Source organism: Colossoma macropomum, unplaced genomic scaffold (assembly GCF_904425465.1).
Source record: "Colossoma macropomum unplaced genomic scaffold, Colossoma_macropomum, whole genome shotgun sequence".
NCBI classification, from domain to species: domain Eukaryota; kingdom Metazoa; phylum Chordata; class Actinopteri; order Characiformes; family Serrasalmidae; genus Colossoma; species Colossoma macropomum.
The window spans coordinates 9,024,973-9,075,452 of record NW_023494806.1 but is presented as its reverse complement, the minus strand read 5'-3'; the positions used below and the strand labels follow the sequence as shown (position 1 = coordinate 9,075,452).

Below are 50,480 nucleotides of genomic sequence, written 5' to 3'. Positions count from 1 at the left end.
ATAAATGTATGGGAGAAACAAAGAAAGAGAGAGAGAGAGCAAGAAAGAAAAGAAAGAAGAAAGAAGAGAGAAAGCTGGGAGGAGAGAGAAAAGAGAGACGGACATAACTATATACTGTGAGATAAAATAGAGTGAAAGAAAGGAGACAGAGGAAAGAGTATGAGAGAGGGGATAGAGAGAAAGGAGGAAGAGAGATATATAAGTGTAAAAGAAAAAATGAAAGAAAGGAGAGAGAGACAGATGGAGAGAAAAAAAGAGAAATGTAGAAAGGAGAAAGTGAGAGAAAGGAAAGAGAGAGAGAGAGAAAGAGAGATCAGGCAGAGATAGAAAAAAGAACAAGAGCGAGAAAGAAGAAGAGAAGACAGAGAATGGAGAAGAGAAGAGAAAGAAATGAGAGAAAAGAAAGAAAGAGAAATGAGAAGAGAGTAAAAGAAGATAAATAAGTCTATACTGTAAAAGTGAAAGAGAGAAAAGAAGAGAAAGACAAAAAAGACTGAAATAGAAAGAATAGAGAGAAGAGAAGGAATGAAAGGAGAGAGAAAGAGAGTGAAAGGAGTGGGAATGGTGGGGAGAGGAACAAAGAAAGGGAGAGAAAGATAGAAAGGAGAAAGTGAGAGAGAGGAGAAAGAGAGAAATAAAGAGAGTAGGAAGCGAGAGTGTGCGGGAGAGAGGGGCAGGGTGGGGTGGGGGGTTTTCCCCAGTGGGGCAACATGTTTGTGCTGTCTCTCTCTCTCTCTCTCTCTCTCTCTCTCTCTCATTCACTCACTCGCACTCAGACCGTGTGCTGCACACACACACACACACACACACACACACGCTCTGCAGATAAACGCTCAGCACACACACACACACACACAGATATACCCTCACACACACCTTACTCACACGCTCTCTCTGAGTGAGAGCTCAGAAACGATTTCTTACAAGTGTTCAGAGAGAGAAAGAGAAAGAGAGAGAGAATAAGAAGGGGAGAAAGGAGGAAGAGTGAGAGTCAGAGTGAGAGAGAGGAGAAAGGAGGAACAGCAAGCAAGAGATGGAAAGCAGGAGGAGGAATAAGAATTGTATCCTCTAAAGAGTCAGAGAGAAGAGACGGACTTTGGGAGGAAGCTGCAGCGGAAACAAACCACAAGGAACTCAGGTACACACGCTCTCTCTCTCTCTCTCTCTCACCTCTACTCTCTCTCTCACCTCTACTCTCTCATTCTTTCTCGCTTTAATCTCTGGTCTGTAAGAACTTCTGCGTTTGCCTAAATATAAATAGTATATTACCTCTGTTGCAACAAATCCTCATACAGTAACTTTATAGGAGAAGGAAAAATGCCTTTAACTTTAACATACATTAATGTAACAATTTTCTTCCAAGTAATCTTGGACCATATAGACCAGACTCTCTTGATCTAGTCATCATGAGATGTACAGACAATGTGAAGTGCAGCCAGTGTAATCAAACTGAGTAATGTATTTCCAATATATTATGTTTATGTACTGTGAACGGTGTGATTAGACTCTATCTGTAGTATGGACTATGGCTGGGATAAAGGACTTTTTTTTTACCAGGCAGCGTGGGGGATCCAGCTGTGCTGCTGAACTGAATAAGAAAGGTGTGAATGAAAAGGTGTGTGTGTGTGTGTGTGTGTGTGTGTGTTTGTTTTCATACAATTTCAGGATAAAAATGTCCTGACTTTGTAATTTAACCAGAGAAAATAGGGCTAACCAGAGACAAACAGGGCTAACCTACTTGACAACCAAAATGCTCCTGAAACTACTTTATGTTTAAAGTTACATGTTTCAATGCTTAAGAAAATAGAAAGAATAAAACACTCTAGGTGGCTAGGCTTAGTGTCATATGGCGGTATAATGCATATAACACATACTATTATTACATATATTCATTGTTTTTCTTTTTTTGTGAATTGCAAATATCACATGCTTTTTACATTGTGTCAAACTTTCACAATGAATGTTCCAAAATTACTTCCTTTATTATCTTTCAATAAAAGTTAAGAACATTTTTGTCACAAAAAAGAAACCAATTTAAACATATCAGGTTTTGTTCTGACAGCGGCAATATATATAATACATATAGTACATATAATTATTACATAAAGATACATACACAGACATAATATATGGCATATATTATTACTGCATGTAAATACTTACATAGACATCATATAAATGTGACTTTATTATTACATATAGATACTTACATAGACATAATTAATAATGGTATATCATTCTCATTACATATAAATACTTACATAGACATAACGCATGTAAGATATATTATTACTACATACAGATACTTCCATAGATATAATAAATATGGTATATCATTCTTATTACATATAAATACATACATAGACATAATACATATGGGATATATTATTACTACATAAAGATATTTACATAGATATAATACATATGGGACACATTACATATATATAATTATATAGATATAATGCATATTGGACATATTTAAGACCCACATGTCCTGACACTGTACAAAAACAAACCTGTGTGTGTGTGTGTGTGCGTGCACGTATGTGTGTGTGTGTGCGTATGTGTGTACTGGAACGTTGTCAGTAGAGGTAGCAGTCTGAGGTCAGAGGCGGTAATCAGGTCAGACTGAAGACTGACATGTTTCTTAGTTCTGCACTTTAAGGTTTTTGACCTAAAATCTAAAACTTCCTCAGCATGTCCATCTGCAGCGTGTAGCATTTGCCATTTTGAAAGTGAAGTCAAATAATAATGTACTCAGAATGAAAGTGCGTTTGAGGACATCATTAACACTGAGACACTGCGTGTGTGAAAGTGTTTCTACCAGTAGTTTGTTACATACATATAATGTAATGATAGCTAATCTCTCTGAACTGTACGAGACAGTTTCCCGGACATGGATTAAGCCTAGTCCTAAACTAAACTGCAGCGCCAGTGGTGAATCATCATGAGAAATTCTTCACAGTCTAGGCTTAGGCTTAATCTGGCTTTGGAAAACCAGCTCTACCTGTGTTTGTTTACGCAGTGAGTGTAAAGGACAGTACTCTCTCTTTCTCTTTCTCTCTCTCACACAACACACACACACACACACACACACACACACACACACACACACACACACACACACACACAACGTTATAGACTTACATTTCTGTCAAATATGGAATGCTTTGAAGAACAGTTGGTTTGAATTAAAGGAATATGTTCAGAGAAAGAAACAGAGAGAGAGCATGACAGAAAGAAAGAAAAGAGTAGAAGACAGAAACAGAGGAGAGAGAGGGAAAAAGATAAGGGTGAAGAGAGAAAAAGGAAAACGAAATAAAAAGAGAGAGTATGAGAAAGAAAAGAAAAGAGACATTAGGGAGAAAAAAAGAAGACAGAAATAATGAGAAAGAAATAAAGAGAGAAAGAAAGGAAGAAACGGAGAGAGAGAAAGTGAAAAAAGAGGAGGAGGGGGTTTGTTACATTCTTGAGCACATTCTATCCTTTGCAACAGATCAGTGGCCAGTTTTATCTGGGTAACTGAGTGTCCGTGAGGGAACAAGAAAACAGGCCGAGAGACACTGATATTGAATGCTGTTTTTGTTTCTTCTCATTTGTAGCCCTGAATGACCTCTTTTAGTGGCCCAGCCTCAGTGCTACAGCCTCAGCGCATTATGGGTGACGCGTCGGTACACTACGGGGCATTAGAGAGCAGGGGACGTAAATAATAAATATCATAATTTATAAGTGAGGAACTGCTCCTCTACTGAAGTGCAATGAACCATATTTACTCAAGCCGAGAAGGGGAGGGGGCAGGGTTGTCTGAGTCAATTTTAAAAACGCAGGGTTCAGAGAGCAGCAGCAGGGGAGGATAACTAAAAACACTCCGAAGTGTCGGGATTAAGTGAGTCACAAGACGCTGAATGATCAGTCAGGGGATTTATTTTACCATAATAACACTCCTCTGTACAGCTTGTCTCCTCACTCCCCCCGTTTCCGACACCCATCCGCTACATTTACCGAAAGAGACGAGTTAAAATGACCTGTGGAGGTGCCGCTATAAATCTTTAATCGCCAAAGGTGAATTGTTCACTGCACTGTAAGCTTTAAATAAGTTAAAGTGCATTAAATAAGTGAATGTTTAATATTTATTAGACTTACATAATTTTGTAAAACTAAAAGCTACTTATTTGGGTACTGAAAAGAGCAGTACTAATTCAACGTGCTGTGACATCCACTGTGCTATGCTAAAATGAATAAGAAATTACTAGATACATTACATCATACTATTATATGCTATTTATAATGTGACATAGTGACTGTTTTTTATGTTATGATCACTTGTACAATACAACAATTCTTATAAGTACAATTAAATAATCTCACTTCCGTTAGTGCTAAACTTGTATGGATGCACTAATTTGAAGACTGTTATACATTTGCATTTTCTTTCTTTGTTATAATGAAGTAAATAGCGAGAATTCAAATGTATTATTAAGATAAAGCACCCCTGGACAGTGGGTTAATATGTGAGGCAATTTGATTTAGAAGCAAAATACTGTTCTATTAGTGAACGTACAGTCATAGGCTTCATTAGAATAAGACAGCGCTTCAGGAAAACGCATGCAAGGCACAAAATCGTCCAAAATTTTTTTCTTTTTCAAATCTTATTAAAACCTGGCTACCAGTCAGCTAGAATATATTCCCCAGATGGGTGGGCCAAGAGAATCTGACTGGTCTTCACTTTCACCGCTAGAGAGAGTTACAGGAATGCTCCAGCCTTTTTAATCTGAAGTCTATCCGTAATACCTGTAGCATATGGTTGATTTCCACGGACATTAAAAAAACATTTGTCTCAAAACACAGTAGACACCAATAGGCAGTTGCTTTGGTTTTATACTTTTTTTCCATGCACCGAAAATCTACATCAAAATGTGTTTTTCCGCTGCACAAAGTACCAAAAATGTTGGCACTAGAAAACTGGAACTTTGCTTTTTTCATAGGTGACTGGTCCGCTACCAAAGGTTCCAGTTTTCTGGTTTTTGGTACGTACTCAAGATTAGAACCAATTTGACCTAACGGTACTTGAAGGTGTTCTTTTGCTGCTGTTTTTGAAATGACTGTCAGAATGGCGGGGGGGCGAATGAATAATTGACCCACCACTTTTCGCAGTACTCAGACAATGCCCCAATACTTCTATGTCCAGGATGCTCACATTGAAAATAATCTCCACTCTGCCTAAACTGCATGGACCACTAACCTATACAAAACAGACAGACAGGCAAATTTACAGGCAGAAACATTCAAAATCTCTATTTCAGTTGAAAGGCAGGTCCTTTCCCAAACAGCAAAACCTGAGAGGAGCATCAGCTCAACAATCTGGTAAATATTTTTACTGTGACACACAAATTAATGCACTTTGTCACAGTTTGTTCCACACAATGTAAAATTTACTAAGTATCAGTTTCAGTATTACTGCCACCTTGCTAATCTAAAGTTTGATGTTCTTCAGAGAAAAACAAAGTTAGGTATCTGAAGCATGCAGGGTTAAAACAAACACTGACACCATGTATGAACAGGCTTATTGAGCTGTACCATATTATAACACTGACATATGCTTTACGTAGCACTTAAAGTTTCAGTTAGTCAGTGGACTATTTACCTTTTGTAAGTCACTCAGCTACAGTTTCACTAGCACGCTTTTTTTTTTAAATAAACATTAAGTTTTGCTTTCACTGTTGCCATATCGGGCAGGTTCGGCCTTTGGTTGGATTTAGAGGGAGAAAACATGCTTTGGTGGGTGAACAAAATCTGGTGTGGTTCGTCATTTTTTGGGCAGGTTTTTAAAAAATATTAAAAAATGAATGAACTGTATTACTTAATAATGCAGTTAAAATTTGAATATTGCCTAACTTCTAGCCACATTACATCAGTTATCAAAACTTCAACTGACATATATTTTAGTCAATTAAGTCAGAGAAGAGCCCACTGCCCCGCTGTTCTGTACAGCCCACAGTCAATATGAGCAGTTAACGTACCCAGTTTATTGTTAATGTAACAGAGGTGTGTTCGGGCCGAACACAAAATAGATTTTACATTGCATTACTTACTGTACATAGTTCTGCAATAGTAGGAAACAGGAATGTGTGAACAGTGACAGAACCAATAAAGGTGAGCAAGTTTTTGAAACATTGTTGCTATTCATTTGCCTTTCTGATTGCATGGGATGCACAGGATTCTATCATATGCAACGCATTACTCAAGAAATGTTAACACTCTGAAAACATATTGAGTTTGTATGAGTAATTGAAAAAAGACACACAAACAAATTAAATAAATTATTTTGTTGAAATAATTTATAGTTTCTACCATGCATTTCAAAGATGCCTGGATACTAAAAATGATCCTTTTTTTAATTTTGATTCTTTGGAGTATTGAGTGCATTTGCATGCACTTAATAATCTGATTATCTGATTTTTATCTGATTATTCAAGTGGTCATGTCAACAGCACACGCCTTTTTAGATTGGAGTAAGGCCTACAAATCCAATTAAGAAATCAAACAAAGAGAACTGGATTTTTGCTCAGTAATCAGGTTTTTCAGTGCACGTAAACCTTTACTCTGATTTCTTTTGTTTTTCTCAGTCTGCGAAAACAGACCACGGTATCGGAAAAAACACAAAACACCCGCCAAACACAAAATACTTTTAGCTAAAACCAACTACAAGCTTGATGAAACGAAGGATTCAAATATTCTTAATCTTCCAGATGATATATAATCATATTTTTCCACTAAAGTGATTTGATGTTCTGATTTGATGTTGTCTAGTCACAACTTAAATATTTTTCTGCAAGTTTGTAAGGGCAAGTCATCATCAATTAAAGCAATATTAGGTAAAACGTTTACCTTAAAATAACAGCCTCAAAATCATTTTGAAGGTGACTTATAACAGGGAGAATAGCATCTCTGTCATTGCCATCCTGGGCCCAGAACGCCTGCTATAGTGCTATGTAACTTTGGTGGAGCGTGGAGGCATGAAACCTTTCACAAGAACTGCGTAACACTTTATGGCACCACACTACATATCAACAACTTTGGCTCTTCAGCTAGCTAAAAGAAGCTAGCTCAGCATTCCCAGCATGTACATCATGACAGAGACTGCTAAAAGACTGAAGAAGTTGTCGGATCAAGCGAGGCACATGAAAAGAGAGAGTGACTTGAGCAAGAGACCAGATAAGAGTAAATCTCGGACTGGCTTTTACATGTTGGCAAGAGCTAAAAGAGATAAAAGGGATGCAAGACAGTCTAAAGGCTAACAGGAAAACAAGGAAAATCTGACAGCAGAGTTTACATCCCTGCCAGTGTTTCAGTGAAACACTGAAAAGTAGGGCGTAACCCTATTGTATGTCATCCCTGTCTCACAGAGTTTTGTAGCTTTTCTGGATTCCAAAAGTCATCTAACCTCAGCCCCACTTCAGGCTAGCATGCAGAGAAATAAATTCATCTCACGCCAAAATTATCTCGTGAGTGTATGCGAAGGGGAGTTGGATTCTGCATCCTTCAGCTCGTCAACAAATGCACATGTACAGCTGTCCATAAGGGGGGCTTACAGTGCAATTTGTATTTACAATAATGGTGTAAAAGTGAAATACCCTCTGCAAAAAATACCAGTTCTTGCATAACAGTGCTTTAACGTACCCAGAAGCTTATTACTGATCAATTCAATTATCAGTCAATTAAATGCTGTATTATTTCGTATTGTGGTTGAAATGACTTTAGGCTGTTTTTAATATGTACGTTTTGGGTGGTTTTTCATGCATCACACCACTTCTGGAGCTGATTTGCAGCTGAAGCCACCAAAAATGACTCTTCCAGGTGAAGTTAAAGTCATCAAGCAATACTGCATGGCCACTAAGTGCTCAACAATGTAAAGTAGAATGGTATGTTGATGTTGTGATGTCAGCTGCTGGTTTTTGGAATTATTACTTTACCAAGATTGCTAAAGAGACATAAGCTAGTTAGGAAGCTAACACTACTGATTTTGTTTTTGTTCATATGTTCAGAGTCAACAGAGAAAAATCAAGCTTTGTTTGATTCTACACACATTCCAGTTAGCTAAGCTAAACTAATTGGTTAGTAATGCTAGTTAAGGCATTTTTTCACACTCTAAAGAGAAGAAATGAGCCTTTGTTTGACTCCACACATGAATCTGTGTTTTTGATATTGCAGTGGATCAATGACCTAAATTCTCATCCATGTTTATTGACCATTGCTACAGATGCAGTAGATAGAGACTAGGTTGAAGAAGTTCAGGAGTCCTTTAAAGAAACACACGCACACTATGTTGATTCATTAAAAATGCACATACAGAGTGAAAGTGTTGTGGAGCTGGACAGCTCTGACACCCCATTGATTGACAGATGGGCTGACCTGGGGAGCTTTCCTCACTCAGACTGGACACTAGACATGAACTGCTGTCATGAGCGTGATCCATATTTTTCAGAAGTGTCAGTGACAGGGGATTTAAAAAGGCCTGCTTGTTTTTGCTTTTGCCTCAGTTACTAAACTAATTTTTAGAGGTAATTTCCAGTTTATTGCAATCTAATCTCTATCTGCTGTATCTGTAGCATAAGACTAATTTCCATAGACAATTCAACACATTTCCCTGTGAAAAAAAAAAAAACAGGAGCAGTGCTAAGGCGCTGGCTGAACTGAACCCATCTCTCTGACCTTGGTGAGGAGTGTGAAGGCAGCTTGTTGAGGTTTTTGTCATCCTCCTGGAGCACGCTCCCTGATTAGCTGCACGATACTGAGCCCGCAGACAGTGTGAGGGGGCCGACGTGAAGCCATTTTAGAGTCATAAGCATTCAGTCACAATCACAACCCCCGCTATGAGCTTAATGTTCCGACACTGCGCTTCTGATGGCCAACCAAGAGGCTTCGGGCTGTATCTAGACGGGGGGTTTACACCAGGCCACTGCAGCCATTACATCAGTCACACACACTATTTATGACAAAGCGTGGCCTCAGAAAACGCCCCGATTTGTTTATATTTATTTATTTAATTCTTTAAAATAAAAACAGAAAACCCAAGAACCAAAAATAAAGCTCCTTTAGGACAATCATAAGTTGATGTGTGCTTGTGCAGTGGGGTTTGTGTGTTGGGTCATTTTTTGGGTCATTAGTGCTGGAAGTCTCAGTCTGCGCTCCATTAATATGACAGGCTACAGTGCACTGACTGACCTCAGTGCCACAGCACAACACACACAACTAACAGCAAAACACAGCATGATGTCACACAACAGCATGGTGCAACAAAGCAAAACAACACAACATGGCACAACACAGCACAGCACAGCAAGACACCACACAGTTTTGCCACAGCACAATTTAACACAGCACGCATAACAACATGATACAGCACAGCATAATATAACACAACACAACATGGCACAGCGCAATATAACACAGCGTGGCACAACACAACAAAATATTGCACAGCATAGCGCAATACAAAACAGCACGGCATTACATAGCAAAACAACACAACGCGGCACGACACAGCACAGCAAGACACAAGAAAATATGACACAGCACAATATAACACAGTATACATAACAACATGATACAGTACAGCATAATATAACATCACACAACATGGCACAGCACAATATAACAGTGTGACACAACATAACACAACACGACACAACATAATAGTGCAGCACAACATGGCACAGCATTACATAACACAACATGACAACAGCACAGCAGAAAGTAACAGGGTGAAACAACACAATAACACAAAAAGCAAAACACATCATAACACAGCACAGCACAAAAACATAAAGCAACACCGCATGATTCAACACAGCACAGCACAATTAAACAGTGCCATGTAACAAAACACAACATGGCACAGCACAACACAGCACAGCAAGACACCATTTTGGCACAGCCCAATTTAACACTTAACATTCAACATCATACAGCCCAATATAACACAACATAACATGGCACAGCACAATATAACACCATGGCACAACACAACATAATATAGCTCAGCATAGTGCGATACAAAACGGCACAGCGTTACAAAGCAACATGGCACAACACAGCACAGCAAGACACAAGACAATATGGCACAGCACAGCAGAACATGGTACAGCACAATACAACACAGTATACATGGCATGATATAGCACAGCATAATATAATACAACACAACATGACACAGCATCACATAACACAACATGACAACACAGCACAGCAGAAAGTAACACAGTGAAACAACACGATAACGCAAAATGCAACATAACACAGCACAGCACATAAAGCAACACAACATGATGCAACACAGCTCAGCACAATTGAACAATGCCATGCAACGAAACACAACATGGCGCAGCACAATATAACACAAAACGCCAAGATGCAACAAAATGGCACAGCACAATATAACAGTGTTATGCAGCACAGGCTAATATAACACAGTACAACACAACACAGCACAACACGCCACTGTACAGTATAACAAAACAAACACAACACAACATTCCAGGGCAGAGCACAGCACAAAACAACAGCACAGTCACATTACAACCTGAAAGATAATCACATCAAGGAGTCTGACACAAAGCAGCACAACACAAAACATGGCACAACACAACAGAACCCACTGTAACCCAAACCTAAAACAACTCAACTGCGCAGAAAACTCTCCGTCTCAGTGACACTCAGCAAACAACCAAACACAGACACTAAACTGATCTCACTGCTGTGAAACAACAGTATGAATGACTGACAAACTAGACCTTTCTCACTTTAATTTCAGACTGAGGACACTTACAACCATGAATGAGAATCGTAGGGATTTTCTTAATGACAAAGAAGCCAGTAAGTTGTGTTTTTTTTTTTCCATGGTGTCTAATGGCAAGGGGATCTGAGGACAAAAGCGGCAAACTGGCACAGAAAACACAGAAACACGAGAGGAGCCAAGAAGTGGAACCAAAGACATTAGCTCAAAGATTACAAAGTTACTGAAAAGACTGTCTCACACACAGACACATACACATGCAAAACACACACACAATGCATGGCACCTGCTCGCAGACTGACAGCACTATTCATCTCCCTTCCAGACAACTCTTTCTGTGCGCAACACTAATTGGCACTGCGAGACGAGACTGAGAAACGCTCGTTTCGGAGCTGACGGATTCTCACCCTCCGACTGTTGTTTTCATCAAATCAATTTCACTCATACACTGAAAAAAAATCATGTTTTGATTCGAACGTGCACATCATTTCTACATGAATAAAACACATCAACACGATTATTGCCGAAAGTAAGTAAACAAAAAGATATAACTGTGTTGATGGAGTATATTTGCGCTGTCATTGGGAAAACCCTGTGATTGACATTTGCATTACATTACATGTTTTTACATTGAAAATGTTAGCTACCCTATATATTGTGTGAATTTTTCATGATGACTGGACCAATAGAAATGTAGAGTTATTAGAGTCTTGGAATTGTTACACTAATATACTGTATGTTAAAGTTGTAGGGTCCTTATTAGGAAAACTGAATTTCTCACTTTTTTAAAATAAACGTTTGATGTAGAGTGTAAGATGTAGTGATGTAGTAGTTTGAAGATGATGCTATGCTGCATTCATTTAATAACAAAAAAAAGAGAATCTTCACAGTGGTGGTGATAGGAACCAGACATCTGAAGTGTTTAAAGCCTCATAGAAGGTTATTACACGATATGTTTACGAATACACTGTCTGGGATTTGGCCTAAAATGCATATTTAATAATCCACTAATGCAGGGTCTTGTAACACAAAATAGCATCCAAAGAAAATGTTTGCTTTTTTCCAGATTTGCCACTATTTTACCACGACTGAAATTACAGAAAAGACACAGAAGACACGTGTAGGTTCACCAGTCAGTAACATAACAGAGCTGCAGTTTAAGAAAGTTACTGTCCAAAATTGGAATATTTCAAGATAATTGCACTCAGAAAGCGGGATAGGATTTTATAATGGAAAGAACGCAGAGATCCACATTCATGTTTATTTGATGTTTATGGTTTGTGATCTTTGTGTGTAGATATGGCCGTGTGGTTTATGAAGCACAGAGAACCTGTTGGTGTGATTAAGGGAACTGATTTAGTTTTGTTACATTTTATTGCTGCTACTTTGCACATCCTTGATTTTAAATTCTGACAGGAAAAAAATATTGTTGTTTTATTTATTTTTATACTAGCAGGAAAGTTAAAACAGTGAATTTTTAAATAAGTTTGTTTTATCTTTATTGTCTTCTTTGCTAGTTATCAAATGCATAAAACAACCTGAAGCTAAATTTAAAAGCTGATAGCTACATAAGAGTAATTTGGTAATTGAGTGATTCATAATCCGAATAATCGAATATTCGTTTTAATAATCGATAAATTATTTGACTGTCAAAATAGTCGTTTGTGGCAGCCCTATTGCAGGCATCATAACCCATGGTTTCCATCACCACCACTGTAAAGAAATCTGAGTTAGTAAGTTTCTCTCCAATGAATCATTTCTAAATCAAATCACTCTAAATAACTTTGTTGGCATCTCAATGGCTGAATTATGCAGAAATATTTAAAAATTGATTGAATTCCCCTTTACAAACACAGTAATACAAATACTGTTTAATTAGGAAATGGCCATGTGAATAAATGGCGACTCAAACATCAGCAGGCCTCAGGGAAAAATGAAATGTAAGAAAATGTAGGATAAAGGACATTTAAGGCCCCCCCTCGCCTTCTTTAACACTACTATTTCTTTCTGGTAGCTTTATAGGAGAGGAAAAAGCTGTTCTACACTTATTGTATGTAAATGTAGCATGAATTTCTTCCAAGTCATTTTAATGCACAATTACTGTTTATTAGCTGAATTTAAAATATTGAAAAAAAAATAACATAAACTGTGGCCTGTGCATTAGTTATGGACCATTTATTTTTCTGTTTTGTTTTTCTCCAGTATGGTAAACTCAACAAATAAATGGTAAATATGCACTTATTGGCAGAAAATATTTATATATTATGTAATACATATATACATATTTATGTTTGTTCAATGTAGAGAATGCGCTATTTTTTACTTCAATCAACAAAAACAACAAAAAAACGTGTCATTTGACTGCAGGACTCCAAACTTTTGCATTTGGCCGTACTTAACTCATGTGGAAATTGTGCGTGTACACATTTGAATCAAATCAATTCAATACATATTTTCTTTCAGGGTATCTGTTTATTTTGTGAGCTAGCAGTCAGAGCACATCAGCAGGTTTTGAGTTGCTAGCAGCAGTTTGACACAAATCACAGTCTGCTATGTTTGATGTAACGATTTTTTACGTCTACACACTGATCCAAGTAAATTCTGCATTTTCCGCCCCAGTTTTACACATTTGTGTCAGAAATGCAACCAGTCGAGGAATGGTATACGTGTCTATCTGCCACATTCAGCATGATCTTCACTGTAGCTCTCATAGCAGGCCATAATAGCACTTAATACCCAACCAACAAGAAACATGAGGTTATAAAAACACTGACCTGAAGGCTTTATTTCTCACATACTGTAAAATGTTTCGCTTCCATGTTTATGGCTGAAGCATCAGACTGTGTCATTAACGTCACTGTGGGCTTCATTCATTTGGCTGTAACAAGGCACCAACTGTGGCATCATCTGCAGATATGGTGTTCAAAAGAGATCTACACAGGTCTCTCTCTCTCCCTCTGGAAAATGGCCTCAGCTGAGCATGCTGTAATGAATGGTTGTTAGAGCAATATATGTTCTGAACACCTGATGTAATGGTAGGCTCTAATTGATGAGCAGAAACAACAGGATTAGAATGTCATTACGATGTTTTACAGTAGGTTTCGTAGATGGGGATGAAGCCTAGTCCAGGATTTTCCTTTCAGTGGAGAAGATCCACTGAGAATGCTGTGTGATGTAGGACAAGACTTAGTCCCTCTTGGGGAAGACAATCCTTAAGTGTTTAACTTTTGATTACAAAGTGCAGTTTGAACACGGTGTTGATTCCAGTGCCATCTTAGGGGTCAAGACAGCTAAATAACATTTTGTCGGACTAAAAAAAAAAACTTGTGTTATCAAACTGGTAGCTTTTCACAAGAAGGCAAAAACTTTTCATAACTTTACGGTACGTTAATGTAACAAGACTTTGACCAAAGTCGTTTTGGTCCACAGGTAATGAAATTTTATATATAGTAGATGTAGGGATAGACAGCTAGATAGATAGAACTACACTATTTAAATATAATTGTGTAATTACATCATTCTTACATTATACTTACACCTTTATTACATACTAAGGCCTATTATTCAGTAAGTACAGGGAGTTCAAGGCAAACTGGCTCAGCTATTCTTAGGTTATAGATGTGTGTCGTAAAAATTTGGGCTTGGAGGCAGGCCTTGGCCATGTAAGAGGCTAAATTCAGCATCAACAAGTTAGATTCTACATTTCTGATTCTTTACATTCATTTTGGTGTCAAAAATGACAAGATTGCCATTTTTTTTTCTTTTTTGCAAAACAAGACTGTGCACCCAACAGTAACTTTCCATCAAATTCAAATCATAATCAAGTATGTCTTCCTCTACTTAAAAACAACACTGTGGTATTGACTGATAAGCTGAAAGTGATAAAATTATGACATGCTGTTGCTTTTGCTGCTGATAACTCTAACTTCTAAGGGTTAAAACAACTGCAGCCTGGAAGTGACATTTCATTTCCAGGTTTCTGATGGCCTCAAAAAAGTTGAAATTGGCTTTAGAGAGCCACCATAGCAACACATCCTGATGTTGCAATCTTACTATGTGCCACATTTTCTGCTCCAAACAGCGCACAGATATTCCCCTAAAGGAAACCATAAAGCAGGTCACTCTTCACACCCCCTGCCCCAGCAGAAGCACTAAAGTTGCTAGGCTTGTTCACATCGACCAGACCTCTCCAACCTCCATCTGCCATTCGCGCCTATTTACCCACAAACCCCTGCTGAGAAACAGATTACCACAGACACGGACACGCTCCCCTCCAGACACTATTGACACTGCCCTCACAACACTCACTAGGGCTGCACAATATGGGCAATAGATTAATATTGTAATTATATAGTAACACATGCAACGTACTTGCGGTATGTAACTATATAATTGCACGCTCCGCCCACGTGTCCTTTTGTAGTGACCGCTGTGAGGATGGACAAGCTTTGCAAAATGTCGGCAAAAATCTGATTTAAACATTTTTAAAAATGTTTTAGCATTTTAAACTGGAAGCTCAACATTATGCAGCAAAGCTAACCTAAATCCAACCTAAATGAATTAGGCTGAATGCAATTTTTGTACAGCGTTTTGTAAAGCTTGTTTCATCTTGCAACTATGGCAAACTGTTTTGAAAGGGCTTAATTGCAATTTTATTATATATTATACATACCACACATTTTTATTACATATACCACGTCATCCAATGTAAATAAATTATGCCTAATAACACAGAGCTTGTGAACTGGCAGTCTGGTACACTACAATCAGCATTTAAACCTAAGCCTGATAAAATGGATGTGCTGGTGGTCTTGGTTAAAAAAATTCCTGGAGTCTAATTTATCGAAAATAATTGCTTTTAAATCACAAACACAATATTGGGAAGAAAAATTTGTAAATTCAGTATCTTCCCCAAATTGTTAAGCTCTGTTTCTTGATGTCAGATGTCATGTGAACAAGTAAATATGCCATTAATACTATTAAAAAATAACATCTGACAAGTATGTAAACAAATTCCAATATGTCAACATTCAACGTTTACTGATAAGAAATATATTTTCGGATCATCAGTTTTTCTGTTGTGTAACTGAGCTAACATTAGCATGGTGGCAAATTCATCACTGCTATTTCCATCCTGTCAGGTTTCTATTAGCTACAACAGCATAGTCCAATTTGGTAGCATAACATTTTAAACTGGAAACTCTACATCACGTAGCAACTCTACAATAAACAAAGGTTGCTACAGTTTCTCATAATGGGCCTTTTTCTTGTCCAACCTCACAACATTTGCACAAAACAACATATTTGTGGGAGGAGTATGAGTAGGTTGTGATATGCATTGCAGTACATTGAAAAAGGCACTGGTGAATCAGTAATGTGACATGGATAAACTGCTATATGCTCCATTAAAATGTACATTTGTTGGATCATATAAATGCCCTGATTCCTCAAAACACCCACAGAAACGCTCATCAGGAACCATGATTGGTCAAGATGTTCAGAGCAGACTCTAAGAAAACACTGATCGGTAATTGGTTAGAGAGATCATTTGCATATTGCAGGTTTCTGTACTGCAAAGGCCAATATTGCTTTGTATATATAATGTAATATATATATATATATATATATATATATATATATATAAAATACATTGTGCAGCCCTACCGTACACTCATACGTCATCCTATCAAGATTTTAAGTGTGACCATGTTTGGATCAAGTGCAGTTAGCATTTTCAGGAGTTTGCTAGTTAACTGAGTAAGTTTTTGATATGACTGTAATAATATGCGTTTATACAGGCCTGCATACACTCTCTCATGCTCCTTTTCTTTTTTTCTCTCACCATGCACACACACATACACACACACAAAACAGAAAAAGTGCAAAGCACAGGCTAAATCCCTTCACCCCCTGTAGCTGGAGCCACATTGGAATGGTTTGCTTGTCACTGTGAGTTTGTGAAAGTGACAGTTTGATGGCTCCAGGGTCTTTGGCTGTCAGTTAAACTGAAGTGGAGTGGAAATATATGGCAGTATCACTGATTCTGTCATACAGTTAGTATGCTAAATGCTAGTTCAGAGACATTTCACGTGTGTCCTTTTAGTTTTTACATTTCGGTCCCAGACAGAAGTCCTTCACGCCAGGTAGATCGAATTATGTAATCAATAAAAAAGCAAAAGAGAAATCAGTCTACAGACATGCCACGAAAGAGATTTAGACAGTAGTTTTAAACTGACTCATCCCTCTTACTCTCCTTCTCTTTCATACAGTTTATACTTATAAACACAGTATGTGTCTCTGTTTCTCACTGTGTCTTTATACTGTATTATATGTCTCCCTCTCTCACGAAAGTACTTATCTCTCTCTCACACATTTAGGCTACAGAAATTGAAACTGTAATATTTTATATGAATAGGAACAAATCTTTTTTCCATTCAACTTTAGTGGGAAAATTGCTTATTGATACCTGAAATGTTGAGGAAACCTGCATTTTAAAGGTTTTTATTTATGTATTCATTTATTTTTTTATTGGTAAACCAAAACTTCTGCAACAACATTTTTTTTAAGGACATGACATCATTACATAAAGTATTTTATGACTAAAAGTTGCTTTGATGGAAACAAGCTGCTCAGGAGCAAAAACTGAAAAGTAGTTTTGTGAAGTATTTTCATTTTATTGCTTGCATGTTTACATTATCACTGTTTGCAAACAAGACAATGAGTAATCACCTTGTTTTTGTCTGATTGATTCAGAAAACGTTGATTTGTGTGGACTATCTGCTGAGAGCTAAACAACCATCAGCAAATTACATTGCAAGTGGCAATCATCTGGGTCCAAGCATGGCATGTCTCATGAAGCCTTATGGTCCCATTATGACCTAATCTAAAACACTACAATCACCACTGTTCTTGTCTGTCTCTCTCTGTCTCTCGTATGCAGTCTCTCTCTCTCTCTTGCACATACTCTCTTGTTTCTTTCCTTCTACTGTATCAGTACACACATAGAGGACACTGAGTAACTGTTAACACACACCAGACAGACATGTTTGCATGAAGCAGAAGGCAATATGCCAAAGATGGTGCTCTTCATGCCAGCAACCTCATTAATTAGAGCATACCCCTAACACACACACACACACACACACACACACACACACACACCATCCCATGGCACCAGATACCCCTCCCCCCAATTCCGATCCAACCCAAACACCCAGACAACCCATCCCACACACATACACACACACACACACACACATGTCTCATTATCAATGCAAGGAACGTGCAGAGGGGACTTCTGAGCTCTTGATACGATTGACCCAGATCTTCAAGCGTGAGTGAGTGAGGGAAGGGGGGCAAGATAAGGGGAGAGAAAAGGAGGCAAATAAGTACACAGTGTAAGTAAGAGAGACTGAGACAGAGAGAAAGCAGAGGGACAAATAAATATATATTGTAAGTAGAGACGGAAAGAGAGAGAGAGGGAGAAAGGAGGGGAGACAAAGAAAAGAAAGTAAGAGCAAGGGAGAGCAAGAGAGACAAAAAACTTAGTAAGAGAAAGACAGAGCAGAGAGAGAAAAGAAAGTGTGAGAAAAAAGGAAAAGGGTAAAAGTCAAAGAGTGAGAAAGAAGAAAGAGAAACATAGCAAAAAGGAAGAGAAACAGAGAGAAACTAAAAGACAGAGAAAGGGAGAGGATGGGGAAAGGAGGGCAGTTTGAAGCTTCATAAAGAGGCTAATTTGAAGCACAGCTGGGTGTCCGTGTGTAAGAGGCCAGGCAGACTGAGCGCGGGTCAGTGTGTGTCTTACTGGGGCCGGACGGGTCTTTCAAAACAGAATTATCTCCCTCATGCTTCACTCTCTCCCTCTCTCTCTCTCTCGCTCTCTCTCCCTCTCTCTCTCTCTCTCTCTCTCATTATCTTTCTCTTTCTGTCTTCCTTCTCTGTGCACCCCTCTTGCTGTCCCAGTCATAAGACAGAACAATCAGATCTTCACATTTGGCTGTAATCCACATTCATTCTCTTCTCACTCTTCAGGAAGAGAGGAGGGCTCAGCCTTAAAGGAACACTATAGCGTTCTTCATCCTAATCTCTGTCTACTGCGCAGAGGAATTAACATCTGTGATAATCAATCATGTGCTACAGATGCTGCAGACAGAGATTAAGCTGAAAAATGCTGGGGCCAGTTTCGGCTTCGCAAACCTAACAAAACGCTGTTGTCAGAACAAAACCTTGTATCTCCAAAATGGCAACTTCACAGGAGAAGGAAAAAACCTACCTTACTTTTAATGTAAGTCAATGGAACCAGACATTTTTTCCAAGTAATTTTGGTCTATTTCTTTTGGTCCATTCAGCATGAAATTTACACACAATGTAAACAGCAACAGGCATTTTCAAACTATGAGAATTAGGCAGGATATTTTGATAAAATCGAAATTAAAATGCACAAAAAAGAGAGGAACCTCTCGGCTTCTGAGATCCGTAATAAGCACTTTGAAGGTCTAAATGAAAAGGTGTAAAAAGTCATTTTTCTCTTGAAAATGTAACAAACTAAAGTACAATCTTCTGATAAGTATAGTACAGCATTGGCGAGCTGTGACTGTTAGAGCTAGGCTTTACAGTCTGAATTGAAGGCCTAGCTCACCACTGTGGTACTGTAGTGTGGCTAATTTCTAAACTCTGTAGGATTCTAGCAGTTAACTAACAACAATACACATCAACTTTTTTTGGCTGTTCTAGATTAAACACAGATATTTGAAGCTTGTGAAGCTTGTGTGTTGCAGTTTTAATACCTTCAGTAGAGGCACAGAACAGGCTTTTCCATGTCTTACATCTGAAACCTGGTTAGGCTACTGCTTGTATTCACAGTCAGTTTATTGTATGTTAATGTAAGATTTTATTTCAAGCTATTCCGAAGCATTTCTATTGGTCCATTCACCATGAAATGTTCATATGTGAAGGGCAGCTGATGTTTTCAAATGGCCTAAAAAATAAATAAAAATTTGAGGTTATGAGGTTTTGACATGACAGTGACGATATGTATTTGTACTGTGTGTGTGCATGAAAGTGTATCTCCTTATAACAGTGTGTTAGGATTACTGAGCCCCCACTGAAACAGAACAGAGTTAGTACAAAGCAGAGGAGACTCAAAGTCAGAAGTGGGGCTTGAAGAGTGATGGGGAAGAGTATATGTCAGTGATCACAGCCACTGAGCTCTTTTCTGGTGAGTTGTGGTATTCTGGTATTCATGGAAGAGGATTAAACTACACAGTATGAGATGGTGGAGTGTGTACTGGGAAATGCTGTGTGTTCTCAGCAGGGGAGTGTGTGTGTGTGTGTGTGTGTGTGTGTGTGTGTGAGAGAGAGAGAGAGAGAGAGAGAGAGAGAAAGAGATTGGCTGAGGCTGGGGAAAAGTAGCTTTCTGTATCACTGGGTCTGTGGGTCGCTGATAAAACCAAATACATATAAGGACACACACACACACACACACACACACATACACACACACACACATAAAACATCTTATACATTAAAGGGCCCATATCAAGGCAAACCAAACCTTTTTTGAAATGAGAGTATGATGTAGTATGTAGATCATGGGCAAAGCTTGCCTTTTCAATACATGAGCACAAGCTACAGAAACTGGATAAAGCCTACAGTATAAACATGACAATAGGCCCATATCACATACTTGTCTAGCATTTTAGGTCCACTTATGACATTTGTGTGGTTGTATGTACCATTCTTCTGTACATGACCATTTTCAAAACTCTCTTTAGCTCTTAAATTACACAAGCTGTTTTTGTCTTTAATACTGATTCAGTTGTATGCAAAGGTTTGAACAGCCCTGGTCAAATTACATGTTTTGTTGATTTTTGTAAGTGAAAATAAATGAACTCATCCTCTACAGCCAATAAATTTAAATATTTTTTCTGCCCAATTTGAGTGCACAGTTTCTTTTTACACAGAGTTTAACATATTGGAAAAAAGATCAAATATAATATGTGCCATAACTTTTGAATTTATTTCTATGTTAAATTCAGTAACAGTAATTGTGCATTAAAATGTGCAGAATGTGTTCCCTGTAGGGGATGTGTTAATCATTTAGACGATCAACAAAATATGTAATCTGATTGGGGCACCAAAATGTTTGCATACAACTGTACATGTAAATGACCTCTGTTCTGATTGACTGCCTTGCATTGTGCCTCAATCAAAAAGCAGTACAGGCCAATAGACTCCTTACAATTTCAGCACAAATGGGCAAAGCTTTTCAGTCCACAGCAGATCAGCTTTGCCTATTTGTGCTGAAATTGTAAGGAGTCTTTTGGCCTGTACTGCTTTTTGATTGAGGCAATTTATATCACTATAAATTACATTTAAAGGGTCCATATTATGCAATATGGACTTCTTTCACTTTTTAAGTAAAAGAGTTTGATGTGGTATGCAAACATTGTTAAAATGTTAAACTGCACCTCTCACTCAGCAGCACATACACTCCATAAATGGCATCTAAGCTGCAGGAACTCATTGTTTTTGTGATGTCGCACAATGCATAATATGGACCCTTTAAATGGAATTTATAGTGATATTACACTAAACATCTGAGCAATAATATCATGCAATAATAGCTGTCACTGTAAAAAAGGAATATTTTCACTTATTGGAATATGTTTATCATCATCCAAACACAAACCTGCAACACTCTTTCTATCTGCGTATTTAAAGTACTAGCCAGTTAGAGCCTGTTTCTCATTATCAGGATATGATTGTGTCAGTCATGTTCTGATTGGTGCTTGACAACGCACTGCATAATTTAATGGAACCAGACTGTTTCGCCAACAGAGAGCAATGGAACAAGGAGACGTTTTAATTACCCCTCCTTTTTAAAGATAATTTTGATGGAAAATGGAGAGAAATTGTTTATTAAAATGTATCATATTTATTAAATGTAATGACATAAATAACACTGCTATATTCTAAACGCTTGTGTGTATAGTTGGTCACTGAACCCACTCATTCCCTTCCCACTCCACATAGTCCATACAGAGAAACAAAACTGCAAAAATGGCCTGTTGTTGTGATGTCACAAAACCCACACATTTACATACAACTGCCTCTTCAGTCTACAGCACTTTAGTCCCACCCCCTTCAAAATGATGATGAGCGTTTCAGCCTGGACTGCTTTTGAATGAGGCATAATATCAGATAGTCAATAAGAACAAATGTCATTTACATATATCAGCCTTAAAGACACAGCAATTAAAAACATCATAAATGGGGGGTGAAATAAAAATGTGGGATTTTGGTTCAAAAGTGCCCACACAGAAGAATCAAAAGAGTTTTATGGTAACAGAGACAAATCAAAACAAAATGACTCATTTTCAAACCACGCTAAAAACAACACAATTGACAGATTCCACCTTCTGTGCCTCATTAAGGCCAATATGGCAACCACATGCACCAGTGACACTGAGCTTTGTGAGACTGTGACACTGAGCGTTCTCTTTAAGCTTACTGGCTGAAAAACTTGAGTCACTCTGTCAGCAGAGAGGATAAAAGCCTTATCTGTCACGTTCTCTTCAAGGTTCATTTACCAAAGGAGCTGAGTCTGCTTCCATCTGTAAACCATCAAACTCATTCAGCATAATTAAAACTTCAATACAATATCGGAGTCAGCAGAGTGTGTGGTAGTTTACATCACACTAGAGAGCGAAGCTGAGGGTTCTTTCTGTTGACTCGTTCACAAAGACAGCATCTGGCAGTCCTAAAGTGAAGAAAATGTATAGATGATGGGAATTAAGACGCATTAGAGGTATCATGGCTACTGATGTCAAGGTAGACAGATTACTGTGTGTGTGTGTGTCCTACTGAGGAGAGAATAGAGAGAGCAGAGGAGGATATGCTGTCATAGCAAAAGAGTCACAAGGGAGTTATGCAGCCCACTTAACACATCTGTTTTTCTACACTTACATGCACTCATGTCAAACACACACATATACACATACACACACGTCAAAAGTAGACTTACGCTCAGCCTACACTTTGGGTCAGAGGACCTAAGAAAACAACACGTCTTGACAGTGTACTAGTCTATTATCCATCTACTTCATAAGCACAGTTAAGCAGTGGGGAAGCAGCAGTAGGGAAGATCCAGGTGGGTTGTGGGGGGGTGGATGTTGCTCAAAGGCAAAACAGCAGAGAACAGGGCAACAACAGACTGTATAGGAGCCCACTCCTGTCAGGTAGAGGAGAAAATTTCCTGTTTGTTCTCCTTCATTGTCTCTGGCAGCAGTCAAAATATTGACTTAGCATACTGAAAGAATTACTGCAAAACCACTCAACACTCTGCATCTCAAAATTATGGCTTACTGCTCGTGAAATATTGACAAAGTGTCTGGTAACAATGACGTATTTTCCATAAACATTACCTTAGTATCCCAAAATAATTACATTTTCTGAAAAATATTGACTTAATATACCATGAGATTTTTAAGACACAGTTGAAATAATGAATTATTGAATTTCAAGAAAGTCATTATTACAGCATAATGTAAGATAATAAAGCATTATTTTGACATAGTAAGCCATTTTTTGGCATAGTAAGTCAATATTTTCTGCAAATAAATCATATTCCAAGTCAATATTTGAAAAGTCTTCTTCTTCTTCATCTTCTTCTTCTTCTTCTTCTTCTTCTTCTTCTTCTTCTTCTTCTTTTTCTTCTTCTTCTTCTTCTTATTATTATTATTTTGATAGACTGCTTCCTTAAACAGAGGAGAAACAACCCATAGGCAATTACTTCTCCTCTACCTGACAGGAATGACTGAAGGTTGTATTTGTCAAGTGAATATCAGCCTGAACCATGTTTTAATCACACTGCGACTTTAGTCAGGTGTCGACAACTGATCCATGTTGCTTACATGATCATATCTTAGACTAGCAGTCTTGATCTGAATATGCCTGAACACTTGGAAAACACAGTTATAGATGACACATAGGGTGGATTCAGGTGATAGCCGTGCGTGAAAGCTAAGAACGAAGCCATGATCAGGTGCATTTTCTTTTGGGCGTTAGGACACTGAAGGCTGTCCCGTTTTGTAGAATCCTTCATAGGTAGCCAAGAAATCTATCCTTTGTTTCTTGTTTCTGACTTAACTGTTGTATCATTCTAGACCTTTAATCACCCACAATCCTTCACACACAGCACAAGACAATGTGTAACTATGTGCAGCACCAGAGTTTGTAGTGAAATGATATGAAATATACATTTTAATGTCTTGTTTTTAAACGTAAGTTAAAACGTTCCACACTGCATGTCAGTAAGCTGTGAAGTGTCAGTACAGCCTGCTTGCTGCTCTCTCCAACGTGCATGAATGAGAACAGAAGAGGAGCTTTTGTATACCCGTGCTAGCAAGATCTCTCCTAACTCGGCTGCAGCCTTCGCTTTGAGACACGATTTATACAGAACATCAGATTATACAGAACAGTAGGGGTGGGCAATATGGCATAAATATCATGTTACAATAATTAAAGACATATTCACGATATACACTCCGACCTGCCACTTCATTGTATCAACACTCATTGTATTATTTTAGTTCAACCTACCATACAGGTGTACTTTGTGGTTCTACAATTACAGACTGTAGTCCATCTGTTTCTCTGTATACTTTGTTAGCCCCCTTTTACTCTGTTCTTCGGTGGTCAGGACCCCCACAGACCAGGTATTATCTGGGTGGTGGATTTTTCTCGGAACTGCAGTGACACTGACATGGTGGTGGTGTGTTAATGTGTGTTGCACCGGCATGAGTGGATCAGGCAAAGCTTTTAAACACCTCAGTGCCACTGCTGGACTGAGAATAGTCCAGCCAAAACGAGCCAGCATTCAGCGTCCTATGGGCAGCGTCCTGTGACCACTGATAAAGCACTAGAGGATAACTAACACAAACTGTGTAGCAACAAATGAGCTACTGTCTCTGACGTTACACCTACAAGGTGGACCAACAAGGTAGGTGTGTCTAACAAAGTGGACAGTGAGTGGACACCGTGTTTAAAAACTCCAGCAGCACTGCTGTGTCTGATCCACTCATAACAGCGTAATACATGTTAACACGCTAAATGATCTACCACCCAAATAATACCTGCTCTGAAGTGGTCCTGACCACTGAAGAACAGGGTAAAAGGGGGCTAACAAATCATGCAGAGAAACAGATGGACTGCAATTTGTAGTCGTAGAACTACAAAGTGCACTTATATCATTAAGTGGAGTCGATAAAATGGACAAAGAGTGTAGATGCAAGGAGATGGACTTAATGAAGTGGCCAGTCGGTGTACATCACACAGACTCAATACAATAGTAGTGCCACATTTAAAAACAGCCATTGAAAACAAATTACCATAACAATGTAACATCATTAGATTACCCAAATCTATGAAATAGTGTCGTGGGACAGCATGTCAGGTCATAAGTGACTCTAGGTCATATGTGGCCCTAAATGATAACGCCTTTCATTATTCACTTTCCCTCTAAAAACACTTTTTAATGAGTCTGTTTACACAGTTTCCTTTTGCTCATTTAAAAGAATCCTCTAGACAGCATCATATGGCACTGGAATAAACTAGAGTTTATTAAAAGTATCCCCCTGGTGTCACATAATACCCGAATCCACTCAATTTATTGAACCACAGCACTTTATTGTGGCACGGAAAGCTTTGAAAAAACTAGCCCAGAATCCGAACTGATGTTTATAATGTCTCAAATCACTGCCCTGACTGCACAGGCCACAGACTGATAGCCTGTGATATTTCAGGTTAACAGCCGTTTGGCTGGGGAACAAAGTGAGAGCCATTACTGTGGACAACTCGCTTCATAATGACGGAAGTTGATGATGCAGTAATGTAGCTGTAATGATGATGATGAGGTTTGCGTGCTGTAGTGCATGTGCTGAGGGGCTTCACAGCGACTCCCAGCGGTGCAATTAGACAGCATGTGGAGGAACAGCATGTTTACACTGGCTCTCTGCTCCAGACCGGAGAAGGAGCAAATTAATAACCCCAACTCAACAGGGAGACAACCAGAGGTGGTCAAAGTAGCCTAAAACCACACTAAAGTAGAGGCATTATTACTTCATAGAAATAATGACTCAAGTAGAAGTAAAAGTACTTCTTAAACAAAACTTGAGTAAAAAATTACTGAGTCCCATTTAGGACTGAAGTGGAACTAAGCACATCCTGCAGAGCCCCAAGATCCTTCAAGCGTGGCCATGACTAAACTGTCTCGTGCCGTTTAGAACTTGCTAAGATTTAAAGGACCCATATCCTACATTTTGCTTGTGTTTACGCAAGGTCTACTTGTTACATTTGTGCAAGTTTGTGCACCAATAACTATCCAAATTCATTTTTACATGACCATTTTCCAACATCTCTTTATCCTAAGATGTTTTTGTTACTCTGCCTTTATGACTGATATATGTACATGAAGTCTTTTCTGATCGGCAGCGCTGTACTGTGCTTTATTCCAAAAGCAGCCCATGCTGAAACACCCCTTATAACTTCAGTGTGTATATGCAGGGCTAAACTTCTATAGACTGAACAGGTGGATATGTGTGGATGTCTTGGTTGTTGTGACATCACAGTCAAGCTATTTTTGCAGCTTAGTTTTCATATATGAACTGTATGGACTGAGGAATGAACAATATGTTTTGAAACATTAATCATGTTTACATACTACATCAAACTTTTCATTTAAAAAAAGTAAGGAAAATTTGATTCTCCATTATGCAAGGCCTTTAACTATCCTGTTACCACACCTTAGGGAGTCGTGTTCAAGCATTATTTTCATTAAGAGGGACCAGCAGGGCTCTGTAACATCTAGCATCTCTTTAGCATGGAAGCTAAAGTTTATCATGTGCTGTTCGTCTGTTTTTGGCATCCCCTTGGTCCATAATAAACTCATAAAGCTTGCGAGTGAGAGATATGTGCAACAGCAAAGCAGAACAGGTGCAGATTTACCTGAACAGCATGAAATTAAACCCAAAAAGGAATTAGAAACTAATCATGAAGAACTACAGAGAACTAATGAAAGCACCGATTCCTCACAAACATACCTGAGTAGAATAAAAAATATCATCATTTGAAAAAATGCTCAGAAAAGCACAAATTCATCCAAATGTTACTTAACTATGGAACTGAGTAAACAGCTGTGAACCACCAGGTCTGTTCTGTCAGCAGTGCTGGGTGTAGTTCTATCATTCATCACTAGAAGGCGACAGAAGTAAAAGATTCTAATAACAGGGCTCTTCGGCCTCCTGGGATTTCTGCAAGTGCAAGCGTTGCTTTCAGAATTAATGTTTAATGTGCTTCCTCTGGCGGCATTTTAATAGCAATGTTAATTAAATCACACAAAGAGAATATTATTCCTACTACCAGTTACACAGAGCTCTTTTCACTTTATTAATATAACACAAAGGGGAGTCAGACGCTAAGGGCAATTCTTTGTTCTTTGTGAACATTTTTGAAATTATTCTCTTGACTTTATAGATTACCTTTAAAAAAACTAAAATCACTTTAGTACAGCAATTTAACACTCAAATAGCGATATTCTGAAAGATGATTGTTATTGCTCCAGTTGACATCAAATGTTTAAGCATTTGCTGATATTTTCAAATCATGCAAAACCGCAAAAAATCTGACGGCGATGATATGCTCTAACACACTGTTCCACAATACTGCTCCGAAAAGGGTCTCTTGTGAGGACCTTTTGTGACAATTGTGCAGGTTTATGAACAAAAACAGTCATAATTCAATATTCATGGCCACTTTCTAATCTCTCTTTATCCCTTAAAAATAAACAGGCTGTTTTTTACTGTGCCTTTAATACTGATATATGTACAGTATGGTGAAAAAGTCAGAGAACATCTTTATTTGTTTCATTTCTAGTCAAAACTACCACTAAGTTAAAGTCATCTATTTTTCAGGAGATGTTTCTGAGAAATTACATATAAAATGATGTACTTGCATAAGAAACAGGAACGTCAAAAGAAAATCAATCCAAAAATTCAAACTGCTATACTATACATATCAGACCAATGAACTGACTTCTACAAGTGGTGCACTAGTTTTGACCTACTTTTTAACATGGCAGTATGTGATTTTGGATGCTGTGATAGAGAAATTTAGACTCCTAACATCTGTGCAGGACCAGGAAGACTACCTAAACTCCCCATGTGATAAACAGCACTAAAAGCTTTAATCTTTGAGAGAGAGAAGACAGCCTAGCTCCACTACTGCTTTACATCTGAAAAAAAAACACAGGTGTTTCTGCCATCCTTCAACTTAACACTACGGGTCTGAAAGGATGTGCAGCTATCAAGAAGCCCTTACTCAGAAAAGCAAATTTGCTAATTAAAAAATAAATAAATAAATAAAAAATGCTGCTGGTGTTTTCAGAACACAGACTGACCAACCCAGAGTCCAGACCTCAACATCACTGAACGAGCAAAAAATGCAACCAACTTCTAAGACAGAACTTTGGAGATGTGGAAAAATATCCCTGCAAGTTTCTTTGAAAAACTGGAAGTAGGTCTCCTAAAAAGAATCTGAAATACAGACAAAGAGTGGGCACACTATAATATTGAAAATACTGAAAATATTGAAAGGAAATTATACATATGTACATATGTATCTTTTCTGACTTTATCCTGGCACAGAAAAATGAATAACTTGTACCTAATGGCCATTCTGACTAGAAATTAAGTAAATTAATAGATGTTTCTGAATTTTGCACAAGACTGTAAATGACCTCTGCTCTGAAAAGCCATCCAAGCTGGGACACTCCTTATTAACTTCAGCGTGAATGGGCGGAGCTAACCTGATGCAAGCTGAATAGGTGGATACAGATCATCATAAATGGACATGATAAATTCAAAAGAGACTGTTTTGGCAGCTGAGTTTTCATATATGGACCCTATGGACTGGGGAGTGTATGGTGCACTTTAAAATTCTTCCATCATATGGGCCCTTTAACACACTGTGACATCTCTTGATGACTTATAATACGTGACTTTACTCTGTTCATCTAAAATATATTCCTGTTAAAAATCTTATCTTGCTTGCATTTCTTCACAGGTATCTACAGCACTGAGCTGCAGCAGCGGCCGTCGACAGCTGTTGTGTACCAGTGTGTCCGTGCCCTCCAGCTGCGATCGTGTCCCCTCCCTGCTGAGTGTTTCTGAACGTGCTACCCTTGACCTGACTGAAGTTTCGCCATGTTGTGGACTCTTCTGTTGGCGCTGATCCTGTTGCTGGTGCTCCAGGCCCAACTATGTGTGTGCTTGCGTGAGCTAAGATCTGCGACCTTGATGACCTCGGTGACTTCTGTGACCTCTGAGACTCCGGCTCAGGCCCAGAATGCCACAGCCTTGCGCCGCATGCCAGGAGCCATCATCATCGGGGTCCGGAAGGGCGGCACCAGGGCCTTGCTGGAAATGCTCAACCTTCACCCAGACGTTGAGGTAGCCAAGGCTGAGGTCCACTACTTCAACTTGGACGAAAACTTTCGCAAGGGTTTGGACTGGTACCGCGCCCAGATGCCCCTCACCCTGCCTGGGCAAGTGACTGTGGAAAAAACACCTGGCTACTTCACAGCACCTTTGGCTCCGGGCAGGATGTGGTCAGCAAACCCTGCCGTAAAGCTTCTTCTAATCGTCCGTGATCCAGCTGAGAGACTCGTGTCAGACTACACACAAGTTCTCCACAACCGGCTTCAGCAGAACAAGCCCTACCAGCCTCTAGAGGAGCTGCTCTTGCGCCAGGGGCGAATCAACCCCAGCTACAAGGCCCTCCAGAGGAGCCTCTATCACCAACACATGGCCAGGTGGCTGGAGCTGTTCCCCAGGGAGCAGATCCACATCGTGGATGGAGAGGCGCTGATCCAGGGACCCGTTCCCTGAGCTACAGAAAGCTGAGAAGTTCTTAGAACTTCCTCCACAGATAACGCCGGACAACTTCTACTTCAACACCACCAAAGGGTTTTACTGCCTGCTTTCTGAAGGACATGATAAGTGCCTTGATGATTCCAAAGGGAGGCCACATGCACCCCTCAGTAACAAAGCATTCCAAAAACTCTGCCGATACCTCTGGGTGCCCAATCAGATTTTCTTCAGGATGGTGGGGCAGACTTTCAAGTGGTGCTGATGAAAGGTGATGTGTGAACTGCAGACAAGATTTTAGAACTGCAGATAAGAAGATTCCATCAGCTCAAAGCTCCATACACTAGTTGCTATCTGGCAAAATAGGCTACTAGTTTGTGTTCCATTCCAAGCTTTAAAAGTCCAACAGCTGACAAGGAAAAACTGTGAGAGCACAAACGAGGACATCAGACTGCACCACTGGTTCCTCCTGGTGTTGGTTGTGCATAACTGCAATAGACTGATAAGTAAATTCAGATGTGTGAACTGACTGTACGTTTAAAAACGTAAATCTTCTGAAGACTGGAAGCCTTCAATTTGCAAAGTATGTAAAACAAGTACATATGCAAGCCTTCACTTTGCAAAAGTTGTAAAAATATATAAATCTCTTCAGTAATTGTTGAGGATAAAGGGAAATTCCATCAATTTTTCAAAATTTATGTACAATTCACTCGCTGAGATGTAAATGAAATCATTCAGGCTGGTTTGAAGTGAAATAGTCGACTGTAGAGAAACGTCACCTACTCAGATTTTCTTTACAGTGGTGGTGATAGGAACCAGGGGTCATGATGTCTACAACACCAGTTATTTGCTACATGTCTTCTGTGTTTTGATTTGTTATGTTAATGATGATAAAATAGTGGTAAAAAAGATATTTTGCCTTACAATGCCTGGCATGCACCTCTCTACCATGAATGTATTTAAAAAATACATTTTAAACCAAAACTTTATCTTAAAACTGTTATCAAACAACGTATCAGGCAATAGCCCATGTATATAAACATTTAATGCAATAAGTTCATACAGGAGCTTTACAAAGTATGTCTGATCCCTCTCATCACTGCTGTGAATAGGTCTAACTTCTGATTGTAAGTTTCTCTAGAATGCCACATTCAAACCACTTTGTTTACATCTTAATGACTGAATTGTATAGAAATTTTGAAAAAGTGTTGGTATCAGGCTGTAATGCCATTAATATGGTGGTACCAAATTTACCATCGACCCAATATAAGCCTATACTTTACATGTATTATGTGTACTTAATGAATCTCTTTAAAAAGCTGTACATAGTATGACTGTGAGCCATAGTCCTTCTAGTTCAATAGGTGGTTTTTCATATTTGCGATTCATACTGCTAATAATTTGTACTTGAATATTTCTTTGGAGCCTTTTGAATAGAAATTTCTATTTTTTAATGGTCTCTTACAATGGGTTATTTTATGACGTCTGTATGCACAACAAAAATGTTTTTTATTCAATAAATGTATGTACATAAAGTTTCAATGTTAGAGAGTACAAACCCTGAAAATAACGCATAATTACATTATAATTGTTTACCATGTTCCATTATTTCACTGATGGATAACCAATGCAGTCTACTCTGTAATTCAGGACACAGCAAGCATCTACTGATTCTGTAATTAAACTTTTTTTCCCCTTGGACCATCTGTCTGAAGTAATTTTAATAGGGCCTGAAAGGTGAAGCACTGAAAAATGGTAAGCATTAAGAAAAAGAGCATTAAAAAGCTTAAGACACTCACATCACCATAAGCCTGACTGCTTATGATATTATGCCCATTTGATTGTGTAACTTTAGCAAGTTTGCGTTTTGCTTTTGTGACAAAACCTCATATCTCCAAACAGGAGAAGGAAAAATCTTAACTTTGAATGGAAGTTAGTAGAATAAGCTTTTTTTCAAGTCATTTTGGAGAATTTCTATTGTGCCATTCATTCTGAAAATTTCACACATTGTAAAGGACAGCTAACATTTTCAAACTTTGTAAAAATAATAAACAATAAAAACTGAGATCTGAGGTTTAAATTGACAATTTGTAATTTGGACAGTAAGAAATATTCACTGGAATCAGTAAGCACTGTAGAGCAACAATGTAATGTGAGTGTTTTATGGTATTGACCAAGTTACTTCAATAATACAGGGCACCGAAAAAATTCCACATCAGTAAATACCAAATTAACCAATACTTAAGTAGTCAATAGTGAGTAGCGAGCCAACAGTGAGTAGTGAGCAGTGAGCCAATAAGCTTATAGGCTTATTCCAAAATCTAGACTGGTGATTGGCTATCTATATTACACTCTGAAAGCATGTAAATTTACCCATGTCCAGAACCTCACACCCATTTCTTGGTTAAGCCACACCCACTTTCGGTTTGTAATTTAAATAAAGAAATATATGTATATATATATATATATATATATATATACAGTCCAGAAATGTGAAATAAAAACTGCATTTCACGTAGCATTTCAATCAGTGTTTTCATAAAGTGTGAGCATGTAAGTCTCTTCATTTACAGCTGTACAGAAGTGCTTTTCTAATGTGGAAGAAAACCTGCTCGTCTCCACTGCAGCGCTACTCGATTCAAGGTAAACTACTGCACTTCATTTAAAATCAGATAGATTTTAATGATTTAACTGTTCAGGTACATTGCGCTCATTTACACTAACAACTATTTAATAGTAAGCAGGTTACCCAGTATGGTACTGGAATCAGCAAGTACTTAAAAACATGTACTTGGTCTGAAAAAAACGGAATCAATGTTCTATGTGGGACCATTAAAGACCCAGGGAACCCAAATCTGTGCTTTCTTTTTAATTAGGTTAATCTTACAGTAAACATTCACCAAGTCTACCCCTTGACTAATGTTCCAATGACCAATGAACTCACCATATTTCTCTCCTCTTGATGTAAACTAGGCCTCCTAATCTTGGATAATGCTTCTGTAAGCATTCTCAAGACCAATCACAAAGCTGATGCCCGCCCATACAAAACAGTTTCAGAGTCAGAGAAACTGAGCAAGCTAAAGTTAACCCAGCATAACCAAAATCTAGCAAGCCAGACGACCTGTCTGTAGCTGCCTGTCGCCCAGTCATTCGTTTATCCACACATGAACATTGTTCGTTTGTCCATTCCTTCATTCATGTGTTGCTTTGTCCATGACATTTTTTGTCCAGTCACATAAAAGCTGGATAATGATTTCAGTTCTGTATGAGTGGCAGAGCAGGTGGAGAGTGTTGGGCAGAGAGCTGTCAATCAAACTGCTCATTAGCCACACCCACACAGATAGGTCTGATCAGTGGTTTTTAAGCTGTGTTTTATCATATTATATCTTTTATTATTAAGCTTTGCCAGATGTTTAATATAACACTCAAGTTTTAAATCATACAAATATTTTTATATTTTACTCTGTGTTCCCTGGAACTTTAAGCTCTGTCCACTTGTTTGAGTTTGAGGGGGAAAAAATTGTTGTTCTCAAAACACAGCCTTAATCTTCACAAATTTCTCAAACCACTCGCAAGTCTGAATTTTAATAGTCACAAAATATCTGGTCTTCTGAGCTTTTATATGTAATTTTGATGATGGTAAAATAGTAGTAGATCTAAAACTCGATGTATTTTTAAAAAAAATGCATTTTAGGCCATCTGTCATTAAACAAGGTCTCAAGCATCAGGGAATGTGTTTATAACCAGTGCATGCAACTTTCACTGATTTCAGTGATTTCGGTGATTTCAGCTTTTAGATATCTGATCTGGTTAGACGTCTGGTTCCTATCACCACCACTGTGAACAATTTCTGACTTTCTAAGTTTAGTTACAGTGCACCACTTATTTTAAACCACACTGTTAGAAATAAAGGTGCTGTGCAGGTACATTTTTCGGTCATTAAGGCACAAACAATGTAAATGTTCGCTCATATTTGTACCTTTTTCATTTTTCATAACCTAATATTTTAAAACAGAACAATAAACTAAAAAGCCTGGAGACGAGACGGGGTGTGTGGAATCAATACAACTTAGAAAATATGATTTCAGTGGATTATGAATTATGTTCCCTGACTAAAGGTACTAAGATGTAACCCTTGAAGGCACCACCACAGTGAGAAGAGTTGTACTGCCCCAGTGACAGCTTCAAACATTTTTTTCTAAGAGTGCACTCTGAGAGACTCTGTTTACATCTGAATTATATAATGAAGCCGCAACTGAAAAATTCACAACTTTCACAAATTCACAAATTTCTCAAACCACTCATATTTAACAGTTATCAATATATCCTGATATTTCATTACAACATGAGTACCACACACCAAAAACCTTAAGTGGGCAGTAACTCTACATCCTCAGCACTTCCTTAGGAAGTAAGTGTATGAACACAGCTCACACTCATGCACACTCCCTCTCCAAGCCTCACTATCCTGCGTGCTATGCTGCTCTGAGCCAGATTACAAACTTTAGCACACTTTAGCCAGCAGAGGGTGACAAAACATGAACATGACTTTTCAAACGGCTCAAAAGTTCTCACACAGTCATCTATCCAACGACTAACACTCTGACTCAAAACAGGTGGACATAGCATAACCAGTTTTCACAGGAAAATAAAGTTCATTATATTAAGAGATCTGTTATGATGAACACAAACACAAGTGAAGGCTTGAATTTCCTGGATTTCTCAAAGCTTATCTACACCTGTAAAATAAACTGGCTTAAACAATTTCTTAAGAGTCCCTTTTCTATTTGAAATCTCATCCTTTACCATATTTTCTTCAGAATAGGTGGTTCTGCATTTCTTTTAATGTGTAATTATGACATTAATAAAATCGCTATTAAGTTAAGTTAAAAAAAAAGTGTTTCTAGCATGGTTGATGCTTTTTTTTGGCAAAATACAAAATAACTGTTACTCCAAAAGAGTTTGCTGTAATGTTTGACGCCATACCTTCAGGTGCTGTCACGCTTCTGCAAGGTCAATAACCTGATTCAGCTGCTGTTGGTTTAAATATGGATCCTGGTTCTTTGGATGTTGGATGAATATTCTTTTCACCCAGCCTGCGTAAGAAGAACAAAACAACCATGAACTTGTTTCAGAGGAATACTGTTACAGTCCCCTTATGTTGTCTTAAATTGGAAAAGGTTGGTTGAAACCTTTATACAATAAAGTGAGGGAAGTGTCTTTCAGGTTAATTCATAGATTTTACCCCAATAGAAAGCTTTATCAGAGAATTTAAAAAGACAATGGGCCTCATTCACCAGCATCTTCTTAAGTTTCCTAAATTTGTTCTTGAGAAAGGCCCTAAGGAAAAGTCTACATCAGATTCATGACGAGTTCTTAAACCACAGAAGATAAGAAAACACTGGTGAATGACAATCTTTGTGAAAACTGCATAAGTGGGTTTTAGAAAGAAATTTCTTCTTGAGAACAGTTGGTGAATGAGGCCTAATAATACCAAATGTACTTTTTGTGAAGGTCTGTGATAAAATAGCCCTTCATTTATTTTGGTTCTGCAGCCACACAGAGAAACTCTGATCTTCTAAACTCAATTAAAACTAGCATTTGTGCAGCATTTGTGGGTTTTATGTTCACTTTCAACAAGCACTGTTTGGATTTCATGATTATGAAACGGACAAACTTTGCATGTATTATGTTTTAAATCTTTTTTTTTCTAGCAAAATGTCAAATTCACAAATGCAAATTTACAAATTATTTAAATTTCATTTAAGTAAGAAATTTCTCCTTATTTAAATGAAAGCTTTATAATAGCTGTATGAAGCTGTATAAAAATACTACTGTTACTTTAAAAAATCCAAAAGCTGTTAAAACTGTTCTTTTGCTGGCATCTTACAACATTTATAAAGACTTTTCTTGGTTAAATTATCTGTTTATTTCAGTTATTTTAGTTTCCTCTCAGTTTTCCCATATTTTATTCGTTTTGTGTATGTGATGATCACCCTGGCAGTACTGTGTTATCTACTTCTGATAGCTGTAAACGCTGTTCTAAGTTATTAATGGATATTAATAGACAGAGAGTGTTAGATTAGATAGACCATTTTAAACAGAGAAACTATTTGTATGTATAGTACCATTTTTGGTTCTTTCAGTACTACAAGTCTATTTTGATGCTGCAGGCTGCCGTTCAGCATGATCGGGTGTAAATCATTACTGATTGGCCGCTGGTTCACACAGCCAATCTAGTGCACTACGTAGGTCTTAAAATAGTGACTCCGGCACCCAAACAGTGAACAATACGTCTAACAAAGAGCCATTTGAGATTCAGCTCTATGTGCACAGTTCCCTACAAGATATATAATGCATTGCTTTTGTGCATAAGTCCGAACTTTCATAACTCACCTAGCACACTATGTAGGGAGTACGGAGCCATCTGGGACTCATACGGAGCCATAGTGTTTAAGGGTTCCTACAAGGGTATCAGTACAGTGGCTACGTTACGCAGCCATTTGGGACTCAGCCATAGTGCGTAACGTAGCCACTGTACTGAGTCTCTCGACCAGTATGTAAGATCATACCCGGGTCTGAGAGCGCGGGTCTGCGGCTCTGCAGTTATTTAGACCCTTCTCACCAAACATTACACCGTTGTCCATGTGCCCCACTTGGCTCCTTCGTCCCTGAAACTCCTACATCGCTGCTTGCGACTGTCTTTAGTGTGTTTGCATCCTCACAGAACTAGAATTATGCGGCGACTGGCCGCTAGGAGGCGGTAAAACGTCAGTGCTGTGCTGACTGTGCTGCTGCTTATCTGAATGCGCCGAGTGGCTACGAAAACAGAACTCAGCTGTAGTTTTATTTTTTCGGTGTTTTTACGAAAATCCGCTCCTTTAAAGAGCCGCTCACAGGCGAGACTGCAGGGTAATGATTAGTGAAAATGCCATTGTGTGTGGTTTATTTTCTCATATAACATTTACAGATTTATGAGACAGATCGAGACAATTGTGCTTTCGGTGCTGCCAAGTCTTCGGTTTTTCTGTACTGAAATTTCCGGTGTCGACAAGCACACAACACCGTCGTCTCAGTAACGAATGTAAGACAGACATTTTGACGAGATTTAACATAACAACATGCGGCATTGGCGCCTAACGGTAGCTTACAACGTCCGCAGCTGTGGCTTGTGGCTTTTAACGGTCACATCCAAAGCTGCTCGCGCGACACAACGTACGCTTCAGGGGGCGGAGCCAGACCTGATCCAGCTCCTCCCACCCCGTGTTTTAATTGGTTTAAACCTCACTTGTTTTTTTCTCCCTTGGCTTAAAATGATTAAAACATATTTAAAAATTGTGCAGATTTCCGCAGTTTGTGCAAATCAGTTAAAATTAAACGGTTATAGATAACAATCAAATTAGGATTTCCCAGTTAACTAAACATTGCTAAACATTAGTAAAGAAATTTGGACTAATTCTGGCCTTTGCTGTTATTCTAATTAACATAATATAACTAACGTTATAAATGACTCTATACCACTCTTAGTGAAAATGGTTGTGTATAGTAAAAAATTATTTGAATTGTAATAATGGCTGAACCTGTGTTAATGCTAATAGAACCATTTTAAAAAGGTTCTTTAAAGAATCATTAATTATGGTTTTGCATCACACAGAAGAACCACTTAGTCATGCAAAAATCCATTTATGCATTAAAATGGTTCTTTTAGTGTTGACGGTTCTAGTGTTTTCTGATTCTAACACATCCACTTCAACGCAAAAAGAGTCAGAATTGATCACATTGGTGCTGATAGGAACCAGGCGTCTGATGCATTTATTGCTTTTAAAATCTGCCTCACAACTTAAGCTATTACATGAAACTGTTATGAATATGCTACACGATCCCTGAAACATTGTTTTATAATAGTGTTGAGAGGTTTTGGCCTAATTATATATTTTATTATCCATTCATGACAGAGAGGCATATGCAGGATGTTGTAAAATAGCCCCCCAAAAAACTTTAAGTTTGTAAGAAACTGTAAGTTTCTTTACAGTTAACCATTTCACATTGAGGTAATCTGAATGACTTTACATCTCAGTGACTGAAATTTGCTGAAAATTTGAAAAATTGGTGGAATTCCCCTTTGATATTGAGAAAATATTTTGACTTTAAACAGATTTCTGTTCAGTGAAATAGATAGGCTGAACAAATGGGTTGACAACATAAACATATAAACAGCCATAACTAGTAGCTGACTGATTATTCCTACATGTATCTTCTGTTTACTCAGTAACAGAATATCACTTAGTGATGGTCCATAACACCAAGCTCACACACACAAGTAATCTGTCATGGCAAAACCGGACCACCAGCTCTCAGCTGCCATGCAGTTCCCGTAATTTTCCCTCCAGTTCACGTATCCCTGGAAAATGACCTTCTGAATGCTTTATGCATGCTGTTCCTTCATCAGAAACACATAATGAGTAAGCCTGTGGCACTTAGCAGTGTTGTTGTCCACTGTTTTGCAGTTTATTAAAACAAATAGCCAGGTCAGTCGGACAGGATCAGAATGACCACTGAAGTGAACACTTCCACTCAGATGCTGAACGTACTCTGAGTGTTGCACAAAAAGGTACAAAAAAAGAAATTAGTAAATGAACCTGGAGAGAAACAAAGTAAACAAACCGAAAAACCGTTTCCACTTTTAACCTGTTTAAGAAATTATCCTCAAGGTTTCTTCAGCATCCATTAAAGCCTAATTAGTCTCAGCACAAGAATGTACCCAAAGCACATAAACCCAGAGAGACATTTTCCAAAACATCAACAAAAATGGAGTAACTGAAAAACAAGCTTGTTGTTTTGCCAGAGGCCTTCATCTCCAGACTTGAACCCAGTTTGTGGTACCAGATCTGGCAGTTAACTGAATTGTTGATATAACTGATGTTACCTCAACTATCACTAGCTGACCAGTGGAAGGTCTTGTGGCAAGGATCTTTGGTTATGTGGGTTTATTCAACAGTTTATCTATGTTTAGAACTGAAAAGGCTGATATTAAAAGTTAACCTGATCTGTCTCACAGTGGCTCGTTAAAAGCAATCCTAAATTCTCCATTTTGAAAACAAGAACATTTTTTAAATAATGCACTTTCGTATTTTGAACATTTGATACAGTTACAACAAAGAACTGAGTGTTTTCTGTATTTCTCATGCTAAATACAGAGCTTGAATTAAACTCTTTGCTTGTTGCTTATATCAAGATATTGAGTGTAAGAAAATTTCTAATAACTGAAGACACAGTGGACTTACCACATGCTTTTCTTCATAGATCTTCAGAAAATAGGTAAAAGGAAGTCAAATGATGTCATCAGTGTGATTTTGTAATTTAGAAATAAAGAGATTTTTACACAGTAACATCAGTGACACGACTCCTGGGGACCATAACTTTCATTATATATGTTATAGTATTTATTTGGCATGGTTTTTTTTGTTATTTAAATCACATATTTCACAGTCATGTATAAATTATTGCAGTTAAAATCCCAGGAAGTTTTTTACCTCAAAATATGGCACTCACCCTTTACACACGACTGTGGGGACAAGCACTTCTGTGGTGCTTTGAACTCTGTATAATTGATTTAAAAACCAATATTGCTAAATTGACGGCTCAAGAAGGTGTAATTGTTAAAATAATGTATTGTTTTATTTTAAGGTTTTTCAAGTGTAATATATCTGTAAATGCTGGGACACAAAAATGGATGTTTCCATAGAATGACCCAGGTGTTTAGGCAGGTAAATTTACAAAACCATACTGAACTCCAGCCCTCCAGGAACAGAGGTGGCCTGCAAGTTAACACTCTTTGTTGAAACCTGAGCAAATGCATTAATGATGGTAAGAGCTGACCCACCATAACCATCATTCATCCTCTGGATTTTTGCACAGAAAGAATGCAGATTAGCAGCACTGTAGAAAAACAGGAATTAAATTAAACATGACAAGAAGCAGTTTTGTAAAAAACTTTTTTTTTATCAGTCCCATTTTTCAGTATAAAACACTTCCATAACTCTGGCCAATCAAATAAACAAATTCACTTTCACAACAGGATGATCACAATTCCTGCAAGTCTCTCTAAAATAGCTTTGAGGGGCGGAGGGATCAGTTTTTAAACTAATTTTGTGGAGAACAAGAACACAATCTAACATCACTTGTGGTTAGCTAGTACAACATTAATATTAATTTAAAAATAAAAAAGGAAAAGTAAAATAAAACAAAAACGGATGAATAAATGAACACAAGCTGATCTGGTCACAGTCCAAACGTGAATCCTTGAGTCTAGGTCACCACGGCAACGATGATGGTGATTATGCAGTCTTCTGCTGGCCCTTCTTGCCAATCAGAGACTTGTGGATGTGAGGGATCACACCTGCAGAAACAAAACAAACATTTTTCTCTACCCAACAGAAAACGTGCCAGTATCTTACACCTTGGACAAGACTTAAGAGACTTAAGTCTGAGATAAATGGTGTTCAGTCCAGCCCAGTTACTTCTCATTGCATTAACTTGCACAGAATGTGAAACACTACATGTATATGAACGCTCTGTAATACTACTCTGAATGCAAGTATTTAAAAGAGTCCCAACTCACCACCACCAGCGATGGTAGCCTTGATGAGGGAATCCAACTCCTCGTCACCACGGATGGCCAGCTGTAGATGGCGAGGAGTGATACGCTTCACCTTCAAATCTTTGGAGGCATTTCCTGCCAACTCCAGCACCTAAGGAACGATCACTACTGTCAATCATTTATGGACAGCATTCAGGTTTTACGATATTTTGACAAACACTGATTTTGAGGAGTAGCGACATTTACCTCAGCTGTAAGATATTCAAGGATGGCAGCACTGTACACCGCTGCTGTAGCCCCCACACGCCCATGGCTGGTAGTACGGGTCTTCAAATGCCTGTGGATACGACCCACAGGAAACTACAAACAGAAGCAAAGAACAAACGTACTAACTACCATGCAAGATCCAAACCTTTAAAGTGCACCCGATGCATTTTATTAACTCAATGAATAAGTGAAAGAATGAATGACAACAAAGGAATTTCCACAGCTAGTAATGTTTGTTAATGTGACTACATTATTATCTATTCCTTTACTATGGTAAATGGCACATCATTAGAAAAAATTATAAATCATAATAAAAATAAGTGCAAAGTGGCCACAAAGTGACATTAAAACAACCGTACCACCCCTTACAAACCTACTTTCCAACCAGTGATTCATGACACTTTTGAGCATGGAGTCACTTGAAGAGTTATGGGAAACTACATTATCGCAATGATATCCCTTGCACTTATAAAGGACTATGAAAGCTTACCTGAAGTCCAGCCCTCTGTGAGCGAGACACTGCTTTCGCCTTGGCTTTGCCGCTGTCTTTTCCTGCCTTGCCACCGGCCTAGAACACAAAGTAAAAATGTTGAATGAAAATGCAATAAAACTCCCAGAACAATGTACGAGTTATTTTAAGATTCAAGTCCAACAATTAAGTTTTCTTTGGTGAGGAAAATGCCAAACTGTTTTGACTGATCTAAAGAGATTACATTTTATATAGCTATAGCCTGAATGAATCAGTAGTCTTACAGACCAACATAATGAATACCATAAACTGTCATTAAAAAAAAAAAAAACTTTTTAATGATAAGATTTGATCAATGTGAAAAATCTTCAGATTTGTTCTCAGGCAAGCTCAGAGAACATACAGACCAAAGTAAATGTAAAATTTCACATTTTGACATTAATTAGTTAAAGGGGAACTCCACCAATTTCTCAAAATTTCTACATAATTAAAAGGTTCAGATGCAAACAAAGTCATTCAGAGTTTTTTGGTGTGAAATGCTTCATTCTAGAGAAACTTACTGAGTCCGAATTGTTCACAGTGGTAGTGATAGGAAACAGACGGCTGAAAAGCTCAATGAGTTCAGTGCGTTTAATGGTTATAAATACGCTGCTTGATGCATGGAATATCGTTTTACAATCGTTTTGTGTTAAAGTTCCGGCCTAAAACGTCTTGTTAATCCATTTATTTTAATCCATTCATGGTGGAGGGGTACAAGCAGGGCATTATAAGGCAAAATAGTCCCCAAAGAAAATGTTTTTTTTCCAGATTTTCCACTAACATCATCGTTACATATAAAAACACAGACACGTGTAGGCTCACTGATGGTTTTCGATAGTAAATAAAACAGCTACACTTGCGTTGTAGCCATGGCGACCCTGGTTCCCATCACCACCAATGTAGCTAAAGAAATCTAAGAAATCGGAGTCTGTAACTTTCTCTTCAACAGACCATTCATATCGAACCACTCTGAATGACTTTACATCGCAACAACGGAATTACGTAAAAAAACTGAAAAATAGGTGGAATTCCCCTTTAACGCAGGCGAAGGTGAAAGGTATGTTCAGTCTATCTAGCTAGCAGGCACTTCCTGTTTATCATTCGCACTCCCCTTTCCCGCCGAGTGAGCTTGGAATTACTCGCTTAGTGTTTTTCTTTTGGTAACTTAACGATCGTGAATAAACAAAAGTAACTGGAAATGTGTTTATTTTTACCATTTATGAAGACATGTTGGTACGCAGCCCTTTAAAATAAGTACGAAGAGCGGACTGAATTCTCGGGCAGCTTCCTGGCTCCCAATGAATGAAATAACTAACTAGCAGGCTGCGGTTAACCTCCAACTCCCGCTCAGAAAAGCTAGCTAGCGTCCAACACAACAGAAACCAAAACAGGAGAGAAGTTGAAGGGCTGTGCAAATATTTAAAATCGTATTTATTCGGAATTGAAGACAACAAGGATGTGTAAACAGACCCGGTGACCGGCACAGCGGTTAGTTATCTTTCAGGAAAAAAGACAAAGTTTGCAGCGTTTACGTACACCGAGATTAGCTACATCCTCTTTGTAGCCAACCATCTAACGTTACCCGTACACGAGACTAGAGTTGGCTTCCTATTCGCCAGCGTCTTGTTCGAATTTTCCCGTTCCACCTTAAGTGGTGCAGCAGTTACATCTGGAGCCTGAGGTGACAGAACGTAACTGCCGCACCATTTAAGGTGGAACGGGAATAGTCGAATTTCGTTAGCCGTACTAATCTGCAGCTTCGGATAGAGCCACGTTAGCTCTTTCGGTCTAATTTCAACGAATGGATTTAACATCGAGCAGGTTTTTAAATGACCCATGATTATCGACGGATAGTCGCAAAACGTTTAAACACGGACTTAAAATAAACGGTGCCGTTTTCAGAGGCTGAGAGAAATCAACAGCGGTGAATTTAGCAGCGGGCCAGCTAAGCTACCCGAGTGTTTTACTCATTTAAAAGCATTCAGTCACACAAAGTAAAAGCACGCGAGCAAACCCAACCCTGTTCGGCGAACCGCGGGCAAACGAACATACTTATAGAAAGACACCACAAAAAGCATACCATTTTAACGTTTTGTTGTTTTGGATGTGGATTCGGGAGCTAAACCAATTTCGCCTCAAACACAGAGGAACAATAAAGCCCCTTTCGGAGAGAATACTCAAGGCATACCGAGCGGAGACGGCAGCCAATGACCACCGCCGTTCTTGGTTCGAATTTTACGTGCGACCAATGAAAGCACACCTTGTTAAAAACCCCGTTACCATCCCCCACTGATGTATGGCTTTTGCAAATACAGGCACGTAGGCGGGGCTTAAAACAACTGCAAAAATGTACAGAATGAAAAAAAAAACTACAAAAACTTTATTTCGCTGTATGCATGTGTGTGTGTGTGGGGGGGGGGTCGCAAATGATGTTACTAAAACCCACCTTATATCAATTAAATTTAACTATCTATAGGTTTAATGTACATATTTTTATTGAACTGGTTAACAATATGAACAGCAAGGAAAACAAAATAAAAAAGAAGTACGGAAAATGAGATAGGAAGACAAACAACCGTAGCAAAAGTGTACGGAGCAAAATATAATTTGTGCTAAATTTATTTAATAATTGAAGTATTGAAGAATTGTCGTTACTGCCTTTTTACTGGAGGAGGGTTTTTTGAAGCAGTGAGGTAACGTAATTGAATAAATAATGTTGGTGTTAGGTTTAAACTATGTGAAAAAGGGTCTTGCGAGTACTGATCCTATTTTTTGTCCAGGTTATTTTATCTGTATCGACAGAAGAGTGAACCAATCGCCTTGACAACAAGGGTTGACAACATAATGAAGGCGGGATTAAAAGTGTTTGATTGGCATGCGACCTGGCCTATAAGAGCTGTTTGCTGGAGTAACGTACAAGCTGCTTATCCAATGGGATGACGGGAATGTGTGCCTACTCGAGTGCATGAAGGGGAACAGTGAGGGCGGGACTACGAGTTTGATTGCTACTACGGATCGGCCAACGAGAGCTGCGCGCTGGAATAATGGACAGCCGTTTATCCAATAGGACAAAGGGAATTCGTGCTCCGTTCGGTCCGTGAAGGAGGGCGAGCGGTAAAGCTGCGCAGGACGCAGGAGCAGCTCCTGGTGATGGTGAAGATGGCGGATGGGGACAGTGGGAGTGAGCGCGGTGGAAGCAGCGGCGGTGGAGGGGGTGGAGGCAGCGGTGGCTTTCCGCACTTCCAGCGGGACCAAGAGACCCAGGAGCTGGCCTCCAAACGCCTTGACATACAGAACAAGCGCTTCTACTTGGACGTGAAGCAGAACGCGAAGGGCCGGTTCATCAAGATCGCCGAGGTCGGCGCCGGAGGCTCCAAAAGTCGGCTGACACTTTCCATGTCGGTCGCCGCGGAGTTTCGCGACTACCTGGGAGATTTCATAGAGCACTACGCCCAGCTGGGGCCCAGCACCCCGGAGCAGATCGCCCAGTCCTCGGGCGGCGATGACGGCGGGCCCCGGCGGGCTTTGAAGAGCGAGTTCCTGGTGAGGGAAAACAGAAAATACTACCTCGATCTGAAGGAGAACCAGCGTGGGAGGTTCCTCAGGATCCGCCAGACCGTCAACCGCGGGCCCGGGTTTGGGGTCGGCGGAGGAGGAGGCGTGCCCGGCGGAGGAGGCATGCTGTCCGGACAGACGATCGCCCTCCCGGCTCAGGGACTAATAGAGTTCCGCGACGCGCTGGCCAAGTTGATAGACGACTACGGCGGCGAGGACGAGGAGCTGGTCGGCGGAGGAGGCTGCGGCGGCGGAGGTTACGGGGAGCTTCCCGAGGGCACGTCGATCACGGTGGACTCGAAGCGCTTTTTCTTCGACGTGGGCTCCAACAAGTACGGAGTGTTTCTGAGGGTGAGCGAGGTCAAACCCAGCTACAGGAACTCCATTACGATACCGTTCAAAGCCTGGAGCAAGTTCGGGGGAGCTTTCTGCCGCTACGCCGAAGAGATGAAGGAGATACAGGAGAGGCAGAGGGATAAAATGTACGAAAGGAGAGGAGGAGAAGAGTCGGAGGGCGACGACGTTGACGATGACTGATCCAGTCAGCTGGTCTGTTGTGTTTTTGACAACTCCGTGAGGCAAGAAAATAATAATAAAAATGTGCATGACGAATCGAACCTTAGTGCTAAAACTATGGCGAATAAAGTTGTATGACTGAGAAACACTGTCGTAAATAAAAACAACAAAAAAAGATTCTTGTTTAAATCAGTGTAGATGAGCTGGCTAGCTAGCTAGCTAAACGACTTTTCTAGCTAGCTAGGTTAGCTGCAGTAGGCCTAGCTGTCTGGAAGATCCTTTTGGTGCAACCCGGTTTTAAATGTTATGGAGAAAAGAAGCTCCCTTACCCATTAAAACCCCTCTGAACTGTTCTTAGTGTGTATATGAACTCAAATGAGGCTACGAGGCTGAAGTCGGCTTCTTGTCCTCCAGCTTCTTGTTCGAGTTTTCCCGTTCCACCTTAAATGGTGCGGCAGTCGCTGCTGCACCATTTAAGGTGGAACGGGGAAATTCGAATAAGAAGCTGGTTTCAGCTTCGTAATGGGGGTACAGTATTACTTTGTTTTTTTTTCTTAAAAAAAAAGATAAGAGATTATGTAGTGTGCTTGTGGTGTGTTTACCATAACAAGACCAGCGTTGATAAAACGATATGGATTCAATAGAAAAGGTTACTTAAGAGGTTTGTTCTGCTAACGTAACGTTATTTATCACATTTTGGATCAAATTGCTGAATTCAAAGTTGTAAGTTGGACTCTCTGGCGCAGTTCAAGCCACGGCTTGGACATTTTGCAGTATATAAAGCCACATAGAGTGGAATAATTCAACCAGAAAAGGTGCTATGAAAACGTCTCACCACCTCCCTTAAGCATCAGCAGAGGTTTATGTTCTCTTTTTAAACTCTGGTTTTCTCTTGTCAGGAAAGAACATGTAGGATTCATAACTAGTCATGGGGATGAATGTACATACTAAATTATTGGAGAATGTGCTTATAGAGATGGTGGGGGGGATTGACAAAGCACACAAAGCCTACAAGTTGGCCTGTAACCTATGCTGATTCACAAATTACTGATGCCACTTTGCACTTTTAAGTTGCAAAGGTTAGCATAGATACTGGGGTTTCATTGTGTTTAAAGGGAATGTTATTGGCCTGTTTTGGACCAGTGCTTTGGAGATTTGTGTGCAAAGCACTGGTAGTACAATATCAGTCTGAGTTTGATTGATTGATTGTCAAATTAGAAGTTTTTGAATTGAATATACTGAGTGCTTTCGTGCATTAACTGGAAAAGAGATGAGATTAACCTAAAAAAAAAACACCCAACAGGGGTAAAGACTTATTTTTAAAAATGATATACAGAAATATATATATATAGAAATATATTTATATATAGGAATATAAAATCAATTATAAATGCTTCCTGAACAGGCTTATTTAAACAATCGGATGCAATTATCCGGTGGGATATTTCTTACTGTTTTTTCCTTAACTTTTACTATGTTCCTTATGGATGGAAGGCCATAAGAATAATAGCAAATCACAGATGACAACATAGAAACAGTATTTAAGATGCTTTAAATTCAGTTTAGTTTGCATCCTGTCTCTCTGCCAGCAAATTTAATTTGACCTAAGTTTTTTTTCTCCATCCCCCACAAGGACAGCATTCTTTTTGCCATTTTAATTATTTATATCTCAGTAGTCACAAGATGTTTATGATCTCCCAGAACAGCCTATTATCATCAATTCACTACTCTTTTCCATGATAAAGTGCATGCCTGTTACAGTTTACAACCACCCTCTGTTCCTATTTTTTTTTCTACCTGTTCTGATTACTGTATGCTCTAATATCGAAAGTTTTATTTTGTCAAGAGAAGGAGGAGCAATGTGTTACCTGATTGCAAAATGTGACACTTTTGCACATTTATTAGACCCAGTGTCTGCAGCCTTCCTTGATCCTTTTTCTTTTGGTTTTGGTTTTAAGCCCTTGACACAGCAAAGAGTTTGCCCATACTACACACCACCGGGGAGCAATAGTAATTTTCTACTACTTTTAGAATCTGTTTTGAGTTTTGACTTCTGTCTTTTCTGTACCGTGTCCTGTGACGAAGGCAGCTGTTCAGTCCAGATCGTTCTGCTGTACCTAACTCTCCACAGACTTCCTTTCAACAATAAATAAAAATTCTTTGCTGAGGAAATGACTCTCATTTGAGTTTGGGGGGTCGGGATAAATACATAAACGATGGAGTAGTATGTTACTTGAACTCAGTTTGTGGCTTATATATGGCCATTTCCGGAAATTATTTTAAAAGGGGCTTATGTTTCTGTAAATTAAGTGTGCATTAGAGTAGGAGATGCCACAGTGTTAAGCAGTGATGTCACTACCCTTTGTGGGTGGGAGTCCAAGAGAGCACAACTGACACACGTACTCTCTGGATTAGAAGGCTGACTAATAATGTGTCCCAAATTAAATACTACATAGTATGCACAATGTAGAATACTTGCATAGAATACATACATAGCATTCTGCTTCTTACAGGGTACAACAAGTATGTGACTGTGGAACATTTGGACAGACTACAACTGCATAGCTAAACTCTGAGCTTTTGATGACTGTTCTGCAAGCATCTTGTATTTAATTAAGAAAACGTGTTTTAATGTGCTTTGGTAAGTCTCAGAAGCTCCTCAGTCCTGTTACTGTTGTGAATTATGGCAGTGAATAGTGGTCAGCGTTCACAGATTTCTGTATTTGAGCAGATGTGTAGCATCTGGATACTTTTTGTCCAGTGTTCGCTACTGCATTTTCAGACACATGCCTACCTGGAGTACTTTTGCTGTGCTATTTGAAGTGTACCAAAGCTCTAAATTACATCCACAAATGGCATACTCACAAGTTTAGGCCCCCAAATTTTTAAAAAGTACAAAAATATAGATAGTGTTAAAACATAATTAATATATTAATGGCATTTGTGTCAAAACAATACAGATCAGCGTGATTTATTGTATCTAGAATTATATTCATCATCACACCCCAAGTGGCGCTAGCTCAGGCAAGATGTTGCCAAGCCTAAAAATTACTAAAACAAAAAGTGAGATGACTACCTGCAACTAAGAACAGTTTGCTGGCATACATGGTGGTAGATGTTTTATAAATGGAGAGTACAAAATCCTTCCGTGTATAAATTTCTCTAATACTATAAGCACCTAGGGCGGCACGGTAGCGCTGTCGCCTCACAGCAAGAATGGCCTGGGTTCGATTCCTGGCCAGGCGACTGGGGTCATTTCTGTGTGGAGTTTGCCTGTTCTCCCCGTGTCTGCGTGGGTTTCCTCCGGGCACTCTGGTTTCCTCCCACGGTCCAAAAACATGCAGTCAGGCCAATTGGACATGCTGAGATTGCCCCTGGGTGTGTGTGAATGTGTATGTCTGTTTGTCTGCCCTGCGATGGACTGGCGACCTGTCCAGGGTGTGTCCTGCCTTCCGCCCAATGACAGCTTGGATAGGCTCCAGCACCCCACCGCGACCCAGAAGGATAAGTGGTTTAGATGATGGATGTATGTATGTATAAACACCTATGACTTTTCCTGTTAGTCTTTGGATCCACCGTAATGGAGCTGAAAGTACATTTACTCCATTGTATATAGACAAGTAATGCTGAATTGACAAATCTGACCAAGGACTCATTCAACAGTTTGTTAACATCAGTGTGCTCTCTACTGATCGCTCTGCTATATTAATAACTTTGCAACAACTGTAAATGTATTATTACAGTGTGGCTCACAGTTTTTCAAAAATAGCAGCTTCAGCATGGCACTTTGAGTGACATCATCATTTGACAGCTTGAGGCTGATGATGAAAGGTTTGATTTACTGCATTTGTGAGTCATCAAGAGTTGAGTGTAATGCTGATATGCAAGAATTACAGTTGACTCTTGAGTTTTACTACATGCTTCATCACATACTCCTTCACAGCTACGGATGTTTTAGATCTGCATACTATCCACCCAGGAATAGGAAAACTAATTTTAATATAATTGGATTTATGACTCAGTGAATCGTTTGCACTGTGCAGTTGGAACAATGTACGTAACTCAGTGTCATTTGTGATTTAATGATTCAGGGTGTCAAAACCATGGTGACTAGAGCAGCTTGATATAATATAACAGAATTATTAGATAGTCCAATAAGACTGAAAGGGTCAGGGCATCCCTGTTCCTTTAAGACACTACTTTTTCCAAATTAGAACATATTATGAATGCAGTTATGACTAAGAATGAAACGCGTATAGTCATCAGTAACCTAGCTGAACAACAGTGCTCTAAACAGGCTCAGCAGTGTGCAAAAGACTTTATTTGTTTACTCATGAACAGCAAATGACCGTCTGTAGTAAATCTGACCTATTTGAAACCGTTCCAATATGAAAGCCAGCATTAAGCAAACTTGGCCTGCTAAGTAAATAAGAGGAGTTAAAAATGTTAAGGAAGAGGAATTGTATGAATAGAATTTGAACATGTGGTAATTAAAAAAAAATAAAATTAAAATTCTGCCATATTAAAATTCTTAGATGTAGAATCTGCAATCTGAACTGTTGCATGTGCAAATTCAATTCTTACAAGAATATAACATTGTTACACAATTTTAATATGCAACAATTGAATTTTCCCTCATTTTCCACTCCTCCATTATGTGGAAGATATAATTGGGAAGTCATGATTATCCCTCTTCTTCACTGGAATAACCCTTATGGAAAAATATTTATATATATCCTCAGTGTATTTATCAAATATATTTTTGCAATATATGCAAACGGCCAAAAAATATTTGTTAAATATATTTTAAAAATGCATTTATTTGTGTCTATATTTTTGTAATTGTATGTACAGGTTACAGATATAACAAAATGTTGATGATTACTGTGTTTGGCATTGTGCTTTGCATCAACCATGACATTTGCAGTAAGACACTCACATAAAATATATTTCAAATAACAGGATATCAAATCATAACTGCATAGTGACAGTGCATCAATCATACAACCATTTCAAAGGGAATTCTAACCAGTAAACGGCATTAGACGGTATTTTGGCTATTTACATATATTTACATACATTATTTTTGTATGGTACATTTCTATGTGTCATATTTCTCCATACATTTTGATACAAATGTATTTTAAAATAGATTTGGTTAATATGGCAGTATATTCTGAGATATATTAATGTTTGGAATGCATGGACTGCAATGTACTTGAAATATAGACGCAGAAACCCAATGGCCTGTGTAATCTCCTCTTCAGAGATGCTTTCACGTTTAGAGGAGAATGCACATACACGCTCACAAAGCAT

At 38.7% G+C, this 50,480-nt stretch overlaps 3 protein-coding genes across 3 annotated transcripts; 2 read left to right on the top strand and 1 right to left on the bottom strand.

Moving 5' to 3' along the window:
* The first annotated feature begins 871 nt into the window (after positions 1 to 871).
* Positions 872 to 30,808, top strand: hs3st1l2 (heparan sulfate (glucosamine) 3-O-sulfotransferase 1-like 2). The gene is given in 3 exon segments (XM_036598640.1): positions 872 to 1,138; positions 28,916 to 29,721; positions 29,723 to 30,808. Coding segments are annotated over 2 exon segments (927 nt in total). The 5' UTR covers positions 872 to 1,138; positions 28,916 to 29,055; the 3' UTR covers positions 29,984 to 30,808.
* Positions 30,809 to 39,714: 8,906 nt separating this feature from the next.
* Positions 39,715 to 43,308, bottom strand: LOC118827594 (histone H2A.V). The gene is made up of 5 exons (XM_036599014.1): positions 43,174 to 43,308; positions 41,076 to 41,153; positions 40,565 to 40,678; positions 40,340 to 40,469; positions 39,715 to 40,117 (listed from the first exon to the last, which is right to left on the bottom strand). The coding sequence occupies exons 1-5, from the start codon at positions 43,174 to 43,176 to the stop codon at positions 40,056 to 40,058; spliced, it is 387 nt and encodes a 128-aa protein (XP_036454907.1). The 5' UTR covers positions 43,177 to 43,308; the 3' UTR covers positions 39,715 to 40,055.
* Positions 43,309 to 44,235: 927 nt separating this feature from the next.
* Positions 44,236 to 47,336, top strand: purba (purine-rich element binding protein Ba). Its single transcript, XM_036598607.1, has one exon. The coding sequence runs from the start codon at positions 44,244 to 44,246 to the stop codon at positions 45,183 to 45,185; it is 942 nt and encodes a 313-aa protein (XP_036454500.1). The 5' UTR covers positions 44,236 to 44,243; the 3' UTR covers positions 45,186 to 47,336.
* Positions 47,337 to 50,480: the final 3,144 nt, after the last annotated feature.

Coding starts and splice junctions, on each gene's coding strand:
- LOC118827594 (XM_036599014.1), bottom strand. Junction 40,679..41,075: donor CACAGAGGGCTGGACTTCAG/GTAAGCTTTCAT, acceptor TTCTGTTTGTAG/TTTCCTGTGGGTCGTATCCA. Junction 40,118..40,339: donor GGCTACCATCGCTGGTGGTG/GTGAGTTGGGAC, acceptor TTGTTTCTGCAG/GTGTGATCCCTCACATCCAC.
- purba (XM_036598607.1), top strand. CDS start 44,244: ATGGTGAAGATGGCGGATGGGGACAGTGGGAGTGAGCGCGGTGGAAGC.